The 72,089-nt window shown below is 34.5% G+C and overlaps 3 protein-coding genes across 6 annotated transcripts in view; 1 reads left to right on the forward strand and 2 right to left on the reverse strand.

Annotated features, from left to right (window-relative positions):
• Positions 1–253, forward strand: part of LOC111623321 (homeobox protein Hox-A1-like) — a 1,208-nt gene extending 955 nt beyond the window's left edge. Inside the window, exon 1 of the mRNA XM_023365857.1 lies at positions 1–253. This exon is cut by the window's left edge and continues 955 nt beyond it. The gene's annotated coding sequence lies outside the window, so the exon portion shown is untranslated.
• A 17,894-nt stretch (positions 254–18,147) lies between these two features.
• LOC111623296 (endoplasmic reticulum junction formation protein lunapark-A-like) lies at positions 18,148–48,010 on the reverse strand. 2 transcript variants are annotated; one of them, XM_023365817.1, is made up of 9 exons: positions 47,833–48,010; positions 41,835–41,876; positions 36,432–36,619; positions 31,730–31,913; positions 26,802–26,850; positions 22,293–22,370; positions 21,823–21,996; positions 18,966–19,088; positions 18,148–18,896 (listed from the first exon to the last, which is right to left on the reverse strand). In XM_023365817.1, exons 1-9 carry the CDS (start codon positions 47,857–47,859, stop codon positions 18,694–18,696), a joined length of 1,068 nt encoding a protein of 355 aa, XP_023221585.1. In that variant the 5' UTR covers positions 47,860–48,010; the 3' UTR covers positions 18,148–18,693. The 2 variants fall into 2 exon arrangements, with proteins under 2 accessions (XP_023221585.1, XP_023221584.1); XM_023365816.1 differs by having other exon boundaries at positions 22,203–22,370.
• A 7,645-nt stretch (positions 48,011–55,655) lies between these two features.
• Positions 55,656–72,089, reverse strand: part of LOC111623298 (mediator of RNA polymerase II transcription subunit 16-like) — a 23,796-nt gene continuing 7,362 nt past the window's right edge. Inside the window, exons 5-22 of one of the 3 annotated variants that reach the window (XM_023365819.1) lie at positions 70,684–70,818; positions 66,199–66,304; positions 64,736–64,819; positions 63,682–63,762; positions 59,505–59,591; positions 59,303–59,406; positions 58,554–58,696; positions 58,415–58,479; positions 58,219–58,347; positions 57,507–57,602; positions 57,313–57,424; positions 57,099–57,238; positions 56,821–57,017; positions 56,637–56,751; positions 56,344–56,430; positions 56,207–56,272; positions 55,958–56,147; positions 55,656–55,891 (exon numbers count right to left, since the gene is read on the reverse strand). In XM_023365819.1, the coding sequence (XP_023221587.1) occupies positions 55,768–55,891; positions 55,958–56,147; positions 56,207–56,272; positions 56,344–56,430; positions 56,637–56,751; positions 56,821–57,017; positions 57,099–57,238; positions 57,313–57,424; positions 57,507–57,602; positions 58,219–58,347; positions 58,415–58,479; positions 58,554–58,696; positions 59,303–59,406; positions 59,505–59,591; positions 63,682–63,762; positions 64,736–64,819; positions 66,199–66,304; positions 70,684–70,818 (2,061 nt within the window). In that variant the 3' untranslated portion in view covers positions 55,656–55,767. The remainder of the gene's footprint in view (positions 55,892–55,957; positions 56,148–56,206; positions 56,273–56,343; positions 56,431–56,636; positions 56,752–56,820; positions 57,018–57,098; positions 57,239–57,312; positions 57,425–57,506; positions 57,603–58,218; positions 58,348–58,414; positions 58,480–58,553; positions 58,697–59,302; positions 59,407–59,504; positions 59,592–63,681; positions 63,763–64,735; positions 64,820–66,198; positions 66,305–70,683; positions 70,819–72,089) is intronic. The other 2 variants (XM_023365821.1, XM_023365820.1) reach the window with 2 other exon arrangements.

Consider the following 72,089-nt stretch of genomic DNA (forward strand, 5'->3'; position numbering starts at 1 on the left):
ATATAAATATAAAAGACTTTTTAAAATATAAATTATTGGGACTATCTAACGATCGGGGTGGGGTGTGTGTTTCACGCCCCGATCGTACAGTCTGCCATCCCTATATATCGCGTAACTATCATGTATTTTTCTACCGAGTTGCCCCCCTGTGCGATAGCGGGCCCTAGGGGGCCTACATATATGTATAAATATGGATAAATATATACCTCACACACACAGGTGCCAGCCTATTTGGATCATGAAAAGAATAAAAATCACATTATGTACTGTACTGTATATTGTTTTTTTTTCTTCTTTTATCTAACGTATGAGGCTTAATTTAAGGCCTATGTCTTTAGATGTAAGCGTGGTACGATCTACGAGATGATATTCAGTTGTAAAGGTAGCGTATATCTTACTTTATTAAATAATTGATGGTGATGTGGGCCTTCTACGTTAATTAAGGCTTACTTTTTTTAATAAAAACATCCCTCACAATAATTCTAACATCTCTCAATTGAGTTTTTAATGGCAACAATATACGGTTTTGTATGATATATTTAGTGCTTTTAGACGTGTTACAGTATTTAGTGGTCACTTCTATACCAATTTAGGGCCTAAATAGTTCAAAAAAATGTTTTAGTTAACTTTATTCATTATTCTACTCATCAAAGCATCATACGACAGAAATAAATAATATATTATGCCTATTAACATAGGCCTATATTGTATCTGTAAACCAGAAGGCCTTTTCACACCAATTTAGGGCCTACATCTTTTACGAAAGCCTGACATGTTCTAAAACATCCTCAGATACACTAAATACAAAAAAAATCTCAATTTATCAGCAAGATTTCCATTTTCAGAGGTTTTTCGGACAGAGGTAATGTCCGAAAAACCTCTGAAAATGGAAATCTTCCAAGCAATTTCTCAAATAACGTCCCACTTTTTAAAATCCCACTTGGTCGACAAGATTTTCATGTTCGGAGGTTTTTCTGATTTTACCTCTGTCCGAAAAACCCCTGATATGTAAAATCTTACGAGCGATTTCTTAAGAAAACGTTTAAAAATGAGCTAGAAAACAGCTTTTTAAATGTATGCCAGGGCATTAGGAAACCACTAGAAACGGGGGGACGTGACAGGAGGGAAGTAAAAACTTGTAATGCATTTTACTGCCTGTAAGGGCTCCCAATCAAGGCTTACCGAAATGAAATTTTCTGATAGAGCCCCGTCTCTCAATCTCAACGTCTCCCTGCAGCGGGATATGATTTCCTTCAAAATTTCTGATTAGAGAACTGTCAAAGAATGATTAATTCAGCTTTCTCCCAACCTTGCTGGCGGCAGCGAAGCAGCTCAGTAATTGGCTCCACTTCTACTCAAAGCAGACATCTTTGTCCTCTTACACGACTTCTACCAACGTTTACGTGATACTCAGATTGATTTTAACGTTCTCCTCCTCTTCAAAAAAAAAAAATAGCAGAGGACGAGGGGGGGAAACACACACACACACACACACAAAAGAATGCTTTTACAATCAATTATTTAATCACATCATTTTATACATAAAAAAGGTGAATTATACGTAAAGTGTAGTTTGGGAGGGGCATAAAATACGAGTTTAGACGACTTCTAAGTGTAGGAAGAGGCATAAGTATAAAGGTATAGAAGGGGCTTAAGTATGGGAGGATTATAAACGTAGAAGGGGATTATAAGTGTGTAGAACGGGCATAAATAAAAATATATAAAGAGCTTGTACAAGTCGACCCCCCATAACACTGTTGATAATTCCGTTTTATATGAATTCCATGTTGTACGAATCACTTAGATTTTACAAATACGTGAGCCGTTCGCAGCCCGGCACACGTATTTGTAAAATCTAAGTGACTCGTACAACATGGAATTCATATAGAACGGAATTATCAACAGTGTTATAGTGGGGTCGACTGGTATATACAGAAAGAGGTATAGGAGAGGCGCAAGTAGGATATTTATATAACAAAAAATCATAAATATGAGGGCGTAAAATGTATATGTAGTTATAAATAGATGGCATACATTTAAATATAGAAGGGTGTAAATAAACAGGTATAAAAGAAAGGGTTGTAAATATAGAATAAAGAGGGGGTATTAAATAAAGGTGGAGGTATGTATAGGGTAAAGGTAAGAGGGATTAGATTCAAAATACAGTTCGAGAGGTGTAAGAGTACTTCTCGTAGCTATAAACTGCGTTACTAAGAGTGAGCCACATGATTTTTGCCAAGTTAATTGAAAAAGTTTAGGAAGAAGCAAGATTAATGGTTTAACGACAGATGGTTTGCCCGAAGCAGGCCCACCTGACTTATAGTCTCAATATTTGTTCTCCTTAAAAAGAAATTAGTAATGCGAGCAACCTTAATAGTTTGAAAAGGCATCCAGACGAAGTATTCTACAACGTGGAGGAACCTTTATCGAAAGAGGGGGTCTTCCTAACAATTTTTATCAACCGCACAACTTCCTCAGTTCTCAACGGGAGGGAAGTGGCCTCCTTGTTTACCCGATCCCGGAGTGCGCATGTCAGAACGGCAGCAAACCCCCCTCTCGCGTTGTTTACGTCCATTAGAAGAGAGGGGGGGTTAGAGCGGCGAAAGGGACGGCCATACATCATAAGGGCCGCCCAGTCCGAGCCCAGGTAGACAGGCAGGTCATTAATCATAGCTGCATGACTCTTCCTTCCCCCCCGTCGGACTCTCCTTCCCCCTCCAATCTCATCTATCTCCCCCGGCGGCTAGGGGATGGCGAAAAAGTGGCCACCCCCTCTCGGTGTGTCTGCAATAGGTGACACCTTGTTAGTGGTCTCAGACAGCGTGCGGCTGCTGGTAGATCGGACGAGATTTTTTTTTTCTTTTCTATTTTTTTTTTTCTTTCTTTATCTGCCCTCCTTTCTTGGTCCACAAGAAAGTAATTCTACTTTCCCACAAGACGAGATTGTATTCCCACCCACTCCATACTTTATTCTTCTACATAGGGCAAGTTACTAAATAAATCCTGAGGTGTACTTAACTCGATTGGTCCTGTCTCCTTGGCACAAAAAGAAGAAAATAAATTTAAAAAAAGCACGTTTTCTTAATGTGATTGATCCCTATACTGAATTATTCCCTATTATTACTTGAAATACCTCCCTACTTTTCCCAATAATCGACATTGCATGCGACAAAGGAAACATCTTAGAACTGTTGTATTTAAGAATCTAAACTTTAAGGTTAATTAAACAGTTAATTCCCTTTCTAAATTGTTGATTTAATCACCCATTAGACTCTAAATAGGGTTTTCCACTCCTATACGTTTAAATATCCGCACTATCCTTACGAGAAATGATCTTAATGGTGTTTTCGTGTTTCACACTAGATTTTAATCATCTCTTAATAGAATTTTTTTAACCTTTAAACCTTATTCGAGATTAGGCAATGATAATCCAGTAAATTTTATAGAGAAAATGCTATTAATTATAATTAAATACTCCGATTTCGTTTAATTTAATGTCTTCATTAAAATCTCTAATCTTCTCATTGAAGGACTTCACAGAAATGGCATTCACGCGACATTTTGCGGTCAACTTTTTTTACGAATCCCTAAAAACGTAATAGGAGGAACGTTTTTAAGCCTTTTCAAAGATATTCTTTAGCAATTTATTTACCCTCACTCAAAAAAAAAAAAAAAAACAATTTGACCACAACTCCGAAGAAGAGCAACCCACTCACCCGTTTCGTTGAGTTGATATCAATTAGAATCGTTTTTTTCTTTAAAATTTTAGGAATTAAATGGCTTAATGGGGCTATTAAACGACCATTAATCAAGGCCTCATCGTTGCAATTCGATTACCTCCATCTTATGACCCCCCCCTTTAACCTGATTATAGAGAATCGCAGTTTATCATCCAGGATACCTCCAGCCATTCGGACACGTTTAAAGGGGCATAAATGCAGAATTAAAGTATGCCCCCGATTTTTTATGCCTTCTATTAATAGAAAAGACTATCGATTGGTTTCTTACAGGAGGAGGGAGGAAACTTGGCAATTATTTAATAGTTAAAAAAAAAAAAGGAAAAGTAAGTTCTATATGAGCCTTAATGATAAAACTCTTCTTGAAATTAAAATTAAGTAAACTTATCGCTTTTTAATTTATCTTTAAAGCTTGTTTAATTTTCAATTAAACCTTTGGCATGCCAAGAAAATGCGGACTTCTTTCTTTTAAGGAAAATTAAGGATAAAAAAAAAGCATTATTATTTTTTTTTTAAGGAAATGATAGATACGAAGGGAAATGGTGAAGTTGAGCTGAAATTTTCGACTTTTTAAACAAGATAATTCTTGTAAAATTTGTCTTTTGTAACATTTATAAACATACAAACCCATTTTAAGAATTTAATTAAATATATTTGCCTTAAAATCCGAATATTTTAACCTTAAAAGTGCTACTGAGATGTTCTAGATTCGTTTCTTTATCACAGGATTCTGAACCATTCAAATGTAGAAGGGTTATTTAGCATTATATTCCTTACAGGAGTGTAAAGTATTCCTATATGTTTCCTTTAACTGATAACCTTTACACGGTAATAAGAGGCCCTCTTTATAACGAAAGAGTGAACACTTATTCTTGTATTCTACCAAAGGAATAAGTATTAACGATACTTGAAATCCACAAGGCTAAAGGATTGTGGCACTCGTGGTATAATTCACTGAATCGAGGTTAAAAAAAAAAACCTTGATTTAGCGAGGGCTACCACCAAATCAGGGTATTTCTCACTTTAACTGTTAATTTTAGTGAGGGATACCTTGATTGTGGAGGGTTTAGTGAGGGATACCTTGATTGTGGAGGGTTTAGTGAGGGATACCTTGATTTTGGAGGGTCAGTGAGGGATACCTTGATTTTGGAGGGTCAGTGAGGGATACTTTGATTGTGGAGGGTTTAGTGAGGGATACCTTGATTGTGGAGGGTTTAGTGAGGAATATCTTGGTTTAATAGAGGGTTACCTTGATTGTGAAGGATTTAGTGAGAAATATCTTGGTTTAGTAGGGGGTTACCTTGATTGTGAAGGGTTTAGTAAGGAATATCTTGGTTTAGTAGAAGGTTAACTTGATTGTGAAGGGTTTAGTAAGGAATATCTTGGCTTAGTAGAGGGTTACCTTGATTGTGAAGGGTTTGTGAGGAATATCTTTGTTTAGTAGAGGGTTACCTTGATTGTGAAGGGTTTAGTGAGGAATATCTTGGTTTAGTAGAGGGTTAACTTGATTGTGAAGGGTTTTTAAATTGAATTATACGGGGTTTAGTTGAGGGATATCTTAATTGCGGAGAATTTAGAGAAGGGTGCAAGAGGGCCACAATCAAAACTACTTTAAAAATATAGGATTTTCAAAGACCTATTCGTGAATTGGTGCTTCCTATCTCGACACGAATTAGGATCGATTAGGATCTTTAGAAAAAACTGAATCTTAGTTCTTGGAAATCCTCGTGTGAAGTTTCGTGCTACTATATTTATTTAATTAAAGAAGTACCGGAACTATACGACCTAAATTATTGTTAATGTAGAAGTAAAAAGTACTCACGCACGTGAGGAAAATACGCAAAGAGGGTCTATCATTTGTTAAATAAATATTTTATAAAGTAAAATGAAGTGTCAGGGTGTCAAACTCGTACGGAATAGCAATTTTTTTTCTTTTTTTTGTGGAGGGCCTTCAGAAAAACCACCAAAACAACCCAGAGATTGGTTATCCGGTGTTTTTTTTTCTTGCTCTTCTATTAATAAACTCGGTTCCTTCCACGTCACATTATCTCTAAGAGCCTTATAAATATTTATTGGAGGGGGAAGGATGACAATTTTTTGAATATCGAATGACAACTTAGATTAGATTTGTTTAAAATAATCAAAACAAAAAGGTTTTTTGTGTTAATTGGACCCAACGCTATGACGTCATTAAGCAGATGGTATCACGGGAAGAAGGGGAGGGATGTAACGTAGCGGAAATGTCTCTCTAGCTCTCTTTCTTTCCCCCCTCCGACACGATATTGACCGAGTGAATAGAGAAGCTATCATTCATCATCGTCTCGTTACCAAATCGTGTCGTCTGTCGAGAGTGGTTCGGTCGCCATTCTTTCCTTCCCTCCTATACTTTTCGGACACTGCAGGGGCCCACCCGCTGTTCCGCGACACCTACTAACCCGAACTTTATCCTCTTTATTCTCACGTGGGGGTAGGCCCCATTTTTTTTTATAACTCGTAAGTTTGTGTTTTGCTATAGGATTTTTCCCTACAAGATCCTAAGTAAAGGACACATATCCTATCACCCAATTTTATATTTACAACCTTTATTCCTTGAGCTTAAACTCTGGTACTGCCACTGTCCCCTCCTCACAATGACACGAGATGCATCTACATTCAGCCACCCCAATTTTCCGGAATTACTTCTGTCTCTCAATTGTCTACAACACTTCTGGAGCGCCAATTTTCCGGATCGTTATACCTCACTCCCTCAATTTACTCGATTTTCTAATCATTTTCTAGAACGAATTACCTCCCTCTCTTACTTTTCTGGAACTTCACGCATCTACATTTGAGAAATTTTGGCTCAAGAACTAATTCTAGTGTCTTTCACGAGATTCTAGAACACGTCTATCCATCTAACCAATGATTCTGCACCATTTTCGTGTTATAAAGTCCCACAAATTGGTCCTCAAATATAAAAACTCTTCAGATTTATTCCCCCATTTCTCTCTCAGCATCCCAAAGATAAACACAGAGCAGCCACAAAACTTCCTTCCTCCCGGTGTAAATTACGTGTTACCTATCACGCCGAAGGGCCTCTTAGGTGGTGTTGTTCCCATTAAATGTCGCACCCCACCGCTAATGGATCCTATTACGTCACGACAGATGATTCTCTCTCTTTTATTTAACAAAATAAATGATGTCGGATGAAAGGTGAAAGCAAACAATACATTTATACGTCGTCCATTCCCCCATTTTGGCATCCGCATTTAGGAGGAAAACAACTCGACAAATATTTATCGTGCCCTGTCGTGATTTTAATCAAGGATCGAAGGACCCCCGCAGAGTCCAGCGCGTGCATTAACACGTGACCAGAAAATACTCTTCGGCAGCTGTAAAGGGAAGAAGGGAGAGCCAAACTGCCAAACAATGGCTTTGCTTGCCATCTATACTCCACGACAATGGGATTAATTCGTGGCATTAATGCCTATAAAAGGGGGCACGCTCGTTGGACGTGTTTGTTTACAGTTGTACGCTCGAGTGAGCTCATTGTAGCCTAGTTAATGCCATTAATAATCCTCAACACAAGTTAACTACAGGCCTCCTGTACCGTTGCATCCTTTCAATACCGTTAGAGACTTTACTAGAGGCCTTCTGCACCGTTAGAACCTTCAGAGAATTTTTACTACAGCACCCTAAAACGCCAAACCATTCAGGAAAGATCTACATTGTTAGAAATTTAGAATAAGGCCCCCTTATAGTCGCAAAGGCTACAACTTTTCCACACCGTTAAATAGAGGCCTTAGTCTACTGTGAACAATTTAAACGATAAAGGTAAAACTTATTACTCTATTTTGAGGCCTTTTAAGGCCACTCCAGATTTATATAGAGGTTAAAGCACTAAAAAATCTCCCTCCCCCATAACCATCTACCGTAGTACCAAACAAAAATTGAGCTATTGTGAGAGGCAAACGTAGAGAGAGCAAAGGAGGTTTGAAGGGCCTTCTATACATCAAAACTGGATGACATTTGTAGGGGTTTCTGCGGTTGTTTTGTAGTTCGTCGACAGGAATGTTTCCAAACCGGAATGTCATCTATCATAACTGTAGCGTGGCGGAAAGGTGATATTGAAAGCTGACTTGCTGCAGAAAAATACTACTATAGTAACAAAAACAACACGAGTTAAGTCCTTTTTTTTCTTTAAAGTTTTTCGCAGTAAATCGGGCCTAAATTTAGTCCTCCTTATTTAATTACGCCCACGTTGACAGAGTAAGGAAAGAAAGAAAAAAGAGGGGGGAGGGTGTGCTACCGAGTTTTCAATCAAAATTTAATAAACCGTAACAGTATCTAGCGCATAAAAAGGCATACATAATGCATCCTGTCTGCCCTCCCCCCCTTTGACCAATCGTATGCGTTTTTGTAGCGCTGAAGGCCCTCTCTTTTCACATACATCACTGTCAACCATCGTCCCCAGGCGTTAACCCCAATGGATAATTATACTGCGGGCACAATTTTTAAACAGCACGGACGGGACCCGAAAACACGTTAGCCATTTCTTATTACGATCACGTTTCTGCATCTAGGCGGCCCCACTAATAACTGACTTTTCTGAGATGCCGCAAATCGGGAGTCGCAACCAAAAGAAAAAAACAAAAAAAAGATCCGCAGGTGCACCCTCACCTTCAGAACTTTCTGGTTTTTTTACGCTCGTTTGAGGATTTTGACACTCCTCTAAGGCCTCGTGGCCCTAATTTAATAAATTAAGTCCCATCTAAAGTTTAACTCTCACGTTTTTTTTAACTGGAAGTATCACTTGTGCTTCCAGTTTAATTAATGGTTTATACGCTGGTTTCGTAGATGCGTACATACATACAGGACGTTTATGTGCTAAAATACTTATTAATGTACCCTTCTGTAAGGAATTTATAAGCGTAGGATTATATTAAATTGATTTATTCTAAGAACGTTTAACGTTATACCTTCTATACCCGATCTTACCCGTTAAAACACATTCGAAGGTGGGCCTAAACCCTTTACTTCTTAAATATTGTTATCGAGTATTATGCAACCTCACGAGTGCAATGTGTTGCAGCACGAGTTTCCAAAAATAAAACATATTTGAAGGGCCTAAATCGCGATTACTTTAAACTCACTCCCTTAGATACGTCTACGAGTTTACTTCAAGGCCTTTCAGGAATAAAACCTTATTTACGAATTCCGGGCCTCTTTTATACACGTTTCGTATTTATAAGATTCACTTCTTCCTAGTAAAGAAAGCTTTATGATAGTTTAGCAGTCGTATGTCTGTCCGTTACTACCCGAAAAAGTTAGCAACCCTTTGAAGCAGTTTCTTAAAGTGGAGAAGATGGAGTAAAGTAAACAGATCGGGTATAACAGAGCGTATCGTTCATACAAGCGTGGAAAGACGAGAGTGAGAAGTAGAGAAAGAAAACAGTTGCAGCTGCGTTCGTGTTTGGGATCAGCAGCCAGATCCGTACAAATACCCATCCCTGCTTGTCTCTTCTTAATGGCTATACCTCGCATGATGGATAGCTTCTCGGGGGACGTCCGTGTCATGCTTTTATTTCGCTCCTGCCCATGTTAGGTTTCCACCACATGTATCCACCGTGTTTACCTGTGACGCGACACTCACCAACAGGTAGCACAACACACTACACGCTCCAATAACCTAAGTGCCACGTTACCGAATTGCTCGAAATTTACCTATTACTCAATACAAGAATTCAAATTCTTGTGTTCGAAACTTCCAATTGGGTTCGAGTATAACACACGAGCTTGTAACTTATCGCTTGAAGAATTCGAATCCCATTTTAGGACTCGTAACTTTGCTCTTGAAGGACTAGAACCTAATTTGAGGACTCCTAGCGTAACACTTGAAGAATTAGAACCCAATTCGGGGCTCTTAACTTCACATTTGGAGGACTAGAACCCAATTGAGAACCTGTAATTTAACTCTTGAAGGATTAGAACCCAATTCGGGCTCGCAACGTCGTGCTAGAAGATTAGATCCTAATTCAGGATTCGTAACGTCACGCTCGAAAGATTCGAGGGCCCTTGACTTCTTGCCGGAAGGATTCGAGTCCAACTTTACCCATGTGATGGAGCCCATTAAAACCACCTCCAGCCTTCCACATCGGAAACCTGCCAACGCATCAGAAATTTACATATCACCCAACCGGACTCGAGCCGCAACACTAGAATATCAGAAAACGGGGGGGAGGGGACGAGGAGGAAAAACTTCAAACCCCCCCCAAAAAAACTCTGTAACGTTTGCTACGGTTCCACATTAATTGTTATCTTCAATCACGGACGAAAACCGAGATACGGGGGGGAAGAGAAGACATCAACAAGATCCAATTTTCGAAGGGTTGTAACGTTTTTTGGGGAGTAAGAAATTCAGATCCGAGGCTGGTAGTGTCCCCCCCACTTTTTTCCTCTTCCTTCCCCCTCCAAAGACTGTTTTCTGAAAGGCAATCTGATAGGTTAATTTGGTGGAAGCTGAATTAGTGTCTTGTTGAAGTGCGGAAGCAATCTGCATAATTTTCTTTTCTCGTTAAAACTTTCAAACGACACAATCTTTAAATTACGTTCAGATTTTTGCAGGTAGGAGGACGTTTCCCCCCCAAAAAAAAGCACGTGAAGGGGGTTGCTTTTTTTCGATATCCTCCACAAAAACCGACAACCGAGAAAATTAGTTTAATTGCAATTAACTTTTTTTCCCCCTCCTTCTCCTCTTTCGCTTCTTTAATTGCGTGTAAATCGAAAATTTCGGCATTTTAAATGGGTCCTTCGAGAGCATTTTTTGGGAGTTTTTTTCGCTTCCTGATTACCAAAAAATCTGCATCGAGTGATATTTAATTGTTTCCCTGAATAAAAAGACAAGCGAAACAACGTCCTTTCTGTATTTAGAAGAGAGTTTTATGAAGTATTTTCGGTTAATTACGGATTCGAAGTGTTCTACGTCATCCTGTAATCATCATCATCCGCATCATCTAGGTTATCTTCAATGTCTTCCATCCGCATCAATTGCTGGAGTTAAATGGCTCAATCAGCTTATTAGCGTTCTATTAGTAATATATTATAATAATAATCATCATCATCATCATCATCCTAACCTATATTCAGGCATCATCATACTGTTACATCTTCATGACTATTTTCTCTATTAACAGTGAAAGATACCATTCTATAGGTACCATTATCATCATTAGTAAGTTGCTTTCTTTGTTTTATAAATCATCATCATCATCGTCGTCAAGCATGCTACACTGTAAAGTTAGCATACGACATTATTAACTTACATATTCATCATCAATAATCTCAAATCATCATCATCATCGCACACCAAATCAGTAGAAATCTCTCAAGGAAGATGTCGCTTACAAATGATAAAACAATGAATATTAACTAGATGATAAATAAGAGATGATGATCATATCATCATCATCACCGTCGGCAGCAGTAGCACCTATAACTTCTAATGTAAAGCAATTAGAGTGCAATTTTGTATCAATTTCCCCTCTGATTTCGATGACGATATCGAAAATTTATAGGTCATCATCATCATCATTATCATCTTCGGTTCGCTATCTAAAACATTAAATCATCATTGAACGAGCGATAAGGGAGAGGAGATGATTAAAAAATCGAGAATAGTTCATGTAGAACGTATCCATTTTTCGAATACAGCCCTCAAAAAGGGCCTTGGGATACCCTTTCCAGTCATCCAGGTGGCATAATAAGGTCAAGTTTGAAATATTTGTCACTGTCAAAAGAAGAGACCCCCGTCGGACCCACACTACAATAGGATGAAGCCAGGGTATTAAGGTTAATGATGGGAACGTGTCAAAAGCTGTCAAACCTCACTTACCCGGCTCTTTTATTGTCTGTGTATAGATTTCAGCTACGTCAAAAGGTAGAAAACGATCCCTTCCACCTCGGGGGGGATGCGCCTGATAAAAGATGGCAAACACCCCAATAACTTTTCAATGATCCCATCTTCGCATCGTTGAAACCTTTCTTTATCCCTCAGATGACCCCGGATAAAGTAAGGTCGCTAAAATCTACAAGGGAATAGAATGCCACGCGCTTCTCCCTGACATCCCTCGAGCACGTAAAATTCCTCATTTTAGGGCCTTCGACAGCTTCGTTTCCCGTCTCGAAAGTATAATTCGCCCTCCTCAACACCCAAAAGCATTCTAAACCTTAAATTCCTATTCGGGCCTGAAAACCTCTGAGTACAAACGGTTTTCTGTTTTTAATCGCATTTAAACCCCTAAATTACCGAAGGATGTAAAACTTTAAAATCCTCTAAAAGAGGTTTTTCAGTCGGATAAGTATACCAAACCTCTAAATGAGTCATTAACTGAACTCAAAATTCTTAAAATTTAGGGTCTCTAACAAGATATTCGACCTTTTATGAGGCCCTAAATAGAGAAATTATTAAATGGTAAATTTTGAGGCCCTTCTAGAAATGTAGGAAACATCGTCTGTATAATTTAGAGGTTTAGGATACTTTCTATCCGGCTGAAAAACCTCTGTCAGAGGATTTATAGTTTTTACATACTGTCAAATATTTTATCTAATTTGGGGGTGCAAATGAGATTAAGGAACAGAAAAAAACCTTTGCATTAAGGAATTTAGAGGTTTTTGGGGTGCAGATAAAGACTTAATTTATAATATTCAGAGGTTTAGAATGACGCTGGGAATTGAAAAAAAACCTAATTCACACAGAATTTAAAAAATTTTAGGGATTTTATGGCTCCGTTAAGGACCCGAAAACCTAAACTGTAGGGGGGAAATATAAACTAGAAACGTTAGAATTTAAGACTGAATTTAGGAGTTTATGGCCTCATTTTAGAGGAAAAAAATATAGGGTTTAGAAGCTTAGGATACTGAAAAAAAAAAGAGCGCTACAGAATCAGGGGGTGGAAAGGCTGTGATTACAGCCACTTTATCTCGAAAATTGTCAAAATAAATAGAAAATCAGTAGCTGGAAACTAAACAGATCGAATGCTGTCTCTTCTACTCCCCCCCATTTAACAGAGGTAACATTAATCTTTGCATAAAGGGATTGAGGAAAACAATAAAAACCTCTGCCTTTATAGGATATTTAAGGCCCAACAAAGACCTAAAGCGTAAATCTCTCAGCATGGAAGGTCCATGAGGAAACTTAATTTTCCTCCGTACCCATCCGAAAAATCCGATCGCTTGAATGATGATGTCGCTAAAATGGTTTCGCCGGATCAAGAAAAAATAAAAAAAAAAAAAACGGAGGGTTGCCTCTGTGATTTTTTTTCTGTTCTTTAATTCTGTAGAATGGGGGCAGTGGAAGTTGTTATTGCGTTTTTGAAAGTTACAAAAACATTGCAACCAATCGATGATATCTACCCCCGTTTTCAGAGGGGAAAAACCGAAGATCGAAGGTCATTTATATAAGCTTAATTTTGCCTTGTTTTCTGCCTAGATGAGGGAATTTTTGGTCTTCTACGACACCTCAGAGGTTTTTTTATTTTTGGATTTATAGTAGTTTTTAGATAAGCGCGAGGGAGATTCATAAAATAGTTTTAAAGAATTAGCTTTGTTTTTTCATTTATTATGGCTTTTATATGAGATTATTTTAAGATTTAATTGCCAAAATTTCATTCGGGAACCTTAAGTTACGAAAACAATCCACTCCGACTAGGAACGAATGCAAATTAATAAATATTAGTAGTTTTTAGAGGTTTATGAATAAATTTCAGAGGTTTTTTTTATACAGTTCGATTAAACCGAGAGAGGGCAGTCGAGTCGAGAGCTAGCGCCTCCTGGAGGGAGGGAGAGTGAGGGAGCAAACCGCGAGATTTTTCATTTATTTAACAGAGCAAAGTAGAAAGTGGCGTCGATTTCAGTGTAATTGGATGAACGCAAACAAATCCGTTTAGTCCATAATCCCTTTGTTTGACTTCTTACAACGGGGGGATGGGGGTCGGAACTGTAATCAGATACTCCGAAGGGCCGAATTTGAGTGTTTACACGAGAGACAGGTGAACGTCACTAGGAGGAAGAGCGGGGGGAAAGGAAGAGTATATATGGTGGAGGCCGCTGAATTATTCAGAAAGGCCCGTCTCTTTCAATAAATTCGGGGCGGTCGCACTTTACAGAAAGAGGAGCCACGATACAAGATGGCGCTGTCGTGTTTTAAAAAGGGCGTGGCGGCGGCGGCAGCAGCGGTATTTAGTAGGAAAAAAATTTCGAAGGGAATAAGGAGCGCCACTACGTGTCGGGCGTCGGAAACTTTAGCGCTAATGAAGAGCCGCGCACGTGACTGGCGGTGGCGCGGATTGTTGGAAAACCGCGTGATTATCCCGGTCGATGAAGTCATAAATCTCCCACCAGGTGTCGGGACTACCTGTAGGCCTTCTATTGTCACCCTAATGATGTAGTCCATACGTCATTCCGCCTGTCACTTGCGAGGGACGATCGGCCTTTTGCTGGACAAACTTGTACCCTTTGACCACTCCAACCGCACGTTCTATATTTAGGCCCGCGCGTGACAAGTTTATGGATGGGGTTGTAAATATTTTTCGTTGCAAATGTTTCTAATTATGGATGACTTCTTTCCTGTAACGGATACCGACCATAAGGGGGGTGACCTGTACCAGTTTTTAAGGCGCCTAAAAGCGCGCGAGATGGCAACAGATAAGAAAGACCCATCTATAACTTTGAGGCCCTTCCATAAAGTTTAACAAAGGGCACACACAATTATGCAGCCACTACCACAACTCATTCCTCTTAAGGAGATACATTTGGAAGTGATGCAAAGCATACCTAAGGCCCCTTACGCCCTATTAATCTAGACCTAAACCTTATATAAAGGCACAGAGATTGGAGGTTTTACCACATAAGATATCTCTACTAAATAACACAAAGCACTGAGCTTAGGGCCTTCGAAACTCAACATTCGAACGTCAAAAATTTCACCTTAAGAGCCACCCCTCTACTGAAACGTTAATAAAACCATTTTCCGAGGAGGCATAGTTCTATTTAGGCCTTCTATAGCCCCAATTCTTTAATTACCGAGAGCGAGAATCCAACGCCAACGATTACACATTTAGGGCCTACTCAAATATTCAGATTTCTCGGAGGTCCCCTCACACAAATGCACTAGCAAGAGGCAGTTTTTTATATATTCATTTATTACAGAAGCGAAGTTTGCAGACCGCAGGAGGGGGCCCCCAAATTCTCAATCTACAAGCTGTCATTGAGTAAACAGGCGGATGGTAGGATTTTTTGAGGGAATCTCACTTACGAAATCCCCTAGGAATGTCAAATTTCTGGTAAATCACACCAAAGGGACCAAGGAGCGGACCACAGAATTCCACCAGGAGGAGCTAATCGTTAGGCAAGAGAGACCCTGCACGATTAACCGATGTTCCCCACCTGTCACTGCAATGATTATACAGAAGATGTATCGTCCATTCGATTGTTTTACAGTCCTAGGGGACACAACTTGTCCGATTTGCCACGTTGCGCTCCCTCATTCCCGTGTTGCACTTCGTTCTAGTGTTGCTGGAAGGCCGATAAACCCTGCAAACAACTTGGAATTTCATAAATTCTTAACAATCCAAAAAGAATTTTGTCCATAACCCGAGATTCCTCCTGTTGCAAAGTGCCACAATACTCGCGGGTATCCGTCGTTAAATTCTTAACACAATCCCCCATTAAGAAACAATTGTTTTTTTCTAAAATTAAAGCGTGTCTTATCATCGCAACTGGGGCCCTCCCTGATCTTACAGTGCCCTTCTTCGAAAACAGAGGCCCCAATTTCAGAAAAATTGAGTTTACCCGTACGAAATCTTTGATTTTTCCCGCGTTTTATGATTTCGCTGTACTTTGGTGTAAAAAAAAATGCAAGGCCCTAATTTTAGTAGTAGTAAATTAGGGGCTCGATTCGAGACAATTTCGGTTGTGTTTAAAAATCTGGATGTATTCTTTCGAATTATTTTTTTGGAAATATTCTGGCCCTGTTTCTAGAAAGGTAATTTTATAAACCTCATAGAAATTAGGGCCTTTATTCGTGTATAAAATCTGGACTTTGAGTTTTTTTGCGCTTGTTAAGTAAGAAAATGAATAGCGAAAAACATGGTCCTAATTTTACTGACGCTAAATTAGGGTCTTGGTTTAAAAAAGCGCATTTGTGCGCTTAAAATCTGACCTTTTTGGGGGTGTTTTAGGGTTCTCTAACGAATTTAATCTTCCAAAACACCAGGAAAACTAAAAAATACAAAAATCAAGTAAAATTATATAGATTTAATCACTTTTATAGAGGATTTATTCAAATTAAATCTTCAAAAAACCAACCCTGCAGTGTGATTTGAAGTGCTTTTAAGGTACCCTTACGATTTTTTGCTACCAAAATCATCAAGCAACGCTCTTAAAACACCCCAATTTCAACAAAAAAACCCACAGAAGTGAGAAAAAAAATGCGAATTTAATCGTTTATGAAGAGAATAATCTCAGAATTCAAGCTGCAAAGTTTTCTGAAGCGTTTTTAGGGCACACTAACGAATTTAACCTTCGAAAAAACACCCCTAAAACACTCCAGACTCATCTAAAAAAGTAGAAATCCTCCCGAAAATGCAATTCAAATTTTAGTTTTCCAAGAGGATGTCTCGGAACTTGACGAGTGCCAAAACAGAGGGGGGGGGTGCCACGATTCTCACAGAAAGTTCACTCCTCCTCCTCCAAAAAAAAAAGCACGAGGAGAGAGGTCTGACGCCTCTCCCCCGTCTCCGAACTCGTGATAATTTCCGCCCAATTGGGCGGTCCCTCAACATGGCAAGTTAGCGTTGCAGATGTAATTCTTCACCCTTCTCGCGTTACATTGGGTGGGAAAGGAGCATGAAAAATGTAACTTCATGCACGAGGTGATGGGCGTCGCTCATTCGTTATCGCTCGAGACTCTTCACTTTTGTGCCCTATGAAGTTATCTACGGTGATTGTTGGGCAACGCTCCTGGCAAAGATTAGCGATTCGCAGCTGCGAGAAATCTGTTTAACAGTTAACACCCCCCCGAGCGCGAGGCGAGTCCCTCCACTCGAAATTTATGATCCTATGGCTCCTGAGGGGTGGAGTTTTCGCAAACGTGCTCGGCCACGAACGTGACGTAACTTTATCCACCGCGTAAGAGAAAAAAGTATGAAAAGGGGATGCGAAATCGTGATTAACTTCCGCTATGATAATGAAATGCTGCTCTGTTCTTCGGGGGGGAGGTTGATGTAGAGAGATGGTTCTAAGTAAACTAGTGTTTTGTGTTGTCTTTGATCTGGAAACGTGACTTGGAAGAAAATTTTCCAGTGATTTGACGTGGAAATTCGAACAAAACACATAGAAACACAATTTTAGATGGTTTGAAACATGAAAAAAAACCAAATCTACCTCAGGGGCGCTAAAATATGTGAATAACCCTATTGAAATTCTCAAAAGACAAAATAAAACCCCTAAATTTATGAAAAATTTGCATTGGAACCTGTTTCTGGAGGGTTCACAACGTGGAAAAGTCAAAAAAATCTACTCCACATTGCCAAATTTGGAGATAAAAACAGCTTAAGACGAATAAGCATGCTGGGAAGGTTCAGAGCGTAAAAAAAGGCACTCGAGTTTATAAAAAATGCAAATCTACTCGAGGAAGAGCACTCGACTCCCGATTTAGATCAGTGTTGAATCCATTTATAAGACTACAATCGATTCAAAACGATTGCCACATCGATCAAGATGGTGGTGTCCATCTTGAGATGATCGATACGTCATTTTAACAAAGGGGGGAGGGAATAATGTAGATCTTGCGAGACGAGGGAAGTGAAAGTTAGAAAACTGGCAGCACCAGGTCTAGAGAGAGAGAAGGGGAGAGGAGCAGATATCTTTGTTTTGTTGGCTAAACTGGACAGATTCCAGACACCATGTCAGAGTAAGAGGAGAAGGGTGCAGGATGAAGCAGATGGGAGGAACGAAATTCCACATGGTTCCTGTTGCTTTATCTCGAAAGGTGTCGCTAACATGTGTCATTGGCCAATTCCTGTTTATTCCCCAACCGTCAACCGGGCTCGGGATATCGGCGAGGGGAGGAAGATAGATAAAATCCACAACGGGTGCGAGTACCAGAGTCCCTCTGCAGATAAGACATTGACTGATCTTTGCCAGGTGCTCTTGGAGCGGGACGGGATGCACCCGGCCTGCATTTGCATCTCTCTGGACGGCCGGCCGCTAAAATATTCACGTTCTGGCCACAAAAAAGAAAGGGACGCATTACTTTTCTTAAATCCCTGTCCGGGTGTGGTCCCTGATGTTTAGATGGTGGAGGGGATCGATCCGGCCATAGTGGAGGAGTCCGAACGGAGCGAAGGATCCGAGCAAAGGAGTGGAGAAGATAAAACAATCCAAAAAATTTATTGCAAATTAGCTGTACAATTTGAACACCAATATATATTCATTATTACTTTCCACAGGAGCAATGCAGAAACACTTGGAATGCCACTTGGTTACAGTGGTTAAATTAAATAGTAAAATAAATAGCAGGGTTCCTTTAAAACTGACTGGGGGTATCTGTTCGGGTGACTCGACAGAGAACATATGACTATGATTAAGTTAGATGCAGAGGAACGGCCGCTGCTAATTAATAACTGTAATGGAATATTTACAAAGTAACGTAAACTCTCAGCCGGTTATACATGTTTCGATGATTTGTTAATAAAACTAATGTTGGACAACCACTTCGTTAATAATTTAAGTACTTTTATCGGTTTGGCGCGGGTGCGGGGACGGGTCGCACTTTGCCGGCCGAGGCGTGCGCCGCGCACATCCGTCCGTCCTCTCTGGTAATTTTTAATCCTGTGTGTGATAATCTAGATTTGAAAATATTTAGTTCGTTTTCTCTAAATTTAAACTTCCAAGGCACTTTGACGACCGTCGGTCCAGTTTATTTGGCGACGTTAGACTCGGTCTCCTCGCCAACGCCGAGCCCTCCGAACTTGCCATTGGACTTCGCCGTCTCTTCTGGTGGAAAGCATTCTGTACTTTCAGTCTCCGAAGACTCCTGGTGTTCGTCTGGCCGGCTGCTGACCTTCGGGTCATCTGTCACCTCTTCGATTTCCAAAGGACGAGAATCCGCACCGCTCTGATCTGGAAAACAGAATTGACACTCATTTAAAAGGTGAATTCTCAAGATATGGTAACAAACAACTCGCTCACCTTTATCTTCTGAATCTTCGCTCTTCTCTTCTCCTCCATGAGGTAAAGGCAAAGGCAAACGTGGTGCAATCGGTCTCTGTTTTCTGGCAGGATTCCAGTGAAAACAATAACAACATCTAAAAGCTGTAAGAGAATTTGTTAAAATTAGAATTTATAAATACACCAGATTACAAGCAAAAAAAATTCCAATTCCGACGTTGATTTTCATGTAACACGTGAGGAGAAAACTGTAAATATAATCTGTTAAATCAAAATTAAGTGCTGGTTTCTTCTCTTTTACACTTCAAATTAATAAAAGTAAGTTGCTGCCAAACAAATTTCATTTTGTCGTCGTTTATTGTGTATTATACATCAAAGAATAGTGAAAAATTTGACTTCACGCATCACAGTTCACAAAATTATTTTGTTTTCCACATAAATAAGAAAGCCATATATCAGTACAATGACTTAAACTCCACATTCAAATACTATATCCTGATAAAAGTCATGTATGAAGATAAGACATTCCAAACTTTTAAAATTAATTTTCCATTTATTTTTTATAAAAACTGTGTCTATATTTTCACATTGTCTAACTAAGAAGTTACTCTACAGCTTTAAATTCTTAAATATTGAGCCTATTATAAATTACAGATTAAAGCAGTAGTAGTAGTATTGAATTCAAACACACTAAAAAGTAGCCAAACAGAGGAGATTTTCCCATTAAAAAGTGTAAAAAAGATTTAAAAACAGTGTTTGATGTAAAAAACATATTTGACATTCAACACCGATAATTTGCGTCATCTTCGAGTTATTTATAAAGTTAATACGAACAATAAATTTTCTTAAACCATATTTAACATAGAATTATTATTACATCACACAAATTCCACAATTTTATATTCAGTCAACTAATCAATCAATATATTTATAACTGTTATTTTTAATATAAAACATGACTATGCCTCTTACTTATATGATAAAACGATGTAGACGAGTACAAGAACTTTACATCAAAAAAATATATTCTGATACATTTGCGGAACGAAAGACAGAACCCTTACGCAGATTGTCAACCCGTAGGTCACCAAACTTAATTTACAGATGATAACACGACTTAGAAACCTCAAAAATAATTAACAGGGATTAAAATCAAAGCCAGGGAGTTATTTTTGCAAAAATTTTAAGTCTAAAATTAACAAAGCTTCGTCACATTGTTTGCCAACGACATTAATGTAGCGTGAGATAAAATGACAAATATCCTGTCGATTCTTCAAACTTGATTTGAACGAAAAGATAATTACAGAATCTTGATTTACGATGGCAATACACAAATTTTACTTTTACGAATTGACTTATAAAGTTCTTTGATCTAATCTAACATAGAATTTCAAAGTCACTTTTGTCAACTAGAAATTATTTGTGACATACGAACCGAGTTGCAGATGAGAATTTTTTATATCTGAACGACAAAAGAGGAATGTTTAAGTAACGCGATAATTAATATTGTTATCAGTTGCTCTACCAGCTTAGAATGCCAGTTGAATTTTTATTGTGTATACATATTTATGAACAGACACGTAAAAAACTTGATGTCGTAAAGAATGTGAAATTCAAAATACTGTGTGAAATTGTCAGGACGGGTATGAAAATGAAACTGTCGCTGCATAAACTAGAAAGATGAACAGATGCTTACTATTTAAAATATTAAATTGAAGACTGCTGTCCAGACTTTGAACCAAATGCTATTCCATAAGGAGGAAGATGGTTTTTGTGTAAAATAATAGTAAAGATGGCCTTTCGACACACAAAAATATATATATTTCTGAGTAGTTTTTTTGAAATATCAACAAGTATTTTATGGCATAATTCCAACTAGTTATCGTCCAGTAATTTTTATGCAACCTTTGTGATTAAATGGAATGACAACTTGTATACGTTTCTTGGAATGAGGCAATGCAACAAGAGAGTGACCAGCCGAGGCAGATGCCTCCCAGAACTTTCTACGGACCAGTGGCCCCATCTAGATTTTAAATACAAAAAGAAAACTCCATGCAGCCAGCCATTGGCAAGGCACAACCTTACAACCAACCACCAGTGTTTGGCAGTTTTATCCACTTGGCTTCTCGGTTGCATGAAATGAGGCAATGCAACTGGAAGGGTAACATGGCGAGGGAGATGCTTCCCAGGAGAACTTTTTAAGCTATTGGCAAGGTGCTACTTTGTGACTAACCACCAGTATTTGGCAGTTTTATCCACTCAGCAACTGGTGTGATGTGAAGATTAATTGAAAATGATCGTCAGGGTTTGGAAGAAAACGGAAGAACATTAAGCAAGTGGCACTAAACAAAACTAAACAGAGATTCAAATCTGAGCTAGAGAAGACTGAAGAATATTACAATACAGCATGGTTTTACAACAGGTTTTACATATAAAGGCTTAATATTATTCTAACATAAAAGTTGATGTTTCTGAACAAGTTAAAATCCAGATATATACAATATTTCTAACTACTAAGCAGTACAATCTTCCAGCAGAGAGAGATCAGGAGAATGGTGACCAGAAGAGGCAAAATGAGACATGATCAAACAGAAAATGGACAAGGAGAAAGAGAATATCTCAGTGTAAAAGAAGACAGAAGAAATCTCATAAATGAGGTAAATGAGACAGTGCTTCTGCCTTCTTTACCTCATCTATGAGATCCCTCATTACTTCATCCAGTTACCTCATCAACAAAACAGGTGTAAGGACAGTCATTTGCATTTGATTGTAGTTTTTGTATAATATGACATAAAAATATATGTATTTTGATGTAAACTCTGCAATTTTTGTAAGCATGTTAAAGCGTTGTGGCAATAAAATGCATGAAGAGACTCACCTAAATATTCAAATTCTTCTTTCAGAGCCATTCCGTTGTGCGATTCGCACTGCTTACACACCAAGGCAAATCGATTGGAAGGACCGTCGGCGACCAGGTAGTCAAGAATTCTATCGATGACGGTTCTCTCTCGAGGTAGAATGGGTCTGGGCATGGGAGGAATAGCAGTCTTGACTGAAAATTGTAAAGTACGGCTTTAATAAAACCATCATATTTTGCTAAATTTACAAATTACAAACGATTAAATTATTAAAAATAATAAAAAATGGTTATTGCATAAATAATTAGTTTCATGCAACTTTAACATAATCAGCTGTGAGAAACGATTAATTCGGAATGAACATTAGTGGCAATTATAATCAACTACGTGCATTACAAACCCCATTGCTTGTTATTTGAAGCTAGAAATGGGGCTACTAAGTGAGGGGGTTTGGCGGGGAAGGGTGTATATGGTTTGGGAACTCCGTGACCTGAAGACAGAATGAGTTGCTGCTGGGCATTCGAAGGCGGCGGTAGGCCTTGGGAGGCCGCAGCCCTTCGTCGTAGCTCTGAAAAGAAACGAAATAATAGTTAATCGAGACCAACATAAGTATGTAAACTATAAAAATATATCATCGATTCATTTAAAGTTTAATATAAAGCTTATTCTTATAGACTTATGATTATGAGATATAATATTAAATGCGTATGCCAAAGACAAGTCGGCATTTCACATCAGCAATTTGCTGTTTACGCGTAATCATAACTAGATACTTTGCCTTAAAATTATACAGACAAACCATCTTTTGACTAATTTTTGTTTTAAAAATAAAGAAATCAAAGACAAAGCAAATGCAAATGTCCTCGTTCTTAACATTCGCATGCCAAAACAATCGAGGTTACGTAATTATTTAAAATCAAGGTTGAATGTTGTCATCATCTCTTGCATACAAAACAGATGTCTTTTGAAAAATTCTTTGTATACAATTTGCATATTTTTAAACACATTATTAACTTAACAAATTTTAAATCTGTAAACTGTAGTTGAAGTTTCTGAATGCATCAAAATGGGTTTCAAACCACAATCTGATACACTCAAGTGGTTTTACAAAATATCGTGTGTTTTCTAGTATTATTTGCATCTGCAAACGTCCAAGAATTCACCTACCAGAAGATAGCCACAGCAGAAACAAACGCATCCCCCATTTACTTTTAAATATAACAACCGCAACCATTTATAGGCACGTATATAAATCAATATTAATATGCCAAATTCATTGAAACATTGGTAGATCCACTGAAGTCCTGCCAAATCCAGCCCTCTCGCTTATTAAACATTACCGCCTCACACGACTCCAACACACGGAGTCAGACTTGGCAACAACTGAACGAATATAATCGCCCCCAGAAGAATGTTTATAGTAAATGAAGAAGGCAAGAGAAAAAGAATAGAAAGAAGTGGTGCAGAAAACTGAAGAAAAAAAAACAAGATGGGGAAAAATGTGAGGTTCGAAACAATAAGGAAGAATGGAGAAGACATTTGGCAACACCTTGACAGGATAGATCATTTGACTAAGGAGTTGATGAAGGTGTCAATCAGTTGCTAGAAGTTACAGAATCTCTGCAGTGATAGGTAAGTCTACATTAGTGGTGAGGATAGAAAGAAGCAAGAGCTTCACAAATATGTACATCTAAAGAAGAAAAAAATCTTTCAAGTAAGTTTGGCAGAATGCTTGCGAAATAACAAGAAAACAAGAGACAGAACGATTTCATACAAGAATAATACACAGTTCTACAAAGGTAACTTGATCAATTAATAAACAGATGCAACACTGGGGGAACAGACAATTATAAAATGTTTAATTTGTGTGAACAGCAAATATTTCCAAATGCAATTGTTTAATACTTCTTCGGAATTCTACATTTTCTCTAAGCTTACACTTGCACACACTGTGTTATAACAATCTATGAGTCAATGTTATGTTACTTTTGTTTTTGGAACATTATCGCATCTAAAGAATCAAATAGAAACTGGATTATAATAAATGTTTGTAAATTCTCTATCTTTTGTCGATATCTAAAAAATATGCTCCACTAATTAATTACTGGTATTTGCCACTTAACAACAAAACTAAATCATCAAAGAAATTCTATATTAAACTACTCTAAGTTGGAAGAAATGCTCACACACTGGACCATATTTGTGTCTATGTAGACGAAAAGAACATTAAAGAACATAGCTGTCAGAATGCAAAGTAATTTCTCTAACACACACATCTATGAAGTTTGCGCACCCTTCTTTGTTCAGCAACTGTAAAGTGTAACTAAGAAAAGAAAGTAAAACACTGTAGCAGTTAATTCAAAAACTACTATAGAAAGTAATCAAAATTGTTGTTGCATTAAGATTGATTCATATTTACAGTAAAGCAATACATAAGATTGAACAAAATCATAAATAAACATCAAAGTGTGCAACTAAAACACAGTTGTACTGCGACGCAAAAGCGGCAATGCGGTTTCAACTCGTTAAAACTGTCAGCGGCTTAACATTTTGCTGCTAAATTAGAAAAGCTTGGCAATGCAAAATGTCACACACTTGCCGAGCAGGTCAGATTTCTTGTTAAAAGTTTTGCCTGTTAAACACGACTCCAGCACCTCTAATATTGTTTTATGCAGAGTTTACAATTCAATAACAAGAATGTAAACTTTGGTTTCAACACTAAAATACTTTCACATTTGTTTTCTATTGTAAAAATGATTAATACCATTGTGTAAATACAATTAAATTTTGATAATTAACTACTTTGTTTATCAAGTTAATTTCCATTTAAGGCAATTACAGTTAAACCCAAGTAAACTGGAATCACATTTCCAGTTTGGCAAGTTCCGCTTTATTCGGGTTCGGATTCGGACAGGTGCCAAAATAAATATTTCACTTAAAATCTGTAAACTCTGTCACCATAACAACACTTTCTTCCGCTTGTTACATATTTCAAATAAAGTAAAATAATTAATTGGTGGAAATAAATAGATTTATTTAATTAAAAAAATTAATCATTGCCTCGTAATGTTGCCATTTCTAAGTGCGTACTGGTAGTAGAAAAATGTAGGTTTTGCACTGCTCAGTATATCATACACACATAATTTGCATGTAGACATTATAAGGTGTCCAAAAAGTTACTGTGCAGTGGAAAAGATTTAAGTAAACTGTTAATAAAACTGAAATTTTATGTGAAATATTCCAGTTTCTACTGAAACAAATGCTGTGACAAGACCTAGTGGATCAGATTTTGTGGAAGATCGTGTAATGGCAGTCATCCAAAAACTGGAATGTCTATGAGCGAGCAGCAATGCCATCTACCGAAAAGTGGAAATGTGGGATATGGGATGTATGAGTTACAGATCACGTATGCAATGCTGTACATACAACTTTAATGTTGTTACAAATTTCTCGATGCACAGTAACTTTTCGGACAGCCTATAAAAGCTATATAATGCATGAGCTGTACATAAAATGCTTAGTGTATGTGAGAGCCCGGATTTAAGATTCAAATATTTTTATTCATTTTCATCTACCATTTTGTTACAAAACCAAAACGATTTTTTAAAAAAAATTAGGGTTAACTCGAAAGAAGAAAAACAACCGACAAAACTTTCTCATAAAAATCCCACAGGGGTACTTCCTTGTAAAAGATGAGATAACCGTTGTGTCATAATTTTGTCACTTCGCCCACTATTGGTCAAAGAAGATGTGACGTACATGGGGAAATCTCAAAAAAAGAGCCCCCATATAAAAGGCAAATGCGATGACGACACAGGGGAGAAGTTATTTTTCTATACTGTGAGTGTGCCCGTGGATTCCTGCCACTCGTCGCCACCGTCTTCAATAGACTTTGATTACGACTTTGAACTTTGACTTCAAACTGAATTACGAACTTGGGAAGAACGAGAACTCGGATCAACCCGACATCAACGTTATAACTAGAGGTATTTATTCTACTCGCAAGGGTATGTAAGCTCTCTCTCAAATACTTCCAACATGCAGTTAGGGTCGCGACTAATTTATATTTTGTCCGCTATCAAACCCGAAACCTACGAATTATATGGATTGAAAATCCCGAGAGGGAACTGTAACCTCAATTCCTTAATTAATCATCTATGTAAAAATGTTCAACAATAAACGGGTATAATGTTAATGCTTGGATTGGTGTGCGTTTCTTCCGACATTATAACCTCCATACTGAACCAAGTCCTCGACGGGATCACTCGTGATAATTTGTCTTCAATTAAACGCGTATCTATCTGCTAAAAAATTGATATATTGGTGTCAGATCCTGACGAGAGAAAGGATTCTACGATCCTTAGCTCCATAACCCTTTTGCTCAACGGAACCCATCCTTTGGACAAGAGAGACCAGACCTCGAAGGTCTTGAGTCGAGTAAGAGGTAAGAGAGTGAAGAACTTGTAAACATCCTATCCCCGATTAGTCTCACATGTATAAGCTATAGCATAAGCTAAAACTACGGATGTTAAGTGTTTGTTCACTTTTTCTGAGAGCAATACAAAAATTCTCTTTTTCTATTGGTGTGTATACAGAAAGGCATCAAATTAATCAGACGTAGGTATACTTATACAACCAAAATTAAATCTCTATTACAGAAGACACATTCTCTACACAGACACTGTGTTGCTGCATGATTTGCATCTAATTGTGTATTATTATTGTAACTCCTCACTCGTTAGAACAAAACTTGTTTTTTTTTACTTCAAAAAACCAAGCTAATGATAATACTTAACAAATATCTTCTCACGTTATGTGAGCATCCAATAAATCATTAAAAAGATACCTTTAAATGGCTGTTGTATCTAATATAATTGAGACGGCAGGGTTGTTTTTATTGTCGTCGAAAGTGTCTTAACTTTTTTAAAATTGAGTTTAGTTCTTAGTAAGAGAGAGAAGAATGTCTTGATTAATAACATAGTACCATTTATATACTCACCTTCATGCGCAGAGCGTTTAGGAACCGGTTCTCCAAACTTTCCGACAACCTGCAAGAAAAAAAACAGAAGACTTCTTAGAATTTTCAATCATTTCTGCAAATCGTAATCTGTAGTTTTTAACTAAATATGACAATAAATTCATTTACATTTTGTATTTTTAATGTTTCTGCTTACTGGAATCCAACAAACTTTAGTTACAACAGCCAAACAATTGAGTACGCAAATCAAAAATTCAAATTTTCAACCCGAAAACAAGCCAAATGAAGTTTTAATCTTACTTTATATGTCAATTTGTCAAGAGAAAACTATTTAATTATTTCAGTAGAGGTTCACAGTAGATCGCGGGTGCATAAACACGCAATCGTAATGCACATTTCGCAAAATTATGTATTTAAAATGCTAAACGAATCGGTAGGATCGACGAAAATAAACTCCCATTCCAAGAAGCATGATCTTTAATGTATGAATCACTAAATGTACGAGTGTAGACTTTATTGATCTACTAAATATGCTAATTAGATGTGTCAACGAGCCACACACTGCACTTTATAACTGTAAAATGTTGATTTTTTTGTTTAACAATGAACAAGTTTTGTATATTTTACATTGAAATGTTCTCTCTCTCTTGTGAAATTTATAAATTATTTTCATGTTTTTTGTTTTATAAACTTTGCATGGCACCAAGCAGAATTAACCGACAAGTCAGAGTTTAAATAGCAGAATATTTCCCAGCTATTTTTTAATAATTCAAGGATAAGAAAAAATTCTTACAAAACTACACAGTAAAAATATTACACATCATCATGGGAAACATGTTTAGGAGTGTGAATGCCAAATTAAAATTCTAAATTGAAGCATTGAAACAGTTCTATAGTATTCAAATTAACACGTTTAAAGACTTCTATGCAATCTACATGTTTAAACAGCTAAATTTTGGATAAAAAAATGGTTCCAATTATTGTTTTAAAAGGTTCATAAAATGAAATTTGGAGCCACTGTCCTATAGAAATCACTCAAATTCATAGGGATGCAACGACAGAAGCAAAAATCACTTCGAAAACGACAATCTACATGTTGGAAGATCGACTTCTTCGAAGTAACTTTAGTTTCTAATTTAGAATATAAAGCAGTTTACTGCATCAAATTAAATCCGTATCGAATCCGGACTATTTGCAGAACACGTTCATCCTCAAAATAATCCAGAGAATTAAGTAATTAAGATTTAAATGTTTCGGTAATTGCATAGTCCACAGCATACTCATTAGAAAACAGCAAGAGATGACATTCGATGTAGTATTAAGAGCTATTTTTTGAGAGAATTTACAAGAAAATAAGGAACAAGTGGTGCGTGCACCCCTTTGCACAATATCTAAAAACTCAAAACAGTTTATGCCACAATTTTAAAATCACAGCAACAGACAGCAACACTATTAACGTTCTGTAAATAATTTAATAATTTCTCTTTCGTTAAGGTATAACTACACAAAATTTAATTTGCCGTCATACTTGAAAAACTCTTAAATTCCATGAAAAATCTGGTAAAGAAAAAGGTAAAAACTTGAAAAACTCGAGTCGAAACACGACTGACGAAACTTGCAGTGTATCGTACAAAGAAATGTATGACAATACTTGACACTTGCATACGTTTTCTGTTCAAACATTCAAAGGTTTTACAATGCTTTAAATAAAACTGATTAAGCACAAACAATAACATACACTCTAATCCTTAAATCTTTATGACTGCCGATTTATAAAAATTAGAGTGTTTAATGAAGGTGTTTATTATGTTATATAATTCTCTAGCAAAGAGTGGAAACACTATAATAATGAGAACTTGCATTAAAAAAAACTATAAAATAGTACAAGAAGAGAATTAATTGCCATTGAAGAACTACGATAACAAACAAATATATCTACAATGGAATACACTTTACCCAGAAGAGTGGATTCATTCATTTGAATGTGGCAATAGAATCCAAGGGCAATCTGCCAAAGGCAGGCATTTCTCAGGATGACTTTCTATGGTAAAACCGGCCTGTGTTTAGAGGTTACACGGACAAAGAAACTTCAAAAAGTTCTGTTTAACTGGCCCTTCTGGGAACAAACCTGACATCATCACTGCTATTGGTGGTTTTATTTGTTTGGCTGCAAGCAGATATCTCAAAAGAGTGCAAAATGAAAATGGCACTCTTCAAAGTTCTCTGTAAGGTTTTTACTCCAAAATGTAATTACCTACCAGCATCTAGTAATAAACAAATGATACCACTCGGTTTTAATTGGAGCATAATATGACTAACTATAAATATATTACTTAATTTGAATTACAAATAAGCAGTCGAGGTGCCATCTTGTATTAAATTTAACCATCAAAAGGTAAATTCATTAAGTTAAAATTTTACGGAAGAAAGGTTCGACCCAGAGAAGACTCAAATGTGCAAGTGCTTTGCGAGTTATGCTACCCGTGCTTCCATCTGATCTCAATTTGTCATGTAAATTGTATGGGTATATCTTCTAAATTGAATTGTGTGTGTAATTATATGTACGCATATGTATATAAACACACACACACTATGCTGGGATAAAAGCTTATGTTGGCTAAGTGCCACAGAGCTGCAGGCATGTAATCGTCTCTGGTCGGCACAAAGAGCAACCTGTAAGGTTACACCTTCCATGCTGCAAGTACTTGACAATTTTAAAGTTTAAATTTCCAAATATTTGTACTTTTGTTAAAGTGTTCACTACATGTGAATAAGATTCGAGCCTTGGAATACAACCTGGATGATGAAATCTTGAATCTCTAATGAATAAGATGTCCACAAACATGAAAATTATAAACGTCCTGCAATTTTAGCCTGATTTAAAGATTTGCTTTTCATCCAATTGTCAAATTTATAATCCACATTAATTAATACCAGTCTCTGTAGACAATTAGACCTTCACGAACAAGTACTGAAGTAAAATTTTAGACAATAAATGCATCTATGTACGCCTTTAATCTTAGTAAAAGATATGACTGAATTTTGTCTGCAGATTGCAATTGTCATTAAATTTGAAGTTTTAACTATTTAAGAAAATTAAAATTTTGATTTTCTAACTTAAGTTGACATGTGCAGAAACCATTGGACCAGAAGAAAAAAATGCAGTCTTCGATTAACAATAAGAAATGAGGATAGAGTGAGTAAATAAAGCATAAAACATCAAGAAAGAGAGACAGACTATTGACTCGTTGATAGAAGTTTGCATCGTCTTTGTCAATCGTAAAAAATGTGGATTATGCAAGGAAACAAAACATAAAAAGCTGACAGATTATCATATACTTAGAACATAGAGTCCAAGTGTGACATACAATTGAGATATTTCTTCATTAAACTACAAGAAACTATGCCAAGTTTGGCAGATTTGTTTTACATAATCTGCCAAAGTTTGATATTAAAATAAAACAACTGACAAACTCTTCCACAGTTGAGAAAGAAAATGGAAAAGATGTTTTTATTATAAACATAATTTCCTCTCGAGTTCGGCATATCTTCGAATCTTATAACAAATTCTTAACTAAAATTTAACTGTAAACCTCCGTAACCAAACTTTGAAATGTCAAAATCAGAAATTTTTGTGACTTAACAAGTCTTTTATATAAAACAGGGCTGTGGAGTCGCGTAAAAATCTACCAACTCCAACTCCAACTAGGGGCAGACTTGTTACCGAAAGAGACCCGGAAATTCTGATGTCATCATGTGACCTCATAATAAAATATTCAATAAATAGAGTGGTAATAAAGATAGAGCGTAGAAACTTTTTATTCCGAAGCTAGAAGACTTCTCTAAGTAATATATAAATATGTATTCGATAATTTTTACTTTTCCGGCTATTAGGCTATATATAACAGAGGAAAAGTGTAGCGCTCGGTCAAAAAATAACCCCTCCCAAATTTTTACATTTTTGGACTCGGGACACCTTGAAATTTCGAGATATGCAAAAGATTCGAGGTTTTTTTCCTATATGTGTGGATGTTAGACTGTGTGTGGGCGGACATGATTTCGTTCATTTTGTTTGAAGCCTAATAATTTCTGTGGTTGGAGTGGTCAGAATCGGAGTCAGATGGTTTAACACGGGAGTTAGTTATTTAAGTCAAAGTGGTTGAACTAAATCATGTCCCCATATACATTCTAACATCTTAAGCGAGAACATCTTAACGGGTTTTACTGTACTATTATAAAATGGCAAAAAAGCTTACTTTGAGGGTAAAGACGAGTTTTATTTTATTTTTTTAAATTTTGAATGCTAATAACGAGTAAAATATTCATTAGGAGATATGACACATGACCACTTTTATGTCTTCACCCTGTCGACCTTTAATTAAGAACCAAAATTTAATAGTATTAATGCCCCTTTATACGCGAGCTACAGTGCCACATTTCGTTTCTTAAACTTTACCCGTTCTGAGATATTGTTTAATATCTCAGAACAGAAAATAAAGAAATTAAACAAATTAGATGCCAACACACACGCGCGCGCACAAATTTTTCCCCTTCATTGACTTTTTTGAGGGGTTCGGGAGGTCTCCAAACTTGTAGATTTGCAAAAAAAAAAAAAATCTTGGAGGGTCAAATTTGACACGATTCCAATACTTTTCCATTTTATATACATAACAAGTTGGTAAATAAAAAGGAGTCGGAGTCAGCGGATTTTTTACGACTCCAACTCCACAGCCCTGATATAAAATAACAAAGAATATCATTGAATAAACACCAACTAATGTTTATAACTATACTTAACTAATAAACATAACTAATGTTTTATCTTAAGTGTATTGCCACACTCCAATTTCAATAAAGTGTTCAGTGTAACATACTAAATTAATTCCAACATTGTGTCATTTGTATTCGTCATACTTTAGAAGAAATTATAAGAAAAAAAGAACACTCACGGCTTTCTTTTGAAATTCCGGATCATATTTCTCTAGCAGATCCTTTGCCACCTTGTAAGTCTCGGTTTCCATGGCTAGATCTAAGACCGTCCGACGTTTCTTCTTTAGCCGTTCCAAATGTTCTTCATTCTTTCTCAACTTATTCACAAAATATTGATAAAGTAGTTGTTTCAGGAGCCATATTCTGAAATGATCGGCATGGTTTTAAATATTTAATAAGAAAGACAATATAAACAAAGAAATTATGTTAAATACGAGATTCCAGAGTACGCACCCGAAATACTGACATTTATCCACAAAAGTTTAGTCTGACGCTAATGAATTATTAAGGTTATGACACTTTGACCTCACTCTACAGTAGGAAGGTTTGTGCAAAATGCCCGATTAATATAAACGGCAACGTACTTTAGCGTACAAGAGTTGAGTGTTTCGATTCTATCTTGAGCAATTTTAAGTCGAGTGGAGGTCCATTTTGTTTATGTGCAGATGTTTTCAATACATTCCGACTTGGCCTTTGAATGCTGCCAACTTTCAAATAGAGTTTAAACATCGAAAATTGAAGAATGGGTTCAGTAAATTTTAATTTTCAGACTTTGTTTGACAGTTGGTTCGCTTAAAAACAAAGTAGGAGTGTTCTGAAAACATGCATGCGTAAAATAAACAAAATGTTATTCTTTATTGTCTCAACTGAATATCTAACATTAGTAACTCAAGCAAATTTAATGTGTTATAAGGGTGTAATAGCATATTATACACTCTGGCTGCATGTGTATTAACACTGAGTATCTGTAAGCATCTCACTATTCTGAACAGCATTAATAAATTTTTATGTGCAACAGAACAATAGAAAGATTTTTAATCTCCAACCTAGCATAGACGGAATCGGCAAGAGTATATACAAAGCAAATGTAAGATGGTTTGAAGATGGTAGAACTAGTGATGAAACTAATGTATTGTAAATACTAAAGAGAGGAGGCATAGAACATGAACTGCACAAAATACAATGTGCTACATATTCAATATTTATATGTGCACACATATTCAATATTTATGTGTACTCCAGCGCCACCTATCTATGGATTTTTGTACTATTTTTATTTAAGAAATGTCAAGTGCATCATTTGAATTATCTGTAGTCCAAATTTCGTCTCATTTCAAGCAGTAGAATGCACTCCAGAGCTTTCTGAAATGAGAAATTTATTTCTTGCTAACACTGTGTATCCAGAATATTTGCTATTTTTGGATTTGATTGGCTATGTTATGGCCATAGTTTGTTGCAAGACTGCTTTGTTTTGGTTTCTATGGTGTATACATCACAAGATGACAGTTCTGGTGCATTGCGGGCACTCGGTGTAATATATTTTAAATATATATTTAGCCAGCATCCAAAAAACGTGGATCAATTGTGAACCCATGCTTGCCAAATAATCAGTCAATTTTTAATGCAAAATTTTAAACGTCAAATTTTTGCATCTTTAAGCAATTTTTTTTCCTTCATTTTGAGGTTAAACAGCAAGGAAAAGAAGAAGTAAATCATTTGAGACACTGAATAATCCATTATTTTTCATTCAAATGAACCAATTGTTAATACAAAAGATTTATAAAGAAAGGTTTATAATTTTGCCAATGAGAATACAGGATAATCCAATCAGCGTGACAACTGTTGTATGATGATTATACATTGCCGCATGTCCTGACATTTGTTTCTTGATTTGACTGCAACGTAAAAATTATATTAACAATAGTTTCTTCTATTTGGATTGTACATCCAGGTCTATGAAGCATAAACTATCCATCATGAAGTGATTTCTATGTGAAACAATTGCTGCATACTAATCTACCATTTACAAATGTTTGGAATGGTGTAAACTCTTAACATTGTAACCAGTGATTTACTCGTCGAGCAATTAGCCAAAAGTTACGGGCTCGAGTTCTGCTTTGGACTCTCAAAATTTGATATAATTCTTTATTGTGTGTCATCATTTACTATACAACTTCCGGTCAATTTTGCATGATTCTCCAATTCAGAGAGAAACTTTCCATTCACTAAGCATCAAGATATCCACCAAATTAGACAGTTTTTGACTGAAATTAATTTTAGATAATAAAATCCCCAACGTAAATAAATGTAGATGCTATCAGGAGCAATCCTTGTTACATTTTCACACAGGTGTGGCTATAAGTAGTCTTCTGTAGGAATGCTATGAAAAAATGCGGCAACATTCCATAACTTGGATTGGTCGAAATACAATATGAATTCACATTAATACATTCAAATACAATTATTAATAAATACTTATGGTTCTTTTAAAATAAAATAATAATTTACAGTAAATCATGAGCAGAATTTACATTATTCTTCAGAAGAATGTATGTAAGATAGTCTAAGTGAAGAAATATGGTTAAAAGATTTGTAAATAGCAATGGGACAATTAATCAAACTCAGAGTAATCATTTTAATCAATCAAAATCGAGCATTATCTCAAGGTACGTGATATAAAAACCTGAAACTGCAGTAAGAAACAGTAACATAGACTATCAGAACTAACAAGTAACTAGTGTTGTCAGGTTTGGCACTTTTAAAAATACACTAATAAAATTTGAGGAGTTGGTTTTATAGCAATAAAATACTTTTGAGACGATACGCCTCTCGTCGTAAGATAAAAAATACACAAAGAACAGATCTGTTTACTGTTCCAAGTTCTTTTTGATCCAACAATGATGTATGCATTGTCTGGTAAAATGCTTTATGACAATAAAACCAGTGGTTCTTCAAATCTTATTGGTATCTTATGTTTACAAATCGTGTAAAAGAATAGTTTTGATGCAACAAAAAGATTTCAATCTCTCAATTTAAATATGAAATATGTAAGATTGAACTAATTGACAGTAAAAACTAATATTTTAATAGTTACATAAATAGTATAAAAAAGAATTTTAGTAATAAAGAATTAAGAAATGCATGACCTACCATATTTTTTACTTGTATCTTATGCACAAATGTTAAGCTACTGGTAGGCTAATGTTTACCGTCTTAAACTACTGACACACCTATCTGGCATAACTCAATGTTTGAGAAAATATTATTATTAATATTAATTCTATTACTTAAATTAAGAATGAATTATTGTAAAAGTTAAAACTAGTTTGTGCAGAACAAATTCTTCAAAGCTAAGCAGTAATTACAGTAATTGCTGTAATTACCATGTCATACCTGCCACGTTTATTTTGTTATTACTGAAGACATCCTTTACCTTTCAAAAGAAACTTGAAACTAGAGCGATAAAGGTAAGTAACTCAGATAATCGTCAGTATAAGTTCCTTCTAAGTTGCCAATTTAACATAAAGGATGACGAGGTGACCTACTTGCACTTTTGTCCGAGACTTTCACATCATACACATTTCAATAAACATTAATGGCTCAAATATACTAAAAAGTTTTTAACTGATGAAACTGATTTATTAACAGGCCAATCTGGCATTAAAATCAATGATGCTTCTAGCCATTCATATAACACAACCTGCATATATTTTCTAACTAATTCTTCCATATCAGTCTTGGATATTAAGTCACACTCTACTGATATTGTTGCAAGACTAGATGGCCTTTCCTCTGACACTGTCAGCCTAAGACATGTTTTTATCAGTTTGAACTTCTGATCATTCCAATTGACAGAGCTTCTGGTCTGGTGAGAAACAAATTCTGCATTCGATTCCCATTGATACACTGAGATTGATAAAATACCTATACAGAAATTAATTCCTTCAGACACAAGAATTAACTAAGCCCAATTTTGGTTCCTCTCTAACACACTACACATGCCTAATCCAAACTATACCTCAAACCAAACGGAATCTATTGCATAATACTTTAACGTTACTAAATTGTATTTTGCAAAATTCTCACTCACATGGTTTGCCAATAAAACGAAAGTTTCAAGCCATCTGCAGTAAAGGCAGCTGTCAGTTACAGTTTTAATAACGTCAAATCATTTGCAAAAATTACTTTTCATTGTCTTTATTCTGTTTAATCTATGGCTTCAATGTATCAAATAACGTTCTATGTATTGACTCATACATTCACCATAAATAAAGTAAAATTTCCTACTTTAGCGAGACTTCTTTGTACGCTACCTTAATTAAAATGTCATACAACATTTCAGAAGTCCTATTAACATCTCTTACAATTTTAAAACATGCTTGACAACTAATTAAACAGAAAAAAACAATTTTAAAAAGAGAATATATACCTAGAATACAGTAGAAAAAGTGTCACTGTAGGAACAATAAAACTAGATAATTCACACGAATCATCAAAATGTGTGATTTGTGCCGTAAAATATCGTCATTTGTTCATTAAAGACAGAGTAAAAGTTTGCATAGATTATCAAGATCAAAAATCAGTCCAACGTGGATCAAAACGTGAGTGTAGATGCATAAATTAAATTGCAATTTCATTCGTTAATGTTAAATATTAAACTGTACAGCACACATCATAATTATAACTATCATTTGAATAAATCTGTTGTAAATTTTATGTTAAACAAAGCATAAAGTTACGTTAAATAAGAAAAATTCGGTTCTAAGTCATATAACTCTGAATACTTGTTTGTTTTTTGGTTTTCGCGATACTCAATGTGCAATTTTATGTTACAATTTATAGTGAAAGTGTGTAAAAGGAACGAAACCAAAAAATACTCACATTGCTGGAAATATTAATAAAGGAATGGAGTATATCAGTTGATCACGTAAATTGTTCGGAAAATAGTAAAGATAGAAGATGGTGGCAAAACCTAAATACAGAATAACAGAGTAGAGAATCAGAGAGCCCACGAGGTGCTTCTGCTGCTGTTCGGTACTCCTGTTATAGTCTTCGAGCTCTTCGATCTCCTGCGAGAAAAATAAAAGAAGAATTACTGCACAAAATATAGACATTAGATATACGTAACAAAATACACAAAGAGTGCATATACTTTTCGTTTCATCAGTCTTTGTCACGTGATACACATCGCTTCTATTGTGCGTGTTAGTTGGTGAAAAATATTATCTCAGTTTATCAGATAATTTAATAATGTCTTTACTTACCATTTATTAAGTTTTAAACACTTTTCATTATCGACAGTTAAACATGGAGGCCACTGTCTTTAAACTTTCTTATCCGATCCAAACGATCCTACCCTCTGCTCGGATTAGTTTAATTGTGATTCAGTCGATCCTAGATGGCATTTGTATACGCAGATAGATGTTGATTGGATTGCTATAGTTCGTTTGTATACAGAATTTGAACAATCAGAGTAATCTTGGATCAGTTTGATTCCAAATGTATATGCACCCAAAATGTGTTTATCGAAATACATTCAATAACTGGCCAGTAGAATACAGAATAACCCCAATAATCCAAGTCATGGTTAACTGAGGCTCTGCATTAATGCAAGGGAAACTGAGTCATACACTACTTTTCTCGTAACTCATAAAAACTTTGCCACAAATGCGACGAGTGCATAAATACCATAGTACTTTTAACCTCGACCATACCAAGCAAGCAATTGAGAAACCAACTGTTGGAACATAGACGCGAGTCACTCGTCCTTCACAAACTGCACATGTCTATTTGCCTACTGTCGGTGTGTTGCTACATCTTTAATAATTCTTTATGAGTCTTCACCTTAAACATCGCAATGAAAAGGAAGTATGTTAAAGTATTTTTTAAATTTGAAATGGCTACAGCCACCTGTTTTATCCACGTTTACATTTATCCAAGGTAGCACCAATCCACATTAGCTCAGCTAAATGAGGATCTACCATAACTATTTATCAGGATGCACAAATCAAATCGCTTTTGTTTTTTAATTATTATGCCTTTGTGTCCCATATCTTAATTTAATATTTATCTTGTATAGTACTTTATCAATTAAAAGGACTTGAAGGTTGCGAAATTGACTTAAATACAGTGAAAATAAGAAAAAAAAGAAGAAAATAATTATAAAAGACAATTATACGAACAGATCAATATAATTAAACAAACGGATAGAATAAATAATAATACGGGAAGGGAGATCCAGCAATCATGGAGAAGTATTATAGAAGGGGGAGGGAGGGAGATATATAAAAGTAGAGATCGGAATGAATTGGAATATAGAATAAGTGAAAGAGAACAATCAAAGATGTAATTTGTTAATGTAAGTTTTAAACAAAATAAATTTATAAATGTAATCTGATTAATTATGATGTAGGTATACGTATGAAATTATACAGTTAATATGGATTACGAATATACTTAGAATTGTGAAGGAGTTTGAAAATATTGAATTCGTAAGAATTTTATTACAGTGGTACCTCAGGATACTATCGCCCCATCATACGAAATTTTCAGGATACAACATGAAATTCGAACATCTTTTTGCTCCACGATACAAACAAAAAATCACCATATGACGTTACATGAGTTCGCAGCGCCATTTTTTTATTCATTTCTGTTCATTGGTCTCAATCTGCGTGTTTGCTTCGTCGTGGAAGGATCTCGTTCGATAAAGGAAATCTCGAGGTATTATCAGAAAGTGACTGATTTTACTGAAAAGAAACATCCCGAAAAGGTTCACACTGGCTGTATTGCTGCTCAGAGTAATGACATTTGCCTAAGTCATTTTAGAAACATTTTAAAAAGTAGGCAAAGCCAGACCTCTTTGGATAGATATTTTACCGAGCGACCTCTATCCAGTGAAAGTGCTGGTGGAAGTGAAGGAAAGAAAGCAAAAAGCAGTGAATAAAAATTTTAAAAAATATAAATAAAACAACACTAACTTTTTATCTTTTCTAAGTTATTTTTAAGTTATTGTTACATTATGTTATGTAAGTTAAGTTTTAGTATCATTTCCCTTCTCCCTCTCTTTCTCCACCAGTTTACCTTTGAGGATAGACGACGGTGGAGGTGTAAAGTGCAAATAAAACCACATTTTTTTAATCAATTATTATTCTATTATGGTTATTTATACATTTACAACTACAAAATGCATTTTTAAGTGTTTTCCTTACTATAGTTATTATTATTTTTAATGTACTTCTTAGCTTTAATTTGAGTGTGTTTTTTGTGTTGGAACGAATTATTTGGTTTTACATGTAATCGTATGGGGAAAATTGATTCACCTTACGACATTTTCATGATACGATCTCAGTTTCAGAATGGATTAATTTCATATCCTGAGGTACCACTGTATTTTATTTTCCAGAAAATTTTCGTGTTTATTTTAATTTTATAATTGTAAATTTAATTTGTTAATTATAGAAAGTGTCTTTTGAATGCCTGCTGATGAAGGACAAACAAGTCAGAAACACAAGTTTAAAGTGTATGCGTACAGGTGAACTAAATAAAAAATACGTCTGATCTATAAGACTAAATTTCTGCATCCATAAATCCAGTATAATAAGTCTTGTTAATTGATAAAGTACTAGTATACAAGATAAATATTAAACTCTCTTGTTTTTTTTAAACTTTATAAGATCTAAAGTTTAAAAGCAGAAGCTTATCAATATCTGTACAGCAATTATCTTGCAACCAAGAGTAATTAAGATAGGTTGTCGCAGGTAATCATAACAAATTAATAAATAACTAATGTTTTTAGCCATTTTAAATGGTCATCTTTGGGTTTTCAAAGCATTCAAATTTCTGAATAACATTAAAATTTTAGAATGTGTCTGGCATTCTCTGTAAACTTGACATCTGCACACTAAAAAACTAACTCCTATCAGCTAATTACCAACAAATTATCCTCTATACCAGTGTTTCTCAACCTCTAACAAATCATCACCCCTTCAATAAAACCATTACATAGTATCGCCCCCTTCACTTCAAAATTCCGATGCTGTGGGCCAGGGCTAATGCCAAATTCGTACTTCATTGAATAGACTAGTGACTAGTATAATGTTATTTGTTTAATTATTGTACAATATAATGAATAAAATATTTAATTAATCTTAATATAATGTTTTACTATATCACCGAGAAAATTGTTTTTTGCTCCCCAAAATATAAATTGTTACAAATCGCTCCCTCAACATGGAAAAACGCCCACATGGGTGTGATATTGCCCCCATTGAGAAACACTGCTCTATACTAAGTATGCTAACGATAACACACCTCCAAGAATTCCTACATAACAACAACCTATACAGCCTCCCCTCTTCCTTCTCCTATCAGAACAAAATGGCTTGCAAACAGCCCACTTCTTGGATGTTTTATTAACATTACATAATGAATGGATTTACACCAATGTGTATTGAAAACTACATACCCTATATTGAATTACATATCTCAAAACACACAGGAATTCTGAGGCTCTTAGAAAGAATTCCTACACATTTGAGACAGTGGCATTCGCAGCATTGGTCAGAAGGACTTACAATCACTGTTCTAACATTGATAGAACAAAGGAGCTCCATTACATAACATACTTCCCACCAACATGGAATCTCACCTCAACAATAAAAAAAAACCTGGACACCAACCACCTCTACAAAACTACTGAATAATGGTATGAACATCAAAATAGTTAAATATAACCACCAATAATGGTATGAACATCAAAATAGTTAAATATAACCACCAATAATAAAAATCTTTAAAAACTCCTCCACAGCCAACAATGAAAACTAGATTTTGCCAGGAATCCCACTATATATATACCTGTCTCGAGAATGTGAAAGACCCTCCAGATAAGAAGCAGAAGATCTACACTGTCTTCATCGCAGGTGATAGATTCAACAAAGAATGAAAACATATCAAAGCAACCGCATACGAGATCCCCACACACAAGACTCAAGGAATGTGCTGCCAATGTAAGGAAAATACAACCCATTACATCCTGGCAACTTTTGCCATACTGAGTAATACAGACGTTTTTCTAAAGCATTTTGGCAGAGATTTAGCAGAATAAACACCTTACCAACCATGCATGCATTGTATGGTGCCTATTTAATGTAATCTACATGCAATCCAATCAGATTTTATTCTGTAAAATTTAATCTATGTTCTAAAATCAACGTCGTTCCGAAATTCAAATGCTTTGTAAACCCGAGAATGCCATTTAAAACAACTGAAAACGTTAGTTTCTTCTAAAATCGAGGTTTCTTGCCGGAATGTAAATGTGATACAAGTGTATAGTTATTATAATTATCTTCCAGTTTCCAATAGAGAAGTAATCCTTTATGCTATTAATTTAATTGTGGATTTGTTCCAAGAAACTAAGTGACTAATCTCCTTTCGTTGAATTACTATAATACAATTAATTCTGCAGCAATTTCCGCACTTAAATCTCTCTTTGTTTTAGTAATTGATAGCATTGTCACCCGATATTAATATGTCTTACCTATCACTATAACATTAACAATGTTATTTTACAATTTATTGTATTATTAATTCAGATAAGATACGGATAAAAACTTTCATATAACATGATTTTTTTGAATATTTTGTAAGAGAAACGTATGCTTTTTGTTGTTCTAACGATTCCTCGAGCGGGGTGCGGATAAAAAATTGTCATTAAATGCTTCAAAATGTCCATCCGCAGCTGATTAAAATGAAAAAATGAGAAAATAAAAATCATTACGTACACAATTGAAATGTTGTTTTGCTCTGAAAAGTTAAATTAGAGATCAAGAATTAAATTTTTGGAGTGTTTCTTGTCTGTTTCTCCTTAAATTCTGTTTAATGAGCACTCGATCTGAGCATAAAAACAGTATTTTGTCACCCTTAAGCTTCAATTAATGTGTAGACAAAGTAATTTTGGTCACTTTATCTTAACCGAAATTACTATACATACTAGCTTATATACACATAAATTACATACATTAATAAAATTAAACTTAATTTTCATTCAAAATATTTAAATTAAAATTAAATGCGACACATCGTCGGAGGAAAATGCGATTAAAATAGTAAAAAAATTTGAGACGATGCATTGGAATTTAATCATAAGGCAGAGAGGAAGTGATTCGTCAAAACAGGAAAACCTATACATTAGTAAATAACGCATTCTTTTATGTAACAAACTAAATCATATTTACAGTTTATTTTAAAATATTTACAAGATTTTGCATCCGGCTTACATACCTTGTGCAACTCTTCCAACACAGCTTTGGCCGAAGGTTTCCCCTATAAAACAAACAGAATTAAGTTAATACACATTTTAATTACATTTAAACCGCATCTTTATTGATGCAAAAACGTGCATAAAACTTATCGCGTTGGCAAGAAAAACACCTGATATTAATTTATGAAATAGACGTATAAAAAAATTTCATAAAAAGTTCCGTTAAGTATCCTATTTTCCGAGCATTGACCCTTTTATTTTTGTCTCGTATGGATACAGATGAATGAATGCCGAATGTAAACATATTAGTTACATATTCAAGCTATGGTAAGTGTGAACAGCATCTGCACAAATGAATTTTCGAGATGGTAAAATGTTAATAAAGGGCGAGGGAGACATTTATTAGAGGGGAGTTGATCGGTGCTTCTATTAATATCGAATATTCAAGTTCAAAACCTGCTCTTGTCCTTGCAGTCGTTGCCATTCACAGTCGTACACACTGACCTAATTTCCGGTATACCAAGCGGAGTGAAAAAACAAGTAAAGCTACCTTAAGCATTAATTAACCTTGCAATACTCTACATTACATATCTGTAATGCTATCCCGTATAAAATTTCAGTCAACAGTCTTACACATCCGCATCTAAGTGTATTATCTTATACTTCTCCACACGTTTAAAGTTTCTTTTCAGACAGATAAACATAAATTTAACCCAAGAAAACATCAAATGACAGAATTAAATGAAAAAATGGGTCTTTACTTTGATATTTTCCAACAAATTTCTACAGTTTTTCTAAATTCTTAACTTTTAAATCGGTAGCCTTATATGTCTACACGTATATGCAGTTCGCTACATTCATAAGACTTCTTTTGGGACAGATAATTATCGATTAACCCAGAGAAGACTTCAAATTGCAACGTTAAACAAGAACAGAAAAGTTTATTTTAATATTTTTCATCAAATTCTCAGTGTTTTTAGCAAGCTGCTTTGGTTTAAATCTAAGAAAATTTAAGCACGGGGTACTTAATTTTTAATGCAGTTAAATTACCGCATTTCCTAGAAAAACATCGGCATAAAGACAACTTCCAAAATACCGTAGAGAACGGCAGAACGAATCTATATTTGAGTCGGTGGGCAGCCAGCCAACGACGGTATTTAACACTGAACTTTTTGGGACGTCTAAATATAAGCACGGCGATAATTAAATAACGTTACGGCACAATACGGATACGGTTATCGAGAAATTTTGCGGCAAAATTGTTGCAATTTCCATTCCTTTCTCGCACTGATTTACGCAAATTTATTTTTTTGGTGAAAAATTTTATAAATTTTCAATTTACATAAAAAATACATAAAAAAACTATGAGTCTAAAAGCATAAACTGTTTGAATTTCGATGAGGAATTAATGTAAAAGCTCAGTGTAGTTGGAGTATTTTAAATTTAAAATTACACTTCCTGCATTGATAATTTGCCAAGTGGCAGCTTCTCCCTATCAAGGAATGAGTAACACAAAAAATAAAAATGTAATTGTCTAAATATAAAAATGCGTAAATATAAACATTTTAAAAATAACTTAAATGAAATTTCCTGCACTTTATTTTGTAAATTTAAGAGAAATTAAGAATTGCAAGTGTTGCATTTACAGTATCTTCATCTCACATCACTTGTAGCATCCTCATCTCTGCAATTATAAATGCAAGAATAAAGATATTATAACACAACTGTCACAGTCATTTATCTCTGCATGTACAGTCTCACCCAACTTCACTCAGCCTCATCCCTATATAAATTTAATGCCGAGAACGCTACACTCTCATCATCAGAATCCTATGCGAAAACTTATAACATCCTCATTCAGTCTTGCCTCTACTTCTAGCATTCTCATTCACATATTCACAAACCTCTCATCATCCTCAATTACCGATCACCTGCACCTCCCTATTAACATCATGGGAAACCAAGAATTTTGAATAATATAAGTTGTTGCTCGGCAACCGCTTAAACTATTCTTTCTCGCACAAAAAAAAACAAAACATTTTTGGACTTACGAAACTATAAAATCCGATAAAACTTTCGCATAAATTAATTTTTATATATTTACTTCATAACCAGAGAGAAACCGCTTTGTACGCGCTTTACTTCAAAACTGTATTAAAAACTGTAAAATCAAATGTATTTTATATATAAATTATGTTTAAACACACTCAAAATTTAATCTATTATTTCAAAAACTGCTAACGGAATTCTCTAAGCCGTAAAATTAACTGTTATTCAGCATCTTGTCTTATCTCTCCATTATCAAGTTCGGTTTGCGATAAGGCATTATTCAATAATCTAAATTAAAAGCATAAATAATAAATTAATCGGTGAAATCTGCAACTCATTAAATCATACCCAATAACAGAAGCTTGAATAAGTCTAAAAATTAAAATTTACTGAAAAATTACGAAACTTTGAATCCATTCTGTTTGTTGTACAAACTAAACAGACATTTTATTCCATTTTCACCCTCGCATAAACAGAAATAAGTGTTACAACCGCCTTAAACCTTCCTCGTATCTTTGTAAAATGACCCGAGATTATTTACACACAGATGTGTGTGTTCATCGAGTCCGTTTTGAGTAATTAATTGAAGTTTAGCAAGATTTAAATCAATGTTAATCTAAAAATTACTCAATTTGTAGAATATCTTTTGCAAATTTAATCATTTGATAGCTTAATTTTGATATTATATATATAAAAAAAGTAATTACCGATTGTTCCTATTGGTCGGTAACTGATTACATCAAACTCTCGACAGTGTAACTCGCAGTTAATTATAATATTTGAATATTAGGCCGCAGTTTTTGCTGTGTTAAATAAAATAATATTGATACAATTACATGTTTTATTTTTATTGTATCTATTATTAAGAAATCCTGCAAATGCAAGCACATTTAGTAATGTCAACAACACCTGTACCTAAAATACAGAATATTAACAATCCAGTAATAGTTCTCTTCCTTTTAAACACCCTTTAACAGGTGTTCATTTCTAAATCTTATTTGTACAAACGATTAATCCACGGTAATAGTCGCCATTGTAGCAAATACAGCAGAACTAATCCCTGCGCTCATATCATTCTCATAATCTATTTACATCTTCATTGTAGTATTTATATAAAATTTCTGAAGATTTTCTTTAAGAAAATCGCAATATTTGTAATTGAAATAAACAAAAACAACAAAAGATAATGCTTTAAGCTATCTGAACTCAACTAAATGATAAAAAAAATAAAAAAATACAAAAGCAAACTCATTTGCATTTCATTTCCAGAAAAACCAGACAGCGCAACAAATAGAAAAAAGCAGAAATATGTTCAAATACAAAACACATAACTAACGACATTAATTATTATTATTAAATCCTTGAAATTGAACAGGCTCGCACGTTTTCCTCAAACGTTCGACAAAGAGACGAGCCAATTTTTTCCTTGTAGCAATTACAATTTTTACATATAAAGTGTTAAATGTAACTTGAACTATTTAAATAACTGTCAAGTTACATAATAATACATTAAATGTATCAATTTTTTTTAAAATTAAACAAAAAAAGCAGTTCAAACAATGATACTTTGACAAGTAACACGAGCCATTATAAACTATACCCTTCCATAAACTTAGTAATAAACAATTTTAACTGTACAATGTACAGAGATAGCCAACAGATTGTGTAGATTTGGTGTGGTGCTTCCGACTTGCCAACAATCGATAAGAATTAAAGCAATGGCCCGAAATTAACAGTCATATTATTAAGTGTGAACGTTAAAAAAAATCATGTGGATCCATCGGCTATCAAATTAATTTAGATATTCTGTAACCATCAGTGAGAAAACATTACTTGCAATCTCTGTGGTCATTATATAATATATTCTTAAGCATATAGGTAATTTAAACTTCAAAAAATAGTTGTATAAACAGAAAATTCTATATATACAGGGTATAATGTAAGTCTGGAACAATAGGAATTGTGTTAATCTTTGTTTATTTGTTTAATGATAATGCACGGCATTGAATAAGAAAGAACGAATTTGACAGCGGTCCAGATACGGCTTATTAAACTATGGCCGCTTCGCGCCAACTGTGAGACCGTCAAAACGACTCAAATTCACTCCACCTTACTCGACATCATGCTTTCCCTATAAAAGAATAAACAGAAATGTGGAGATCAATGAGACTCCTACAGTTCTGTATATTTTGGGAGTGACATTATATATTAATATATACATATATATATATCTTCTAAAAGAAGATTTACCAATTTATTCCTTACAACATTTAAAAATAATTATAAATTTTTAAATTCAAGCATTAAATCATCAGATTTTATAAAATAAATTTTAAAATTGACATATTTGTTCAAAATCTATCTACTTTCTATACGGAAAATGAATCATGACCCAAATTTCTTACGTCGTAAGTGCGTAAAACTATCAAAATATGCCATAAAACTTTTAACTGATTCTTCTGCAGATGTATTTATTAATACAGCTGTGTTGTTTGAACCCAATTAAATACACTAACGATACGTGGATCCTGTAAAAAGCATTTACTAAAACTTTGCAAGCTTTATATAGTGTAACAAACAATCTATATTAAGTACAAGATAAATATGAACATATTTCTAATATATGCATTATGTTTTTTTGTTTAGAAGACAAATCGACTAAATCCACATCACAATTTAGCATGCACGCAGATGCCCGACATTATAAGCAATCCATCAGAATTACTAATTACATTTAAATACATAAAAATACGCCGATCATGAGTCTTTCTAAAGGTCATTAGACTTACAGATCTAAAACTTCAATTTTAAGTGTTATTTACTCTCAATGCTCATCAATTTGTGGATTAACAAATAATATAAACAATAAAATACATATGTAAACTAACTAAGTTAAAAAACAGCTAAACAAGGTTCTTGATACTCAAATAAACACTAAACTGAGTTTAAATAGTGTACAACAACTTGCCTAAAACACACATCTGAATGTATATTCTGCAATATTTTCCCATTAATGAGCTACAACTATACAATATCGAGTTACAAGTTAACTTTCATGCCTCGAAAACTAATAATATTCCAAAAAGGATACATTTATGGAGTGAAATTAGCTCAAAACCCTCAATTAAACTTTCGTTCACTCATCATTCAGTAAAGACAAACTCCGAACGACGGTTTTCCACCCACCCCAGAATCACAGACTACCCTCGTACGAGCAAAAAAGTCAAAGAAACCTTACTCATACACGCAACCCTTCACGAGATATTTGCCTCCGAAGGTCAGTTTTCGCCACTGCGCATTCTCCACGTTGGTCGAGGCGCGTAGTTGCACGCTTTGGCCCTCGCTATTGCTTGCACCTCGGCACTCACACGGGCAATCTTTCGCATCTCCCAAAGCTATATAACATCAAGTGGGCTACTCAAAGCCAATCAAAATAGTTAAACGCGACAGTATTAGCGGAACATGTGGCATGACTGAAAATGGCACCGATTCTGGGGGCAGTACCCAGAAAAGGGTTGCACGTAGAGATACGGTTCCTTTGACTTTTTGGCTCCCGCAGATGTGCTCTACGGCTAGATTAAGACCCAGAATAGGGTCGCACATAGAGATACGGTTCCTTTGACTTTTTGGCTCCTGTGAACGTGCTCTACGGCTAGATTAAGACCCCGACCGTCTCATTCGAAGCTCGAATCGAGCCTGCAAGTCCATGTTTGTGTATTAATGTGTGTATATCAGTGTGTATGTGTATAAGAGTGTGTGTGTGTGTGTGTATATATACCAATTACCAGTTTCAATTGCTCTCATCACTTGTAAAATCTCCATTAATTATCAACTTAAACCGCTCAAAACACCTTAAGAACAAAATAAAGCATAAAATATCATCAATAATTAATAAAACAAGGTTTAATTATGTTAAATATACAAACTTAACATAGATGAAGTATAAATAAGGAAATTTATCAACATTACCCTTAAACGTGATAATAGGATCCCCATTTTTGATTAAACAACATCAAAACGAACAAAAACTCAATATTTAAATTAATTAAATGTAAAAAAATACGTTAAAGAACGTTATTTAAATTCGTCGGCAACATCTCGCCCTTTCTCATATTGAAGGATTTTTCGCAGATGAACAAAAAGATAATACGCCCCCATGCGGATAAAAACAATATTTCGTATTTTATTATTTTTATTTATTTTTTTTAATATGAGAATTATTTCGGGAAAATATTAATTTTTAATTTAATTATTTCTTTTTTTTAATTACGTAAATATTATTATTATTTTTATATTATTAATTATGTTTTATTTTAAATATAAATTAACATCGATATCGGTTTTTTTTTTTTGTTTAAGTTCTTGAAAAATATACATTTTTTTTAAATATGTAAAAATTGATTTTATTGGTTGTCTGTAAAGCTTTTATATATTTTCTTACAATTTAATAACGTAATAAATTTCAAGCTAAGTGATGTATTAATTCTAGACGGTCGGATGGCCGAGCGGTTAAGGTGGCAGCTTATTGCTCTGAGGACCCTGGTTCGAGTTCTTCACCAGCCTGAAGCATTATTGTGGGCCTTGCCGAACTCGTAAATTGGTTCCTAAGAAAAGATCTTCTTAATGCCAAACAATGGAGGAAAAAGTATTATTTCAGTAGTGGTGCACAATCTAAGCTAATGAATATTCAAATCCTTGTACTGTACAGTTAATGATTTGCTGACACGGGGTACTGTACTAGCAGTTAGCTTGTTGGTTATATGTATACGGCCACAATTTAGCTTATTACGTGCAAATACGGTCCAGATAGGGTCGGTTAGAATAACTAAATGCAGAAACGATGCCCCGACTCTGTCTATTCACAATAAAACATTTATCAAATAAATAACAAACATTTATTTATGATATTTGAGTCAAACTTGAATTGTCTAATTTCTTATTTTTCTGTTCAATTCTCTTGCACTATAAGCACTAAGAAGGCCATTTATAAGGGAAGTACAATACATGTTATAAATGACCAAATGATTGATACGTGTAAACTAGGACATTATTCTACCGCCGTAAAGGACCTCAGATCGATTCAAACGAGCAATACTTCAAAAAATGTTTATAGGTCCGGATATGTCGGGCCATTCCTCACCACTCAATCGTCTTTACTGAGGGTCTGAATGAGCCAACGATAAGTCTGGAAAAAATGCCTTTAGAGTCCTCAAAGCAAAATTGAACGAGTAGGTTGGAATGATGAAAGAGGTCCCACAAAAGGGTTGAAATTAAACATTTATATTGGAAATTTATCGAAACAAAACTAGAGATGAAAAATACCTTCATTATTAAAACCGATCAAATATCGGATTCAGTTGTTCTAGTCATATAAAACCGAGAAGAGAAAAAATACTATTAATGTAAAACATGGCGCAATATATGTAAACGAACGTCCTCCAGTAGGATGGACCTTTGACAAGGCATTCGTACACAAATAATTAAAACATAGAAAATCTTGAAGCGGGGAAAGGTTAATTATAAAAGGGGACATTGTGTCAGGTCGTTAAATTTCTAAGACGTCATAGACTAGACAACAATGGGGTAAAATGAGCACAAGTTCAAAGTCCCATCTATACCTTTCATCCAGAGTTAACGGATGGTGTCTGGTAAATTCCCCGAAGCGAACATTCTCGGGACCCGAACAAGTGTCGTCTTTCGCTTAGGGACAAACATAGAACCAATCAGAATGGACAAAAAGGAGAGATCGGAGATTACATCAATTTCCGATCGTGAAGGACACGAGGCACTCGGCGAGTCAACACAAAGGAGTGAAAATCGGAAGCGCTGTGTCAACACTTGGGACGAATCTTTTCTGTCTTATTGTCGATACCGAAGCCGTGCCGTCGCCGACGCCGACCAACGGATTCTTACAAATTGTTTAACAACACGATCCCCCTAAGAGTCAGAAAACTTATACTGGTGCAAGAAGTGGGATTTTTAGTTTAAAGTTACACTGGTGTCAGTGAAGCGGGATTTTAAGTCCCCAATATCCACCAGGTCAGCTAACTTACATTGGCGTCAGAAGTCGGATGTTTAAACCCAATCCACACCACTGCTAAATTTACACAGATAAACAATCTGCCTTTATGGTGTCTCCTATTTAAGTTTGTTTTTACTCTTTCTGCCCTGTGGGCACTGAGGGCCTTTTATCTATACTCATTGTGGATTTGGCTAGATTCAGGATGGAAGCGGCTGCGTGTTGAGGAGTGAATTCAACATATCTAGAATGGACAGCATATAAAATATTGCCGATGTTTTTCGATAATCTTTTCAACGTCTTAATTAATGAGAGAAATTAGCGATTTTCTTATCAAATTAAAACGTTTAGTCTTTATAAAAACAAAACTTACTGCAAATTTATTGCTGAATCGCCTTTTCTTTAAAATTTTAAGATCCAGTACCAATCAAATGGCGCCTTTTTCATTTTATAAGTATTGTATTATAAAAATTCCCTAAACTTAACAATTATCTAAATTATTACAGGTTTAAAAGTAAAATTGCTTAAATTTATTATTATTATTTTTACTTGTATTAAGTAATTATATAAACATACAGCTTATTTTAATTAAAACTTGGGTTTCGGCACCAATCAAATGGCGTCATTATTAATTCACTACTTTGAAATATAATAACTTTGAAATATAATAATATAAATATATAATTTAATTTAACTTTTAGTAGAATAAAAATATTTTAAAAATTCTTTTAATATTTAAAAATTTAATTTTTATCAAATATTAATTGATTATAAGAAAAAAGTCAATGAAACGAAGTTTTAAAAATATTGCAATATTTTGACACTAGAGGGACAACGAATTGTAACGATCATTAATAATTAAACCTAATTTTTATTGTATATTTATTTTGGTATCAAATTTAAACTAAACGTAACTGTATTATTATTAATATATTATGGAAAAATAGATATTTTACACTTCTAACCTATAAGTTTTATTATCTACGTCACGGTGATAAGTCACGTGAGAATAACATATGACTTCTAGCCTTCTTCATATATATAGAAGTAGATGTATAAAAAATTATATACAGATTCACATTTCTTACTTTAAAAGCCGAGGATATCAACTTATAATATAAAATTAAAACAAAAACAACGTTAATCGTTAATTTTGACATTTACAAACGACACCGAATATATTTTCGTTAACTCCGCCCTAATGTGACGAAACCAATCATCGTTGCGAATTTTAAATCTATGTTTTGAATCACTTCTTACAGCCAATAAACATTCGAGATTTTTAAACCCTAAATTGATTGATTATTTAAATTCAAATTTTAAATTTTTAAACACTTAACTTTCTTCGTTCATTCATTTAAAACAAATAATTGTATTTCGTTTAAAAATAATAATAAATTCTTTATATTTTGTTCTAATAGGACAATAAATTTTGGAGTTCACTTTGTATCTGAGCGCCATATAGAGTAATCCTCGAATATTTAAACAGAAGTTTTTGTACAGTCGGCCCCCTATAACACTGTTGATAATTCCGTTTTATAAGAAATCCATGTTGTACGAGTCACTTAGATTTTACAAATATGTGTGCCGGGCTGTGAACGGTTCACGTATTTCTAAAATCTAAGTGACTCGTACAACATGGAATTCTTATAAAACGGAATTATAAACAGTGTTATAGGGGGGTCGACTGTATTTAGACATAACGACTGTAGCTGTGGAAATCTCTTATACCTGAATTTACAGATTTTTTTAAAAATTTTAATTTAAAAATTCAAATTATATGATTAATTCTGCGATTTTTGAAAATAAAACTAACATATTTAAAAAAACGATAAAATGTTTTTAGTGTTTATAGTGAAAGCATAACCTTATAACGTGATTTAGAATAATTGACAATAATCTTAAACTTAACTCAATTCGTTTATTTATAAAATATTATTTAAATTTAATTAATTAAGTAATGAATGATAAATAATATCGTTAAAAATATGAACCAATCAACGGTTAGTATGTATTCTTTCCAGCTAGCAAGTTCCGCCTACATCTCATGATATCGCTCAATGAATGAGTAGTGAAAGCCGGCTTATATGTTAAGTACCGCCTACTAAAATGATAAACCAATCAAGCAGCGAAACGTTGTAAAAGAAGCGTATCTTTATTGGTCTAAGGTTCTAACAAATATTCTACGTCTTCATTTGTTATTTTAACCCAGTAATAAAAAAAATTATACTATCGAGAATACTGTTGACCTCGATATAACGAATAGGAAGAAGGAAAGATTAATAATTCCAATTAGTCATTTGCATTGAAAGATACCAGTTAATTACAAAACGAATTTTACGTAAGATAGCCTATAATGAGATATAAACAGCCTGTATTGCGAGAGAGTCAAACACCACACTTCCAAATAAGGACGTAAATAATAACTGCCACGAATTATTCACGGGTGAGCCAAATTGTCATTTTGAAATGGAATAGTCTCCCTTCAACAAATAGTTTTTTTTTTTAAAGTAAGCTCTCTGTCCTGTGAACACTAAAAGGGACTTTAATCAAAACCATTGTAGCTTCAGCCAAGCCCATAAAATAGTGAGGAACGGCTCAATATATCCGAAGAGAATTATCCCTCGAAAAATCTTATAGTTATGCTTTAAAATAAAAAAAATTAATTTTTTTAAGGTTAAAAAATACAATATAAAAATATAAGATAAAAGTAGGCGGGCAATAAATAAACGGCCAATAGCAGTAGCATAGTTACGTCGACAAATTCAAAAACAAATCAGCCAATGAACTTGTTAGATACGCCTATCATACTAGGATAGTAAACAGCGATAGGTGGAATTAAATTATATGGCTAAAACACTGTTTGTTATCATTTAATCGTTTTATTTTAGTAGTAAATTACTTCGAAATATGTTTTATTGTTACTACTGTATTTCGTAACAAAACATAGACGTGTCTTATATCTCTAAGAATTTAGTAACGTTACTAAGAACATTTTTACTTTAAGCTGATTGGTTCGGTTATCATAACTGAAGGAGGAACTTATCGCATAAGACGACATCCGTATTTTCTTAGACCAATAGCATGCAAGTAGGTGGAGCTTAATTGTGGAAAAGGATGAACACCAAGTGTTGATTAGTTGCTGAGAATGGTTTTGTTTGTTTGAGTTATGGCAACGTAACATTTGGGCGATCTGTTTAGGGGGAATGCCTTCCGGGAGGTCTTTTTAAACTGGCTTTTATTTAGGCATTATAGACGTGGAGAAAACCCGGAAAACTCCACGTGGCCAGCTCGTCCGAGCGAGGCGCGAACCTCACGACCGAACGCCCAGTGTTTAGGGTATGAAGACCGCTTGGCCACTGGTGGGCTCCCGAGAATGTCATTTATCATTTGATTATAAAATATCAGCCGGATATGATCAAACAAATAACAGATATTTATCATTTCTATTTTATTACGAAACTTCAAAATGCCAATATAATTACTGAAGAGAGTTTAGAGATACAATTCATGAAACAAAATATTCTAAATTGAAAAATATTAATGGAGGCCATCGTTTTCACAAAATTATTAAATTACTAGTACTGTACAGTACATTCGATTTGCCAAAATAGTGTATACTGTTACGTCAGTTTAACGTCATTTCATACTTCTTTATTACAAAAAAATATATATATTACTCAGAAATGACGTAAAACTTACGTCAAATTGTATACTATTCTAACTAAAAAATATATTATATGTTATACCTTAATGTACCAATTTTATGTTAGTTTGACGTCATTCGTAAAGGTATCATGACATAAAATTCACGTGATATTACACATCATTTTTATAAAATGAATGCACCTTATAAGTGACAAGTAATAGCAGTTAATTTACTGCATGATTCTATGCAATATTTTACAAAATTTATAGTGATTTTTACTTAATTATTCAATAATCATAAGAAATTAGCATTGTTAAAACAATATATTAATTTAAAATATAAACTGACAGCAATGCAGTTAAATAACGCTCCGAATAAGGAGCGACGAATTGAGTAAAAGCAAAGTTACGTTGTGTTTAAATCTTTAACCTATCAGAGCACAGATCAATCTCTTTTAATATCAACTCTATCCAATCGACGATGTTAAGTTGAAGATACACGTCATGTAATAAGGTTTTAGCCAATCACAGAGCAGAGGAGGAGCTACTGTAAGTTTAGCAACGGGCAAAGATTCTAGTATATATTAAAAGACTTCATTTTTATTTAAAATTTTAAATGCTATTACGATGAAAACTTTTTTATAAAAAACTAAAATAATTTTTTTATAAATGAAGGATTTTATTTTTATTTAGTAAAATTTATCAATAATAAATTAGTTTGTTTCGCTGATCACAGATGGCGCCTGTTCTTTTTTAAAAATTAAGTCACCAGAAGAAATAGCCAATCATCCCGCAAGAGGGCAGTGACGTTGCTGCACGTTCCAATTTTCTATTGGTGAAGAGGATTACCTGATTAAAATCGCTATTAAGCGTTTTGCAATGAATAATAAAAGCATTTATAGTGTTTATAAACAAAAACTTAAGAGTATTATTATTAATACTAGCAGGTAGGCCCGGCGTTGCTCGGGCAAAAGTAACGATAGTGAAGATTGAGATTATTACGTTATAGTCAACCTTACCCGTTTTCACAGAATGCAAGAGTTGGGTCCTCCTATTTCCGGACTAATTAAAGAATTTTTAGATGGGTCTAAAAATATGTTCGATTTCTCGCAAAAACCAAAAAACTGCATCCGCGTCTTGCACGTCGCTTTCTCTTAACAATTCCATTGTTACTTAAAACTTCCATTGTTGATGGAAGTATTAAGCCTTAATCCTGTCCCTCTCTCCTGTGGGGAGGAATTTTGAAAAATCTCTTCTTAGTGTGCGTTTTCGTGACGTACAGTACCCTAACTACTGTATATGCCAAATTTCAACTCCTAACCGTTTGGGCTCTGCGCTTATTATTATTATCATTATCAACTCGTCTCGATTATATATATAGATTAGGCAAAAAGGCGTGGTAAGCCAATGCTCATACTCTCTGTAAAGCTACTACTGTACGGCCATTGGCTGTGCCACGCCCTCTTGCCTCCGTATTAGGATTGGGAACATACGTCAGTAGAAATACAGCAGAATATCCCTCCAATAATAAAGCATTTATAAATTTCAATTGAAATATTATTTTTTTAAGTGTAAATACGTACACACAAGCTTCTAAACATGAATAATTTAAAGTAAATTGAGAAATAATTCGACAGCGCCATCTGTGATGAGAAAAAGCAAACCAACGAGTCTTTTCATTTTTTAATTGAAATTTAGAAATGATCATTAAATGTTATTCTAATTTTTTCATTCAACACACGACAAAAAATATAAATGAGTAATTTTTAAATATTTAAACTAATATTGACCAATGAATGACTATAAAAAAAAAATAGCTAAAGACATAAAGAACGCCTTAAAATAAAACTCATACTCTGAATGGAGGGAATCCGATTACGTAAGCTATACGACACACCTACCTTACTTTCATTGGTCGTTACAAAGAAGTTAATTTAATATTCCTATCTCTTGACCAATGAGAGAACAGAAGCAAATTGAATACGTAATTTCCACCAATGGGATTAACTTATATGTAAATTTTATTCACGTGTTCGGTAATTTAACTTACGTCTTTTAAACCAATCGTAGTAAAGCTTTATTCATTATTAACGTATTTATTGGCTTATAAAATGCAAATTACGGCTAATTTATGTAGTTTATTAAACAAAAAAAGTACAAAGATTTGGTAAAAAAGAAAATGATTTTGTTGTGATCAGGATATTTACAATGATGAAAACAATGAGGAATGCAGTCTATCATCTGATCGACTGCACCATCCTCCACTGGCCACCACAGGGGCAGAAACGGAGCCACCTCTGGTCCCAGGCTCTGGTGGCTGCCGATCTGGCACCGGCTTTCAGCATGGAGGAGGAAGAGCACCTGAAAAGATAACTTGATTTGTAAAAAGTGCAATGGTGAGAGCATTTCTCTTGGGGAGTAACCTACCTGGTACACTGCCTGACCGTGGAGGGGTTTGCTCCCAGGCTGACGTGGCGCACAATATCCACTTTGTGATTCAAAGGTATGGTTCCTTCTACTGCGTGCACCTTACTGGTGTAACAAAGGAAATCGGGTTGATTGAAGTATTCAAACTGGAGCGGCAGGGAGTTTATAAACAGTGCGGGACTTGCAACACCTGAAGAAGTTGCAAAGTTATATTTCTGCAATTGTGCGGGGTGAAACTTAAAAGCTTACCTTGAGCATTAATTCCTACTTCGATGGTCGGAACCAGTACTTGATTGGGAAGCAAACCACATTCATCTTTGAGGTATAGAATAAATTTTGTGTAAGTTATGATCTGATTATACATTTCACCTTCAACAGTTACTCACCTAAAAGCTTCTCGTCAGGTTCACCGCCTTGGCACATGAGAGTTTTGGTCAACAGGACAAAGAGAAGAGCCAAGACATCTAAATTTTCTGAAATATAATCAATAGAGCTTAAATTAAATTAAAAACAGAGAAAGGATATTATTTTTCTTCAAGCAAGTTCTTAAAGAGCAAGAGCTTGTAGGAAGAGGACTGCAAGACCAGATAAGATTCACTTTATTCCAGGAAATTGAAGTATCAATAACATTTTTAAATCAGAAATTTTACTTGAATACAGTCTTTTATGTGTATTTTACCTGCCATTCTCGTAAACACTGGTAGACAGCTCTCGCTCAAAAAGCTCCAAATTCGAATAATGACGAGCAACTCTCGAAGCGTATTCAGCGCTTTTGGATCCGCTATGAGTCCTCCCTACATATAAAATTCTAATTAGTAGGCATATTTTGTTTTAGATTATCGAGTAACGAGCTCTCTACTCACTCCGGGGAACCTCATGTGATTATGATACTGTTGCGGCAGAGAGGAGAGAATAAACAGAGCCGTGTCCGCCACCCACTGCGTCAAATGTTGCAGGGACTGCAAAATGGGAGGTTCTACGGTGAATTCTTTTGACTCCAGATGAATTAGCACTTTATCAATATTTACAATGGTTTCTGCTCCTTTACTGTTCATAACAGCTTTAAAAACACACACAAAAAATATATAGATTTTAATGTAAGTTTAATAGATTTTTCAGTTTTATATATTAAAATCCTCACCATTAAGATTCTCAGCAGGTCCTTTGTCTTGCGTGGACAGGTCTCTGGGTCTCAGTAAACCTTTCATTGCTGTTGCTACTGCATTTAACATAATTAATGCGTGACAATCGCCGGCTTTAGCTTGTCCTGTGCTTATACACCTGTATTCGCCATCAATTTATTGGAATTTAATAAGGCTTTTGCATATTTTATACATAATATCTTGAAGCCATACCTGTAAAGAGATCCTTTGAGGGCTAAAAATCGACTATACCAATATTGTTGAATGCCCATCGGTTGTTTGTTAAATGATTCTGTGAGTTTATCGCAAATTGTTTCGATCAGTCCTGGAGAGAAAAAAATTACCAAATTATCGAGTCATTTTTAATATTAATTAATATTTTTAATGATTTTAAAATAGATAATTACCTGGTCTAAGACTTAATATAACATCCCAACAGTCAGTTCCGGTCATTAAACAATATTCTAACATTGTTATGGCATAATTTACACTCATTGGCCCACCTGTGAAAGTAATCAAATTGAAAATTAGGATTAACCTTTTCACAAACGAAGATTCTTTCAAATTATATTTCTTCCAGGTGTCAGGCAATTCCTGGAGTGATCTGATGTTAAGATAAAGTGGAAACTATTCAAAATGGCAATTATTACATCAGCAGTCTCCTGTTGCGGACAGAAATGTTTTTCTCAGTGCAATGGTATAGGAGCCAAAGAGGAGGTCTTTTGCTCATTGGTCCCACCTCTTTTCAAGGAATAAATATTCCACAAGCAAGCAAACATAGAGCAAAAGGTTTCACATTAATATTGAAATTCCATCTTAGATTTTTCTTGGTGAAACCGAGCGGTTCAAGAAGTTGTATAGGTTAAGAGGGCTTACATGTGGTCTGTTTGAAAATGCTTACCGATTGACCAGTAGTAGTGAACAATGTCATTGGTATTCAGTTGATTACTGTCTGCCCACTTTCTAAGATTGGTAAATTTGGCAGCAACTGGCAAATTACTGGAAACTTTATAGATAATGTTTCTGAATGACACCCATTCTCAATAATTGAATCAGTAAGCATTTCCAAACAGACCCATAGCAAGACTAAATTCAAGTCAAAGTTGAAATTATCATTACCTGGATCGGTTATGGGAGATAAACGATACAGAAACAGCTGTGAAAGTGAGTCGATGGCAATTAACGTGCAACCAGTCCACGTGAGTTGCATGTCGCACAAAGTAGTTCCGCCAAAGTATTGTTTTAAAGCTAAATAAATAAATTGTTACGACATATTCTTTATAAATTTAAACATGTTATCAAAACAAATACACACTGTGATCGTCTCTTCTGTGCGTTCCTGTATTAACGCTGATGCTGCAGACCAATTGCAAGGATTCTCTGAAATTATACATTTGTCGAAAAACATTGTCGTAAAAAAATTACTGTTACGTAAACTATGTAAATCGTCTTACCGATAGAAGCATTTAATTACGCAATCCTTATAGGCGACTAATATGTAGGAAGGCGGCGGACTGATGTCGTATATAGAAAGTCTAGGAGTGGCTATCCCGACTACAGAAGACAGTGCAGTTGATGAAGCATGATGCTGCCAACCCTATAATTAATAAATGAAAAAATTTATTAGCTTTTTACTATGTACTTTGTTATGTTGCTAAATATATCATAGAAGTATAACAAATATAGTAAAAAATCACTTCGGTTTGCATCCTACATAGAGATGCAACAAGCAGGCACACAAATCAAACACAGAATTTTGACCTTGCTTAGTTTGTTTACATGTGTCGAGAGAGACGCAAACAAGAAATTCAATGAACAAGGAAGAGTTTCAAATTTATTTGACAGTGTACAGTTACTTTGTAAACATGTGAAGGACATCATCTATAGATCATCCTTGTCACACGATCTTCAAAAATTAAGGCAATGATAATGCATATAGAGAAAGACTAACTAGAAAAAGTATAAATAAATTTGATTATTGATTTGCTGTGCATCATTGAACGTTTGGTTTCTAATTTCAGGTTAATAACTTAAGAATTATTGTAGTGATTGATGTATAATGCCTGGCTACAGGTTCATTGATTATTCTTTAACATATAAAAGTGTATCTTTCTTATTGAACTGCCTCATGTAACTGCATATTAGGAACTGCCCATTAATTATACCTTTATAAAGTATATATATATATATATATATTACTAACCACTGTTTTTGGTTGAATATCAGTAGCTGTGCTGTGGAACATCTTGTGAAAAGTGACAGGCTTTTCCCTCAATTCCCACAACTCGACGATACTGCCCATAGGACCTATTGAAATTTCATAATAAAATAATATAATTTATAGCTATTTTAATGTGATTTTGAATATAAAGTTTTACTCTTGCTTTATTTGAAAATATCATTACCTGACGCAGAAACCACGACTGCATCCGCTGCTTCTCTTAAAACAAATTTCAAATGCGTTACTCTAACAAATGCTGAAATATTAATAACTGTTAAATAAGGTTAAAATAAAATTTAGTCACTTATTTTTATATACGTATATATACAGGATGGCCCAAAAAGTATCTGCCAAATTTAAATGAGACCTTCTCTGCAAAAAGCGAGTGTAATTTACAGAAACTCAAGCTATTTGTTTATAACCTGTTTACATTTTAACTTTCTAAATCACTTCTTCTTCTTGGTGCCATATCAGATTCCTGACGTCGGCGACACCTGGCGTAGGTTAGTAAGTAGTTAGTAACGCGCCAAGGTGTTACTAGGGAAAGTTACTATCCAGAGTGGTTTCCCGTTGCCTGCTCTGGGGCGCAATGTTACGCGAGGGGAAAAAATGCCTAAATCACTATTCCAGAGATAATGCTATTAGTTTGCATTACGGATAGAAAAACTGACTACCCTGTACTGAAAATTCTTCACATTCGAATTAGTGTGACTTCTTTATACAGAAGTATCTTGAGAATACAAATATCAGACAAATTCAAAGACTTTGGAAGTGTTGAGTTGTCTAGCAGGCAAGAACTCTTTGCTACTGTAGTGGTTGTATTCACAACAAATGATTGAGAGTTAAATTTGAAGTTAACTAGTTACCATTTCCTTTACTTTTAGTTGACTTCTAAATCTAAAGTCTAATCTATACTAAGCATAATCAGCCAATGGTATGTTGCACACAAGTCTTCATTGTTTGCAGCTTATACATTTATACTAGATGAACTTGAGTGGATTCAAATTTCTCTGTTCATTATATGAAAGTAAGCTTATTTGAGAAAATCTTATATATATATAGTGAAAGATCTCTTAAAAATAAACAAATTCCTGAGAAAATTGATCTCTGAGATATTTAATCTTGTTTGTTCTGATATATACATATACAGTAAAAGGAATATTTAATATAATTGAAGTATACTGAGCAATTAAATCTTATTTTCGCTAAATTTTTACCTTTGAGGTAATTTACTAATTGCTCAAACAAGTATTTGTAAGCACTCCTCTCTTTATTATTTTTTATAATAATTAGGACATATAAATGTCCATTATTTACGACGAGTAGTTCGTCAGTAAAAAACTTCATATTATTCAGGTTTATATGCCCAGTTCGGCTGCTTCGGACGATGAAGTGGACAGAGTGTACACACAAATTGAAAATCATCATCATAGAAATACCACAGAAGGACATATTGATAATAATGAGAGATTTTAGTGTTAAGATAGGCAATACAAAAAATAATGATAATCTACGGTGCATTATAAGACAATCTGGACTGGGCACCAGAAATGAGAGAGGAAATAGACACCTTCAGTTGGCAATTGATAACAGTTTTTCAATAACTAACACCATATTCAAACACCATTATCGACGTCTTTCTACTTGGACCTCCCCAACGGGTGAATATAAAAACTAAATTGATTACGTGTTAATAAGAACAAGATGGAGATCAGTAAATAATGTCAGAGCAAGACCTGGAGCATTATGCAACTCTGATCATAAGCTACTAAAAGTGGAAGTAACATTAAAACTCCATACAACAAAAATATCAAAGAACAACCCAAGACTTGAGACTCCAGCTAGTTCAATCTTACAACAGACTCTCCGAAATTTAGACCCTCCATCCTTTACAAACAACCCATATGATTTATGGATACAAAACAAAAGGTTGGATTTTAACTGGAGTACAACAATGCACCACACAACATTGGCCACAGAAAAAGAAACAATGAATGACAAATAGTACCCTCGAATTAATAGATGAAAGAAAAAAATTATTAACTTCAGCAATCGTTGCATATGAAAAAGAAGAAAGAACTAGATGAAAAGATCAAAAAGGCTTGTGAGAAAGACAAAAATGATTATATCGACAGTATATACAATGAAATTGAAGTCCATGCAAATAATAATCAGACTCATGAACTATATGATAATGTTAGATATCTAGCAAGAGAGTTCAAACCACGCACACAAATAATTAAAAATGTTGAAAATGAAATCATAACTCATGCCGAAGGGATTGAGGATGTCTGGAAGAAGTATTGTGAGAAACTTTATAAAGATAGTGGAAAAACAAATGGTAATAATTAACTTCAGAATGGATGGACAGAGGAAGATGAACCATCTATTCTTAAATCAGAGGTAGAAAAAGCCATAAGTACATTAAGAAATCACAAAGCTCTGGGACCTGACAACATAACCTCCGAAATTTTAAAAGAAATGGGAGAACTGGGTGTTGACATATTTCATAAAATCTGCTCCTTAATTTGGAAATCTGAGAGATGGCCAGAGGAATGGTGTAAATCAATATTTATTCCAATTTATAAAAAAGGTGCACCAACAGACTGTAGTAACTTAGAACTATCAGCCTAATTAACCATGCCAGTAAAGTAATACTCCAAATAATTAATAACTGTTTGAAACCCTTCCTATTACCCAAAATAGCTGAAGAACAGTAAGGGTTTATCCCTGGTAAAGGAACTCATGAAGAAATCTTAAATGCTTGACAAATCACTGAAAAAACCTATGAATTTAACGTCAAAGCTTACCTTTGTTTCGTAGACTATACCAAAGCCTTTATTGTGTAAAATGGCATAAATTATGGCCCACTCTCCAGAACGTGGGAATCCCGCACCATCTTATTTTGATGATCAGAAATTTATATGAGAATAACTCTGCAAGAGTAAGAGCTAACAAACCTATGTCTAATCCATTTATATCTGAAGCTGGTGTAAGACAGGGATGTATCCTTTCCCCTTTACTCTTTAATGCTTATTCTGAAATAATTATGAGAAGGGTATTAGATAACTGGGACGGAGGCATTTCCATCAGTGGCTGTAAAGTTAACAACCTGAGATACACTGACGATATACTTATTATAGCATCCAATGAATCAGAATTTGAATATATTATGAAACATCTTGAAACTGAGAGCAGGGAATATGAATTGCTGATCAATAAAAGTAAAATGAAAGTTATAACTGATCGTTCCTAGACACAGACTAAAGAAATTGCAGCTATAAGGCGGTGAATGAATTTGTTTTCCTTGAATCACTTCTTACGAATAAAGGAGGATATGATAATGAAATTAAATGCAGAATTTGACTCGCTCGCAATGCAACCTCTAAATTATCTAGAATTTTCAAAGATGCTACAATCACTATTTTTAATAAACTAAAGCGCATATGATCACTTATTTTTCTGATTGCCACTTTGTCCTCGGAAACCCAAACCATAAATGCCACTTTGTGGAAGAAACTTGATTCCTTTAAAATATAGATATAGAGAAGATTGCTGAAAATCTCTTGCAGGAGCACCGAACAAATTGCTCCATCTTAAATCAACTGAAAATTACAACACGCCTTATCACTAAACTACCAATCCTACCTTTGCTTCTTGGGACATATTTCCAGACACAGAAGTGGATTTGAGAAACAAATACTAGAAAGGAAGATTAATGGCAAACGCCCTAGAAATAAATGTCAGATTAAGTGGGCAGACCAAGTAATAATGATTACAGGACTTACAATGTATGAAGCCATCCATATAGCACAACACTGGGAGCATTGGAAAGATACAATTAAAGCTGTCAATTCGTAATATCACCACGCCCTTTGAAAAGCATAGGACTGAGAAGAAAGTTCATCATATTTTAAATGCACATGTCATTCAAGCAATATTGCATGAGTCAAATAATGCTATAAGGTGTTCCATCCTGAACTTGCAACTGTAAAAATTCAATATTTTTTTTATTATATGCAATAGTTGTGTGTACACGAATGTCACTTGACAAGCACTATTGTTTAAATGAAATGGAGTGAAGAATTTTAGTTGCAACAGACATCGGCTGCTCATGCTTTTTGTAAATTGGGTTTAACTCTTGATCTTTGGTTGTGAATGTAAATGTAAGAGACACTCTTCAAAATGCAGTGTGTAAACTGAGGAAGGTCACTGAGGACAAAGTATTGTGGTATAATGAAGCATTAAACTGGCAAGTACTTTTTGGACCACCCTGTATATACATATATATTGTATATATTATTATGCATGTAACAATGAAGAATATATACAGGTAAATATAATGTATTTATATTGTTTACCTTGTTTATCCATAGTTGGTCCAGATGTATGACAACTTAAATAAAAACTAGAAAAAGGCTGGCAGTTGATAACACACTTTTCTGAAATTATAAAGACTAAATTTATTATATAAAATATGGAAATTTTATTATAAAATGAATAAATAATTGTTTGCATAATTAAATATCCATTTTAAGTATCCATCTTAATTACACAGACAATCTTTTAATGACAAAACCATTCTTTGCACACATGTAATGACTAGAATAGACATTAAAAGGCAGTTAACACAGCCTCAATCTCTCTTAAAGGCCGAGCAACCCCCGAAAAAGATTGAGACCGTCAGTAAAATATTGAAAATATTCTTAAAAAGATGTTGATGTAGTAAAATTTCAATTGTAAAGTCTTCATACATTCAATTGTCACCCTCTAGAATCTCCAAGTGTACAAATGAAAAATACTTTATAGTCTTCTCTGATGTACTGTACGTGATAGAAACATGTGATGATAATGCCACTTAGAAGGATATAAGTTGATAACTTCATTCTAAAGCTTTCGCTACAAGCCGCCAAGAAGAAATTTACTGTATATTTGTGCGTATAACCCACAGGTAATCTATATTTAAAAGGGAGCATGGATTATATGCCAATTTAAATTGCAATTATAGACTCGAGCCTATAAAGAAATTGTTGCTCTTACGAGCAGGATGTATGCGGTGGAGCAAGTTAAATAAAGGGTTTGTTTTCATTTTAGCAATTTTCTATGGGTTATACATACAAAAGTGCTATAATTGTTCCCTATTAAATGAACAAAAGGAAGATTTTAATGTGAAAATGAATAATACAGAATTAAAGAAAGAAATGCGCATCAGTGCTATATTAATAGCCAGAAAATTTTAATTTTAAAAGATGAGATACAAGAGTTTATTAAGTCTAAGAGGCTCAGATAGATATGAATAGTTATGAAAAGAAAACCCAATAAAGAACAAATAACATGCAGTAAAGTGTTCACAAGATAATGAAATATTGTAATTTAATACATTAGATTATTAAATAAAATCTCTCTTCTGCTCACCTTGATTTATCTTTAAAGCAACACGGTAACAATGGACCGAAGAGTGAACCTGTCCGTCGCTGGCGACGACTAAGAAGTCTCCGTCTGAAAAATAATTAAGCAAAGATGTATTATAAAATCAAAAAATTCTTAATTTGTTAAAGAATTAAAAATCTTCAAATTATATATTTAGTTTTCTGAATAAATAAATATTTAGCACAATATTGTCATTTGCTAATTATTAAAATCCTTAATAAACGTTAATGCATATTTTAGTTGTATAAAAGTAAAAAGTAACCATGTATTTTCTGTATTAAAATTGCAGAATTCCATACAGAATTTACCCACCGGTGACTGAGTAAAAAAACCACCAAACACTGTTAGATGGTCGTGGGTTTGCACCTCACCAACAGGCTGACCATGTGGAGTTTTCTGGTATTTCTTCTTGTATGTAACACCTAAATAACGGCCAGTTTCCCATAGAAAGTCCTTCCAGGAGACATCCCCGCAGATCACATATGTGTTGCGTCGATGTATACAAACAAATGTAGAAGTCTGCCAATTTTTATGCTGAATTTTCTACCATATTTTCTTGCTGTAACCCACCCTACCACATACCTTTGGAACAGCTATTGCTCTAGAGGCACAAGTTTGTAATTACAGTTTAAAATCAGTATAACCACTGTCTCGCAATACCTGCACAAATTGTCTTTTAAACACAGATAAACTGTAGATTATATGCATAAAAATATATAACTAATTGTAAAACTATTTGGAGGATTGAGGTGCCTGGCATCTAATCAAACGAATAGCCCACTATCACTACACCTATACTTCAGTGCAATTGCAATTAGTTATTGCATAGCAAAAACAGACACAGCCTGAAGCGACTTTTGTATCCACAGTAAATTATTATTATTAAATAACTTCAGCATCTCTGCATGTAGTAACAATATCAATTATTAATAAATTTATTAACTAAAATTTCCCATTGGTCAGACGAAACACGCAATACCAGACGAAGGTAACGTTCAGCCCGTAGCTATGAAGAATTCAGAATTCAGAATTCTATAATTTATTGTGGACTGTATAGAATGAGAATACATTCCCTATCCCTTGCACCTACTGTTGATCCTATTGCAAGTCAGGCTCACTTATAACGGGCATAATTGTTGCTCGTCTTATACCTAATTGTGCGAATGTGTCTCATTTGGTAGGCCAACTGGTGACTGAATGGATAACACCATCAAATGCCAGTAGCTGGCTGCAGGTTTGGACCCCACCAATGTGGAGTTTTTCAAGTTTTTTCACACATTTAATGCTTAAATAGGAGACAGTTTCTCATAGAAGTTCACTCAAAAGACACTCCCTTGGCAGATTGTCCCCGTATTACATTATCTCATCCCATTGATCAATCCATCATTCAGTATTTAATATATTTGATAGAATTGTCTAATTTGTAAACTCAAAGTAATTGTACTTACTTTTTGCATAGCACATGTCTACGACTTTTAATTTATTTCTAAACTGGCCAAGGATTTCTTTGCTCGTCGTGCAGTTGTAATCCGACTGAAGAATTATAACGCAAACCTGAAAGAAAAATTTAAATTTATCTTAAAACTTGCTTGTCGTCGGCAAATATTCCAATTAAATATTTGATTTGTCTTCAGCTTTTGATACCGCAGATTTAAAATATGGTTTGAGTTTTAAATTTGTTTCTCTGCTTACAGAATTATATAAAGAGTCTAATGTTATAATTAAATGGGGCTGTCTTTGTTCTAGGCCTTTTCTTTACTACTATAGGTGTTAGACAGGGTTGTGTTTTGAGTCCTGTTTCGTTTAGTTTATATTTAAATAATTTAATTGAACAGAATAATTCTGATTATGTGAATGGCACTAGCGTTAAAATATTGTCATATGCAGGTAATATAGTTTTGATTGCCGACTCCGTTAGAGGTTTACAAGGATTTATTAATGTTTTGGATAAATATTTATTAGAAATAATTTAATTGTTACTTCGTCTTTGTTATATGCTTCCGAGGTATGGGCTATTTTCTGCGGTTTTGGCTATTTTTATTAAAAAGTTATTTGGTTTATCTCGATGTACTCCAAGATATTTAATTTTTATGGAGTGTTCACTATTACCTTTTTCCTTTGTAGTATTAAATAAGTGTTTGAATTGGATTTTTAGAACAATGAAATTGGATGAAAAACGTTGGAGTAAAATGTGTTTATGTTATATTTTAAATAAGAAGGACTTTGTGTGGACCAAAAGTTTAAGGAATATTCATGCTAATAATGGCATTAATTTTGAACTTCAATCGGCATATTAAAGTGAGCTCTTACAATATTTGATACAAGTATTTAAATAAATCGTTTTTTTGACTGTTTTGTTTATAATAACAATTTCTCTTATAATATTAGCTCTACGATAATGCAAATTAGATGTAACGCTCTTAATTTTTTGTAGAATTATTGCAGAGATATTTGCACACATTGCCAAGGTGATCAGTTATTGGATGCATTTCACACGAAAGCTAGGTGTACTAGCTTAGAAAAACTTTGTGAAAGTATTTTTGGTGTCTCCACTATTTTGTTTGAAAAATTTTTGGATCTTATTGGTAATTTACATAATCTGATTTAATTATTTTTATTCAAAAGGTTAAACTATTATTTAGGTAATTTTATGTTGATTTATTTTGTTTCAGTGGTCATTTGAGTAGAGTGAAGTATATTCAGCATTCAATTTTGCTCAGAGGTAGTGTTAATTTTTCCTTTAAATGTGTGTTTGTGGCTAAGAAATTTTGGGAGACTATCCGCTGTTTTATGTGATAATTAACTTCTTTTTTGTTGTAAGCCTGGTACTCACATGTGGCAACGAACGACGGAAATCGTCGACGGAAACAGTCGACGATTTCCGTCGACTGTTTCCGTTTGCCGCTCTGTCGTCTTTCCGTGTCGCGTGTACTCACATGTGGAAATTACCCTACATTTGAAACGCGCCATCTGCCAGCCGTAAATATAAACAAGCTACTACAGTAGTCGAACTACTGGCCATGTGCCAGTAGTTGAAAATGGCATCTACCGGAATTGCTTTGTTATATCAATTAAACTTTTTAATTATGCGATATGCTTCTTGTCTAGTCTTGTGTATAAATATACGAGTGATAAGATGGCTTTTCTTTTTCACTAGAAAAGCCGTCTTAGCGCTCGTATATTTGTAAACTTTTTAAGTTTGCCTTCGATCTTATCGCAAATAAAAAAAACCTCAGAAACAAATAATTTGAATAGGAAAAATATTCTAAATCGTCAAAAGTTAGGAATATTGAATACTTTCGTCGCCAAATTATGCATACTTCATTCCCAATACTTTAAGCAGTAAGTAAGTCTATTTGACATTAATATTTAAATCGAATAGTAATATAGAGTATAAATGAAATATATTAGTGTATTAGTGTACAAATAAAGCGTTTTAGCTTGCCGACCGCCATAGTTCAAATGCTATCGTCCCACATGATCTTTATGACGATGTTGATAAACGGTCTTCCTATTGGTCTAACTTTTACTGTGCCGCTTTCCGTTGCGGCAAAACTTGAAAATTTTCAACTTCGTATTCCGTCAACATCGACAGCAAAAGTGACGTCATTTTGCCGTTCTGTTGACCGTTTCCGTCGTCCATTGCCGCATGTGGGTACCAGGCTTTATAGGTGGGTGTAGTCAATTTTTTAATATAATATATGTTTTTTTTATTGTTTGGATAGTTCTTCCCACAATTTTTATGTTGATATTTTGTTTAAAATATTATTACTTAGTATTGGTTTTGTATAATTTGTATTTTATTTATGTATATTCTACTTTTTTGTTCTCTGTATTAATTCATGAATTGTAATATTACTATAGTTTGTACTGTATATCTAATGATTTGTTGTATGTATTCCCCGCATCATGGGTTTTCCCAGTATGTCTGAATAAATAAATAAAAATGAATTACAATTAAATAATAAATTATATGACAAATTATTAAAAAATAAATGAAAGAATATCATGGCATTATTCCCAGATTATTGAATGACATAACATATACAAATCGGAACCACACACTGAGATGAATATAACATTAGATTCATTTAAACCTTTAACTGGTGTGTATTACAATTAAATCTTGTAAATCGATTTTGTTTTCTTAAGGCCCGGAAGGCTGCCATCTTGTATGGATAGAGATCACATGACCCAATCAGTATATAAGTGGAGATAGCACATGGTTTATGATAAACAGACATGTATATGTCTGACTCCTCAATTCTGATATCTAAGTGTAAGAAGTGGACCCTGGTGGGGCTATGTTGTTCTATTTCCAGGAACAGCCCATATAGATTATTGTTCATTGCGTTGACAAATAGGGTCAAATTCGGTGCTGTCCTCCAAGAAATGATAATGTCATCAATGTATCTCTTGTATAGGATGATGTTGTGGAGGAAGTGGGAAAGGGTATTATTGCTCTCCAGTTGCCTGACAAACAATTCACATAGATCTCCAGAAACTGGACTATCCATGGAGACTCCTTTATTCTGTGTGTATACAATGCCATCAAATTGAAATATGGAACTATAACACATCAACTGAGCCAATTCTAGTATGTGTTGGTGCATTGCTGTATTGTCCACTCTTAAAGATTAAGCACACGGCTAGATGGATACGTCTAAACAGAGTTACATCGGTCAGAGCAGACAAAGCCAATGTCTTGGTGCTTATGAAACACAAAACGTATGGAAGAAGACTACGCGAATGGATTCAGAACTTACCATCTCTTTCTGACAAACTCTCTCAATATGGACAACTATTTGATCAAATATATAGAATTTGACTTCACAGACTTTTCATCAAACTTGGCAAAATACCAAGGATTGTGTAAGTCTTTCACTTTCAATAAACAGTTTTATTCAATGACAAGCCTACCTTTGTACCAAACACACAAAGCAACAGCAAAATCCTGTGCCAGCCTACATAAAGTCTCTTTCCATTGTAATTTCTGCCTTTTTAGCAGACATTTCAATATCAAGCCATGACAAAAATCATGCAGACCTCATATATACATATGGCAACTGTCTTATTTCATTTCTAATTCTGTTTCATCTCATTCTAAAAACAAATATACCAAATTTAGTCCAACAATACAGCCAGATGATTCTTAACAAGCTACAGTACGAATAATTATTAAGATGCCAAGTGATTTAATATGGTTGAATGGTTGAAATTTCTGAACCCAAGTACAAGTCATCATAGTACTTAATGATATCAGACTACAACCATTAGCGTATGGAATATTTGCAGGGTAGCAAGTCCACGGACATTGGCAGTTGTTTACGTCCCCACCTGGAAATATTGCATTCATTTCTCGTGTATTTACCACAGTATAATCTGTCATGTATTTTAGCCTATCTCATACATTTTGTAGATGACTATAAAATCTTTAGATACAACAAACAATTGGTATTATGCTTTCCGCTGTTTGCCTGTAAGGTTGAGAGTCGACAGTGTTTGAGACAAGTATAATTTACATTAAACTTCACTACATTATGTTACATTAGCTGAAAATCTATATTTATCAGTACTTGTTTCTAGCAGATAAAAAGCTCCATAATCCCCAAGTGGTACGAATGGAAGTAAAGAAAACATCTGTGGTATTACCAGTTCCAATTTTTAAACTTGTGTTTTTAATAGGATATTGTTTTCTTTGTTTTTAAGAGAAGTTTTAATTTTGATGGCCAAGTATCCTACAATGAAAGGTTGGTCGTCAAAAGTTTCTATTCTGCATCATAGAAAGTGAATGAATAGTGGTTCCTTTTTCAACAGTATGTGCCTTCAATTTAATTTTTAAGTGTAATTTATATAATAATTTAGTTTTATATCCATTACATATTATATTGATACATAATCATTGTATGTATCATTAAAATTAAAATACTTACTAAACCAGAACTGCTAACGGCAATGCAACCATCAGAAGGCCTCCCTCCGAACTGTCTTACCGAAGGGCCAAATTTTACGTGAGTGTATTTTTCAAGATATAAAGAACTGTCTTTTTTCTCCATGTTCAAACCGATCTGTAAATAAATAATAAAACGATAAGTCTTTCATTCCAGTTAACTTTCTCCTTGGTATTTTAATGAGACTATAAATGCAGATTAAAAACATACAGATGCAACACAGGCGAATTCTATTTCCTGCTAGCAAAATTTTTAACAAACACAATTAATTTTATCATGTTGAAGCTCCTCTTTAGCTATTCTTAATCTTTATTTTAGAATAGAAATTTTAAAAACTATCTTTTTGTATGTTTATCTAATGAAAACTTTTTAAATACCTGCTAATATAATATAAAAAATCCTATATAATAATTGTATAAACTGCATGAACTGCACATTGTTGTCTATGTAACATGAGTTTAAAAGTCTACCATATACTTAAAAAGTCATTGTTAACAAGTGAAATGCACAGACAGCAGCATATCTGGCTAAACAGGCTGTGTTCTTGGACTAATCAAAATTTAGTCTGCACAGATGATGGAAACCCTATATCAGAAATTGATGCAGAAAGTAACATTCTGAGTCATATGGTGTGGGATAATTTGCAGCAAAGATGGCATCAGATTTTGCTTTATAAAATGGTCTGTGAATGCAGAATGCTATAAAATCATTTTACGTGAGTCGTCAAAAAGTTCCTGGAGTTGTGGTCTGGCACTATAATGGTTAAATATGTGGAAATGCTTAACTACTCATCTTTAAAAGTAGGACCCTTTAGCACACACATATACATTTGCCTGATTGATCTTGCCATTGTTGAAAGCACCATTAGAAAGCTTCTTTTAGAATATTCAGGAGTTTGGTTGTTTGCAATGAATTTGATATCCTCCATGGTTGCAAAAAGCATCCCCTCAAGACCCATTTTCAGTATAGGGAACAGCTAAAAGTTGCTCGGAGCAAGATCTGGTAAGAATGAGTGGTAGGGCAATGACAAAAAAATCTTTTGTCAGCGAGGAATTGCTACACAACAAGCAAAGAGTGACTTGGTGTGTTATCATGATAAAACCACCCTGCCTGCCACTTGTACTGTTTCCTCCAAACTGTATTTTGCAATCTACGCAAAACTTGCTTTTAGAAATGCCCAATAACACTCTGTCCAGGTTGAAAATGGGTCTCAAGGAGACATGTTTTGTACCCATGGAGGACATCAAGTCAAATGCGACAGCCAAACTCCTGAATATTCCACAAGAAACCTTCCAATAGTGCTTCCAATAATAGCAGGATTGATGGAGCAAGTGTGTGTACACTGAAAGATTCTACTTTTAAGATAAACGGGTAAGCATTTACATATG

This window comes from Centruroides sculpturatus, unplaced genomic scaffold (genome assembly GCF_000671375.1).
Source record: "Centruroides sculpturatus isolate CEXI.00-Female unplaced genomic scaffold, Cexi_2.0 scaffold123, whole genome shotgun sequence".
Taxonomy (NCBI): Eukaryota; Metazoa; Arthropoda; class Arachnida; order Scorpiones; family Buthidae; genus Centruroides; species Centruroides sculpturatus.

Bases quoted from the DNA above. Each gene is read 5' to 3' on its own strand.
- LOC111623296 (XM_023365816.1), bottom strand. From the start codon at position 47,859: ATGGGGATCCTATTATCACGTTTAAGG. The intron at 31,914-36,431 runs GTGAGTATTTTT...CGATCATTTCAG, and splicing joins TTATTAATATTTCCAGCAAT to AATATGGCTCCTGAAACAAC. The intron at 18,897-18,965 runs GTGAGCGAGTTG...TCTGTTTTCCAG, and splicing joins CGAAGATTCAGAAGATAAAG to ATCAGAGCGGTGCGGATTCT.